The sequence below is a fragment of the Bos javanicus genome, chromosome 26 (assembly GCF_032452875.1).
Source record: "Bos javanicus breed banteng chromosome 26, ARS-OSU_banteng_1.0, whole genome shotgun sequence".
Taxonomy (NCBI): Eukaryota; Metazoa; Chordata; class Mammalia; order Artiodactyla; family Bovidae; genus Bos; species Bos javanicus.
This window is the reverse complement of record NC_083893.1, coordinates 10456711-10515950: the sequence shown is the minus strand read 5'-3', so window position 1 is coordinate 10515950 and position 59240 is coordinate 10456711. Positions and strand designations below refer to the sequence as shown.

At 38.3% G+C, this 59240-nt stretch overlaps 1 protein-coding gene across 1 annotated transcript; it reads right to left on the bottom strand.

The window, feature by feature from the left end:
• Positions 1-6265: 6265 nt before the first annotated feature.
• On the bottom strand, positions 6266-48306 carry LIPK (lipase family member K). The gene is made up of 10 exons (XM_061402727.1): positions 48208-48306; positions 25120-25235; positions 24087-24201; positions 21896-22094; positions 19166-19275; positions 18124-18260; positions 14663-14809; positions 14096-14167; positions 11434-11505; positions 6266-8194 (listed from the first exon to the last, which is right to left on the bottom strand). Exons 2-10 carry the CDS (start codon positions 25222-25224, stop codon positions 7961-7963), a joined length of 1191 nt encoding a protein of 396 aa, XP_061258711.1. The 5' UTR covers positions 25225-25235; positions 48208-48306; the 3' UTR covers positions 6266-7960.
• Between the last annotated feature and the right edge of the window lie 10934 nt (positions 48307-59240).

Below are 59240 nucleotides of genomic sequence, written 5' to 3'. Positions count from 1 at the left end.
TCTACTCCAATAATAAATGCAAACTACTATTTAAAAGGTTTTTTTTTTTAAGATTTAACATTTCCTAAGACAAAATGTCACCAAAATAATATTATTTAAACTTATTTACAGATTTGACAGCTTCCTGGACTTAACTCTTTTGAGAGTATTGATTGAATAAATAGCAACAGGTATCAGTTCATTTCAGTTGCTCAGTCGTGTCCAACTCTTTGCAACCCCATGGACTGTGGCATGCCAGGCTTCCCTGTACATCACCAACTCCTGGAGTTTGCTTAAACTCATGTCCATCCAGTCAGTCATGCCATCCAACCATCTCATCCTCTGCCGTGCCCTTCTCCTTCTGCCTTCAATATTTCCCAGCATCAGGGTCTTTCCCAGTGAGCCAGTTCTTTGCATCAGGTGGTCAAAGTACTGGAGTTTCAGCTTCAGCATCAGTCCTTCCAATGAATACTCAGGACAGATTTCCTTTAGAATTGATTGGTTTGATCTCCTTGCAGTCCAAGGGACTTTCAAGAGTCTGCTCCAACACCACAGTTCAAAAGCATCAATTCTTCAGTGCTCAGCTTTCTTTATAGTCCAGTTCTCACATCCATACATGACCACTGGAAAAACCATAGGCTTGACTAGATGAACCTTTGTCAGCAAAGTAATGTCTCTGCTTTTTAATATGCTGTCTAGGATGGTCATAGGTATATATGTGTGTAAATAGAACAGCAGCTTACTTGAGAGATTTTGCTTTGAGATTGTGAGTATCAACACAAATTGTCCCTAAAAGAGCCCTGATTCCTTAATATTGAGCTGAGAATATCTTTGTTTCTGGCTAATTCAATAGCCACATAGTAGCCCAAGCTATCTTCATTACTAGCTGGACCACTGCAATCTTCTAACTAAATTTTCTGCATCTGTCTCATTTGTTCTCATTATGCAAACTCTTGTCATCATTTTAAATCACAGATCTGATTCTGTTTTAAGCATTCTTGAGATTAAAAGTCCTTAATGACTTAGCATCCAAACTTCAGTGAGTGGCAAGGAAAGCGTAAAACCAGTGTCCATCTCTTTAAACTCATCTTGCCCCATTTTCCTCCTGTGCTTCTTCAACTTTCTTTAGTAAGCCTATCTCCTTGCCACTGAGAGCTAGTTCCCTATCTGTAACAACTGGCAGAATGTACAGATCTCAGCCAAAATTTCATTTCCTCAAAGAATTGCCTGTCCACTTTGATGAGAGTGGACTCCTTATTGGTGATTCATTACAGTTACATTTAGATTTAATTATGTGAGTAAGTAGCTATAAAATATCTGATTTTTTTTCATTAGCCTTTAAGTTCCACTTGGGAAGGCATGGTGTCTACCTTATTGCCCTTCATGTTTTGAATGCCTAGTTATTAATAGTTCATAATAAATACAACATTATTGCACAAAGATAAAGAGCTTGGTATCCAAAGTCAAGATTTCAGAGTTAGAGAGGTAATATGTTGGGAGAAGTGGCTCAATAGCTCCAAACTTCAATTCCTTAGTCTATAAAATGGGGATAATAATGATATCATTTTAAATGGTGATTATTAAGATTAAATAAGATAATTCATGTAAAGTACTTACAGTTATTTCCTTATGGAAAATGGCTCAATGTACTTGAATTATTTTTTAGGTGGTAATTTTTGCTAAACCATATACTTCCTCTGTGTTTTCTTCCCTTGCATAAACAAGTAACATTTTTATACTGGGGATTCCTATGTGTTTTATTACAGGGAAAGAATGCACTGCTGTGGCCAAAAAATTGAAATAGTTCTTTTGACAACTATAGTTTTTAGTGTAAATTATAAAGACATGTTCTGATTTATGCTTTTCACCTTCTTGTAAGTTTCAGTTACGTGACTGAAACATGAGTTAAGTGTTCAGCATGGGTAAGTGCAATCATTTCTGGGACACTGACAAGTCAAGTGCTAAGACTGGCCAGTCTGATATGCCATAGTCACCAAAGAGGTGCCTCCCTGTGAAAATTTTTGGTGCCCTGCCAGCCAGCCTTCTCCTGCCAACACTCAGATCTTCTTTAATACTCCCCCTCACACCTATAGCTCTTTTATTTAAGTACGCTAAGACATTTTTGAGAAATGAGTCTTAGCCAAATATGTATTCATTGCATGTATGAAAAGTATTCCAATTTCCATAATACCTAGTCAAGTGCTTAGAGGACAGAGATGGCCAGCCATTCAACAGCTATTTATTGATCACTGAATGTGCCTGGGTAGTTGTGGGTGCAATCATGAATGAGACAGACAGAACCATTGTCACAAGACACCTGTTTTCCCACTCATGTCCATTTAGAAATGGATAGACTTCACATTCTCTGCTTTTTCTTTTGTCTGTAGACACCCAAGTCTTCCCTTACAACTTAGATCATTTATTTCCTCCTCTGGGATGTCTGCTCAGACACTTTAGCCTTGTGTAATCATCCCTTTTTCATGTATGACTATATTCATACCTGGGCTTCATTGGTGGCTCAGATGATAATGAATCAGCTTGCAATGTGGGAGGCCTGGGTTTGATCACTGGGCTCGGAAAATACCCTGGAGGAGGTCATGACAACCCACACCAGTATTCTTGACTGGAGAATCCCCATGGACAGAGGAATCTGGTGGGTTACAGTCTATGGGGTTGCAAAGAATTGGACAGAATTAAACAACTAAGTACAGCACATAGGCACACCTAGATCATAACATTGAGAGCACAGGAAAGTGCTGTTGAGAATTAGAGTAACCAGCTAGTTATTTGCTGTTTGATTTTGGGTACCCTAGTTATTTCAACTACTTATCCTCTTCATATATAAAACAGATATACTAATATCTAACTCATAAGCCATTGTAAGGACTAAATGAGATAACATATGTCTAGTTTGGTCTTGGTGCATAGTAGGAAATAAATACTAATTCTTATTTCTGTGCACATGCTTCTTCTCTTTCTCCCTCCATTGTATCAGGCAGTCTGGCACTGGATAAAATCTTAGAGCCTATTTAATTGCTTGTGTGAATAAATGGAGATTAATTACTTGACAAATGCTATTATTCTGGCAATACTGCATTGTGAGAAGCAATATAGCATCATGGTTAATCAACAATACTGGCCCCCATATTGAGATAACTTTTCCCCCAAATAGTGGGTCTATTACTTCAGCAAGTTATTAATTTTACAAACATACTGTTATGTCTATAAAGATGTGTAAAATGGACAGAACATGGAGTCCATTTTCAGGACTATTATGAGAATCCAACAAGATAATGTATAGAAAGCACTTAGTATAATACCTGACAAATGTGAAGTGTTTCAAAATAATAGGTAGAGATGATTTCTATTTTTAATGTTTAGTAAGATAAATATATCAAAGTCTCAAGATGGCAGGAAAATAGGATTTTGCATATGTCATTTAATGTCTTGGTATACTTAATTCCTATGTAAATTAAGATTTATATTTTCCATAAGGGAATTTGATCATAATTAAATATATTAATCAATTATCTTTGTATGAGTGAAAGTCACTCAGTTGTGTGTGACTCTTTGCAACACTATGGACTATACCCCTACCAGGCTTCTCTGTCTATGGAATTTTCTAGGCAAGAATTCTGGAGTAGTTTGCCATTCCCTTCTCCAGGGGATCTTCCCGACCCAGGGATCGAAGCCAGGTCTCTTGCACTGCAGGCAGATTCTTTACCGTGTGAGCCACCAGGGAAGTGCCCCACCCAGCATTTTATAAATAATATTTATTAATCCCTTTCTATGTAACGGGCATTGTGTTAAATTCTTTTAATGCATTATCTCATAACAACTCAATAATCAAGGTACTAGTGTTGTCTCCAGGCTTCTCTGGTGGCTCAGTGGTGAAGAATCTGCCTGCTAATGCAGGAGACGTGAGTTCTATCTCTGGGTTGGGAAGATCCCCTGGAGAAGAAATTGACAACCCACTCCAGTATTCTTACCTGGGAAATCCCATATAGAGAGGATCCTAGAGGGCTGGAACCCCCCAAAATATTCAGACACAATGTAGTGACTAAACGACAACAAATATTTCCATCTCACAGATAGGAAAATGTGATTAAAGTGATTCATTAACTTGTCTATGGATATGAAGATAATAGGGCTAGGAACCGAATCTAAACAATTGACTTCAGGGCCTATGTTTAAGTACTGTGCTTTACAAATATGCTTCATGTATTAATACATCTTTGGTATCCATGACAGCAGATGGTGTAGGCAGGAAAGAATGTCACTATTTTGTATAAAAGGAAATTGCTGGAGTCAATGATACATGATATTTTTGGTGTCATGTGACTAATCAATTGTGGAGTTGGCTCTGGAACTTCCAATATCTAATGCTAACATGAGTATTTGTTGTTGTTGTTTAGTTGCTAAGTCATGTCAAACTCTTTTGTGACACCATGGCCTGTAGCCTGCCAGGCTCCTCTGTCCATGGGATTTCCAAGACAAGAATGCTGGAGTGAATTGCCATTCCCTTCTCCTTCCTGACCCAGGGATTGAACCTTCATCTCTAGAATTGCAGGTGGGTTCTTTACCACTTAGCCACTGGGGAAGCCCAACATTAGCATTATCCATAACCATTTCTTGTTACCTCTCAATCAATAAAAAGAAAGATAATTACAGCTCTAAAAGCACCTTGAGTAGAACACAACATGGTACAGAAATGAGAATGATTTTCATTATGATGATCTTTATAACTACTGGTATTATCCTTGAGGTCCTTTAAAGGAAGGACTAACAGAACTAGTTCATTCCACTGAGCCAAATGTATCCATGTAACATCACACTGGTGTGTAGGACACAATATTTGGAATCAACACTGAAAGGACTGGATCTGGAAGATGTGAAAGAAAGTGTAAAATGTTCAGCCTCATTTAGGCAATCTCAGGTATGAAGATGAAGGAAAGGCCTTTTCTTACAAAAAATAGTGACTTCCCCAAATTTCTGACTCAACTAAATGTGGAAAGGAAGATTGTTATGTTAAGGGTTGGGTAATTCTCCAGTGTTGCAAGACAGGTCTCCATGGAGATTACATTGGGTAGGGTCAAGCGATTGCTATCTGAAAGTGTGACTATCAGAAGGAAAAACTATCAGAACACACCTATCAACACATTGGCAGATAAATACCAACCAGGCTGCCAGATCTGGCTTTGCTCTCTGCCAACCTAATTTTGACTCAGAACCTGGGTAGCCTGTTTCATTTAGTCACCCACACTCCTGCTCTATTACCCATCTTATACCCTGTCCTTGTTTCTGGTTCAGCCACTCCCTTTCTGTTCTCTGGTGATTTTGCTTTAGTCTCCCTGTTTAATCTTAAATTTTATTTAAATAAATAAATGCATGCTGTGTCCTCATTGCTCTTTTCTTTAGTTGCAGGGAGTGGGGGCTACTCTCTGGTGCTCATGGTGTGGCTTCTCCAGTTGCACAGCATGAACTCTAGTGTGTGCAGGCTTCAGTAGTTGTGGCTCCTGGGCTCCAGAGCACAGGCTCAATAGTTGTGGTGCGTGGGTTTAGCTGCTCCATAGCATCTAGGATCTTCCCTGATCCGGGATTGAACCCATGTCTCCTGCACTGGCAGACAGGTTTTTTACCACTGAGCACCAGGGAAGCCCCCTGTTTACTTTATAGACTTCTCTCTTAAGTAAAAATGTGTATTAAATTCTGCCCTTACCCACTGTACAAAGCCTCAGAAATTCTCTAATAAGCAGGACCTTCCCTGACCAGGACAATCTGTATTGGATTTCCTCATCTACATCTTTAGGGAACAATACCAGGAAGTATCAAGAGCTAGAATTTGGATTTCAATAACTCTGCACTCAAGATCCAGATTTGACTGTTATTCTTAAATATTTGTCTGAGTTAGTATTTAAGTCTTCTGAGCATCAATGGTCTTCCTTAAAATAAGATAAGCATAGTACTGGATCACAGAAACAGGGACAGGAATAGACATCTTTGGCTATGCCTTTGATAAATGCCAAATAAGCTAACAAGTGCTAAATAAATATCGTGTGTGTGTGTGTGTGTGTGTGTGTGTGTGTGAAAAGCTCTCAGTCATGTCCAACTCTTTGTGGCCCCATGGACTGTACAGTCCACGCAATTTTCCAGGCCAAAATACTGGAGTGGGTAGCTGTTCTCTTCTTCAGGGGATCTTCCTAACCCAGGGATCAAATCCAGGGCTCCTGCATTGCAGGAAGATTCTTCATCAACTGAGCCACCAAGAAACCACAAGAGGTGCATGGTAAAATTTTTATATTAATAACTGGTAAGGATTACAAAGACTTGATGTCACCAAGGAGATTCTGACTCCCCAAGTCCTATGCACAGAAGCTTTATAGTGGAACTGAAAAATGGTTCCATATTAAAATGTTCTCCCCTCTGGAAGTTGTTAGTTCAGATTCCTGAACATGTAATTCAAACCAAAAATATTAAATTGATATGACTGATGAGAATGGTGGTGATGTACCTTGAGGCTCCTACTGAAAATAAATTATAAATTAAGATAGAATATTTTTTTAAGATGTAGGAATAAAAACAAGAAAATCCTACCTGATTAAGAGATGTAATGTTGTGTACCCACTGCTATAATTAAAATGGATAACCAACAAGGACATATTGTGTAGCACAGGGAGCTCTGGTCAATGTTATGTGGTAGCTGGGATGTGAGGGGAGTCTGGGGGAGAAGCGATACATGTATATGTATGGCTGAGTCCCTTTGCTGTTCACCTGAAATCGTCACAACACTGTTCATTGGTTATACTCCAATGCAAAATAAACAGATTTAAAAAAATGGTGTAGGGAAAGTGATCAAGATAGCAGAGTAGGGAGAACTGAGTTCCTCTCCTCCTATGGGCACATCAAAATTACAACTATTTACAAAGCAACTATCGATGAGAATGATCTGAGCACTACCAGAAAATACATGGGGTCACAAACAGTTGGACACAATTGAGCGACTGAACTGAACTGAACTGAAAGATATAAAAAGAGGAACAACAAGACAGGAAAGAGGAGTGAAGACGTAGTATAGTCAAAACCCACACCCCTGGGTAGGTGACCCACTTAAAAATACACTTAAAAACATAGTAAGAGGGTAAATCTTACGCTAAGTGTCCTTACCACAACAAGAGAATGTGGTATCACACTGCGAGAATGAATTGCTAGCAGATCTGCATAACAAGAAATATTCAACTCAGTTCATCATGAGAAGAAAAATAAGACAGAGAAAAATAATGAAATAAGAAACAGGATTTCTCGAGCGTTTAACTGAAGAAAAAAATAATGATAATGGTAATAATAATAATTCATTATTAATAATAACAGTAGTAGTTTGCCACTGCTGATAGCAAATGACCACAAATTTAGTGATTTAAAACAGTATTTATTATCTCACTTTCTGTGGGTCAGTAGTTCAGGTATGGGATAGTTAAGTCCTCTGCTCCAGGTCTCACTGGTTCTCAAGCTGCAATCCAGGTGTTAGACAGACCGTTTTCTCAACAAGAGGCCAAACTAGCAAACAGTGGCCTCCCAAGCTCATTCAGGTTTTGGCAGAATTCATTTTCTCATATATGACTGAGAGTCCCAATTCTTTGCAGGTTATCAGCTGGAGGCCACCTGCAGATCCTAGAAGCCACACACGGTTCCTTCCCACATTTGTTTGCCTTATTAAGCCAACAAGGAGAATCTCTTGCTCCAGTTTGCTAAAATGGATTCTTATATAGTAGACTGCAATTAGGGGATGACATCCCATCACCTTTGCCAATTCTCCTGTCTAGAAGCAAGTCTCAGGTCCCTCCCGCACTCGACGGGAAAGGATTACATAAATTTGTGGTTCCTGGGTGGACCACAGATTATTGGAGGGGTTACCTTAGAGTCAGTGTACCACATTCTTATGACTAAAATCCACTTCCTTAGAGAAAGGAAAGTGTATTTAATTTTACAACCATTCCTCCATCATTCTAATTAGGTCTTGGTAAATTTCAAGGGGTGCATCCTGTCCAAGGTAAAAATCCACATGATTGTAGTGTGGAATTGACTTGTAATAAATGAGCTTGGGAATTGTAGGGAGTAAATTCTCAACATCTTTGAGATCAGCCACGTAGTCCTGTCCACCACTCCACACTGCTGTTGGAACTTCCATATTAGAAACGTTGTATAGAGGAGGTGTAAGCTAAATAAAATTGAAGAGAGAGAAAAATAGTTTTCACAGAAAATCATATTATAGAAGGAACATCAATTATCAGTTGTTAAGCAAGTTCTGTATGTTCTAAATGTTACTGTATATTATGTACATACATTCACCATTGTACTACTATCTTAGAAATAGTCTGAAAATGCAAGCAGCATATGCAAGCAGAATTGAGAGAGAGTGACAGGGAGAAAGAGAGAGCCTGATGATTGTGTGTATTCCTGGCTATTGTGAGTTTATCATTATACTTCTTATTTCAGTAAAACCAAACCATATTTTTATAAAATGTAAAATAGAGTGATTTTTACTACTTGCATTGTAAAGACCTACATATTCTATGAACTAAATTATGTTCCCCGCAAATTCATATGTTGAAACCTTAACCCAAGGTGATTGTATTTAGAGAAAAGACTTTTAGGAAGTAATTAAGGTTAAATGAGGTCATAAGATTTGGATCCTAATCCAACAGGATTGGTGGCCTTATAGAAGGGGAAGTGATAAAGAGAGAGAGAGAGACCTCTTTCTGCAACCAGACACAAAGAGGAAAGGCTATGTGGACATGCATGGAGAAGGTGGCTGTCTGTAATCCAGTAAGAAAGCCCTCACTAGAACCTGACCATGCTGGCACTCCTGCTCTCAGACTTCCAGCTTCCAGGACTGTTAAAAACATATTTCTGTTGTTTAAGCCACTCAGTCTATGGGATTTTTTTATAGTAGCCAAAGGCGATTAATGCACCATAGGTAATTTCAGCAGAAAGACTAAGAAGAAAAGGTTACATAGACCAACTTATAAATCCTTAGAAAACACTAACTTTGGCCAGGAAGAGGTTTCTAAGACTAGAAATGTGCCTGGGGAGACCCCTGACTCGGTAACTGCACCATGAGGGATCCCCAGGCAGAGCGTTGGTGTAGCCATTCCACATGTCACCGTCAGTAGATGGGTCTTTGCATTAGCAAATATCTTAAGTGTAAGTCCCTTGTAATACTGGGAGACCTTGGATCTGGGCTTAGAAGCAAGCGGTAAATAGGAATGTGTAGCCATGAAAAGACAATGTTAAGGGCAAAGAAGGAAATCAGTGAAGATTAGCACTAATGAGTACTGCAGGCAAGGGAATGGTGGGCTAAGGACAGCCTGGTGCACTCAATGCCAAGTGCAATTGATGAAAGAAGACGCTTGCTTTTCCTGACTTGGTAGTGTTCTCAGTAGAATAATACAAGGTATAAATATTCAAATGCAAGGATAGAGCGAGATAAAGAATAGAAAAGCAACACAGCACAGAGGAAGCAAGAATATTAGCAAGCTTTAAGGCACAAGTGGGTCTGAGGAGCTCCTGAAATCAGAATACATTTACTGCAGTAATTTAATACCCTACTCAGAAAGAGCTGGGAAGCCCAGAAGATGTCAAAACAAAAATGAACATCCAGATCAGGATCCAAATGAAATGTGGTGGCTTTTGGCTCAGAATTTTTCTTTTTTCACTTTTTTTTTAAGTAATACAGGTTTGGTGATTATATTGGTAATTACACCTGTCTAACTTATGATGATATTACTTATAGTTGTGACAAAGGTTATTAATTGTTAAAACTTATACATCAGTGTCTCTTTTGCTGTCTCGTACACCGGGTTATTGTTACCATCTTTCTAAATTCCATATATATGCGTTAGTATACTGTATTGGTGTTTAGAGACACTGATGTATAGAACAGTCTTATGGACTCTGTGGGAGAGGGAGAGGGTGGGAAGATTTGGGAGAATGGCATTGAAACATGTAAAATATCATGTAAGAAATGAGTTGCCAGTCCAGGTTCGATGCACGATACTGGATGCTTGGGGCTAGTACACTGGGACGACCCAGAGGGATGGTATGGGGAGGGAGGAGGGAGGAGGGTTCAGGAGGGGGAACACATGTATACCTGTGGCGGATTCATTTTGATATTTGGCCAAACTAATACAATTTGTAAAGTTTAAAAATAAAATAAAATTTTAAAAAAAACTTATATATTGTTTACAGTTTAAGTTTTCTTTTCCTCCCTAAAGTTCCAAGCAAAAGATCCATAATTGAACCTGAACTGCCATGTATTTTGATAGAATCTGTGAGCACAATGATGGAGTTAATACCTGTGATTCAGCTTTTATCCAAGTAGGTATTTGATGGCCTTATAGGGTAAGGCCATCATCTAAAAAGCTTTTCCTAAAGCAGCTACATACTCTTGCTAGTAAAAGGAGTTGTTAATCACAAGAGTAAATAGCACTCTGACACAGTGTGTGAGTTTGTGTGTGTGGGCACACACCTCTCCACACACATACAACTATAGCAGTTTAGGAGAAAATCAGATTTTTCACACTACTTGAAGTTATGCATTTTCACTATCATAGTTATTATGGTAACAGTGAAATTGCTTTAAAAAAACTCCAGATTTCCACATGCCGGATTTGAAAAAAATCCATGTATCTTTGTTGCCTACTTGTTTAATTTGAGCTCAGTCTATTAGCCAGAAGCTAAAGCCATCATTGGATTTCCTTAAATACTGGAAAAATTAACAACAATGCCTATTCACTTTAATATGAAATTTTTTCACAAAGGAAAGTTTTCATATATAATGTCAAGATATACATGGACATATCATTATCTGGCAAATAGCATTGCTTTTTTCTAAAGGTGATAATCCTGTCTGTAATACCTTTAATAATTCATAATTGTTTTTGAATGAGCAGTAAATGACATCCAAAAACTTATTAGGATAATGTTAGTTCGTTTTATCAGGTTCATTTATGAAGGATGGATAAGAAGCCAGAGAATACGCTTTAGAAATAAAATTGCGCATCTTTAATTCTTTCTTTAAAAATATGGTCTTAAGTGCTGAGAGTTTCTATTTTTTTGAGAAGGAGTAAGTGTAACAGAAGAAAGGACTTTTGATCCAGGAACCTTGGGTGGTATTCTGGTTCTTTATTAGCTAAATAATTTCTGACAATTCACCTAACCTCTCTGAGCTTCTGGAAAAATAGAGACAATTTACCTAACCTAATATTTATCTGGGGAGGTCATGCTAAGAATCAAAAACAATGATATGGCAAGTGGTAAGATCCCCCCAAATAGCATCTGATCTATACAAAGTATCTGGCATAGTGAATGGAGCATAGTGAGTAGGTGCTTGATGAGTAGATACTATTTTTACAAATTTCATTTGCAGTATGCAATTGGTGATTATTGTTATTGTACCTGGTGGAAGTGCTTCATGTTCTGATCAGGGTTTCCCCAATCAAAAGCTTGGAACCGACCAGAATTAACAGCCTATAAAAAAAAATACAAATAATAAACATGTTAAAATGATATACAAAAACAACATACATGTAAAGACAGTAAGCAAAAAATATACAAAAAGGATTGACATAATATCCCACGCTTTAGCACATGAGCTAAAAGTCAAAGTTTAATAAGTGAAATAATAAAAATGATAAAAATTGATGCAAATTCATGGAACTATCTTTTCTTCCCTTTTATACTTTTCCAGGGAGAAGGCAATGACATCCCACTCCAGCACTCTTGCCTGGGAAATCCCATGGACGGAGGAGCCTGGTAGGTAGTCCATGGGGTCGCTAAGAGTCGGACACGACTGAACGACTTCCCTTTCACTTTTCACTTTCATGCATTGGAGAAGGAAATGGCAACCCACTCCAGTGTTCTTGCCTGGAGAATCCCAGGGACGGGGGAGCCTGGTGGGCTGCCGTCTATGGGGTCACACAGAGTCGGACACGACTAATGTGACTTAGCAGCATACTTTTCCAATGAAAATCTTTGAGCAGTGATGCCTTTAAATAAATTCTATGCTGTGTACATAGACATGTTTTTAAAGATGATACATTGATTCTTAAACATCTTGGCTTCAAGAGTTTTAATATTTTTTAAAAGGCACTAGCTATACATTAAAAAATGACTGCTACTATTATTACACTTTATACTTTGTTATCTTATCAGACAGTCTAGGATATTATGACTATATTCCTTAATCTTAAACATTTTTGCTACCTTTGAAAGAAATGCTCACTCAAAGTACATCTTCAAGGCTTTCTGAGGGATAGTGTCTGTCTCTCTCCTGTCTATATGGCCAAACAGCCTGCCATGTCGTCAGTAACATGGCTATAGGCTGAGTGTCTGAGACCCTGTGTGTGCCCTTTTCTTATTTTAAATTTTAGACTTCAGATATTAATATAGAAATATTAACACTTCTAGGGGTTCCTTTTTCTGGTTATTTGTCACCCATTTGGATTGAAGAGGCATAATTTTTACATTTACCTCAAGCACTTCGTTAAATTATTTTCAGACTACTCCAAAGGTTTTTTTCCCTTTAACTTGATTTTTTTCACATGAACTGACTTAATTTTTTTGTTTGAAATGTTTCCCATTGTGATTTATATTCACAGAGGCAGTAGTCTGCTGTGGTTGAAATTCTGTAGATTTTCAGCAATGAGAGGCAATAGAATGTACCAAATAGTTAGGAACTTGGGTTCTAGCATCAAACAGACCTAGTTTCAATCCAGGCTTAATGGATTATTAAATCTGTGATCCAGGCTGTATATGCATCTTCTCTAAACCTGTTTTCTCATCTGTGCAATGGAAATGACAATAGCATTCTTCAATGTACGCAAAGCATGTGGCACCTAGGAACGGTCAAGAAATCACTCTTTTTATTGATATTGTTACCATCATGTCATTATCTTCATCCTTGCTTTAGCTGTCTATGTAACTTATAACCAAATATTTTATCTCCCCACCCCACTCACTTATTTCTATTCTCAAGAGAACTTTCTATCAAAGGAGAAGAGATAGCTTTAAGAAGAGTCAACTGTGAGGGGTAAGGATTGGCTATGACATTTTTAGAGTGGGGAATATCAATGGCTTCATTGAAAGATTGTTAGGAGAATTCATAACAGACAATGAGATATATATCTGGACAATAAGAACACATTGTAAGTGCTCAATGAATATGGAATCGAAGTTGTATTATCTGGAAAACTATGCCTTTCAGAGTCTACCTGTCTCCTCACCAGTAAGAAGCCCTAAATCTGGAATATCTGTCTTCCTTTTGGAACTTGAACGCTTATCTCTTGAGGGTGGAACTCTTCAAAGAATTTCAGAAATCTTCAACTAGTATTTAAGATTATCTATAGCAGTGATTGTCAACTTTAAAGCATGGGAGAAATTTATCAGGGTGTAGGTTAAAATTCAGATTCCTAGGGATTTCAGATTCTTATTCAACTTTCTAAAGTATTTTAAAATTAAGATATTTAATTAAATATTAAATATTAAACCTCCCCCACTTGTACATGTGCACACACACATACACACACTCAGACCTACGTGGCTTAGAAAGCTATACCAACTGAATTTGACATCGCTGAGCTTGCCAAATACTGAGAAATATAGTAACACACACAAAAAACTTAAATGGAGAGTAAAAACAGAAACCCTTAATCCACTTTAAACCCTCTCTAACATTTAATTTCCTCTAAATTAAGCAGTATTTCCACACTCTGAAATCGCCCATATCCCTGTTGGAGGGTAAAAAGATCTTTCTAGAATAGCATTTATCATGTTATGTATAGCTCTGTTAGACTGAATGATTTCCCGAAAGAAGAAACACAAACTTTTCCTAGATAAGACAATTAGGAGTAATCTGAAGATCAGAATTCGGTCAGAATATCTAGGAATACGCAGAGGACCTGGAGAATAGATGAGAGGAAAACAAATCGACATGAGTTGATCTGATTCCGGAAACATCTACCTGGCACTGGTATAACCCACAGGGTGAGCTCTCCAGACGTGCTGCTCGAGGATCTTGCAGAGATACGTGTGTGTTACATCAGGAAGTGGGAGTACATACCTGGGCCCAGTGAAGCATGGTCTGAACAGATGTTCCGGCGGAGCTCTGTGCAAAATAAACATCTAAGCGACTCTGCAAAGTAAAAAGATTATTTCTTACCTGAAGGCTAATCATGAAATCACACCACAAGTGAATTTGAGTATTTTCTTTCCCTCTCTCACCTGACCCAATCTCTCTCTCTCAGAACAAATATGTACCACATCCTCTGAAGACAAACTAAGCAAAGAAGCCCATCTTTAAGAATTTTCTCTTCCCTCACCTCTATTCTCCTGCCTAGGGCAGTATCTGTGTAAAGCCCAAAGAGGACATCCTGTGGTCAAAGACAAAAGGCAATGCGCTTTTTCTTTCCAGGTCCAAGAATATAGTCAAGAGATATTTAATGAAGCCTCAAATCCTCCTACTCAAGCAGATGAACTCTCAGCTTGGGTTGGAAGCCAAGAACATGCTAGTTGCATTCCAGGAGACAAAAAACCTTTGAAATGTGGTTTCCATGCAATTAAGAATGAACTCTCCTTATCTCTGTCCAACAAAACAATTGCTTTCCTGGATCTGACTACTTACACGTACCATGTTTAAGTTTTTTGGATCAAATCCGCTCAAAGTAAATATAAAGTTGCTGCAAATACGACGAAATATCTTCCGGTTGCATACCTTGGTGGCAATGAATTGTTCAAAAAATGTGTGAGGAGAGAACATCTTGTCACCGAATAATACCTGCAAGATCGATTTAAGACATCATCAACTTTCATGGATGTAAATGTCAAGTGGAAAACGAGTGGTAAATCAGTCAAGCACTGGACATGGGTGACATCCGCTCGGTACTAGTCCTCAGTGAAACCAAAAAGCCCATTAAATTTTGTCTTTATAGTCCTCCCAACTCACCTCTTGAAGCTTTTTCTTCCAAGATCCTTTAGTTGAAGTGTTTTTTGGAGCATTCCCCTAAAATACTAGTCTCCATAGGAAATTGGTAAGGCTTTGGGGTAAGTGATATCTTGGTTTGATTCTAAACTCTGTCTCATATTTAGTTTTCTATTATTCTGGATTTCCTCAACTAGAAAATAGAAAATAAATGTGCACTAATAATTTCTGTGTAGATAATAAATGACATTTAAAATACATCTAGTGCAAAGTAGGCAAGGTGGTAAAGTAGGAAGACCCTAAGCTCATCTTCCCCACAGGCACTCTAAAATTAGAACTATTTACAAAGCAACTATTGATGAGAAAAACCGGAAGACCAACGTTTGGCTAATAGGAGAGGAAAAGACAAAACAAAAACAAAAACAAAAATCTTAACTCTCTAAAAGTTGATACCATGCCTATCATTTCATTGTCAAATCTTATAAATTTTGTCTTCTTTTTGCACAACCCTGGCTCGGTTTCTCAACTGAAGTGTAACAATAATTTCTATAACCATTCCTTCATCTTTTGCCCTTCTTATATCTTTTACTCTCATTCACTTCCATTTGGTCCCCAAGAGAATTTTTCAAAAAAGAGTGTTATGCATGCCATTCCTTTGTGTAAATACCTTCCATGATCACCCACCATATATCTAATATAACCCAAGCTTCTTAACTTGGCATTTAAACCCACATTTCCAATATTCCTACATTTCCTACAGAATCTATTCATACATTTCCAATATTATTTCTCATGGCTTTCACAAATTTAAAGCTAAATGAAGTCAATTACATGTGATTTCCCATGGCTTGTGCTTCACCCCTTCAATGGTACTCAGACTTCCCTCTTAGTTTGGAAAGACTTTTTACAAGACATTGTAAATTGAAATCTTGTCCTTTAGCCCAAACTCAGAAATGCCATCCAGGAAGTCTTCTGTGATTCCAATGACTAGAAACATTTTCTCTGAGTTTGTCTGTCAGTGTCTTTGATCTATCATGATTTTGCGGGAATTTCTATTAGGAATTAGTGAGTTAGTCACATGTGGTAGTTTCTCTATTGGAGTTAAAGCATCTTATGGGTAATATTTCTAAAACTACAAAACTGATCAATCCATTTCTCTGTTCAACATTCTTCAGTGACTTCCCATCACCAACAGAACAAAACTCTTTAACATGACATAGCTGCTTTCTATGAACTGTCCATTATTCTCTTCTTGGTCAAGTCTTCCACCATTCACACATGTACCCCAATTTTCAGTCATGCCGATTGGCTGAAAAGTAGCTTTATAGGCATAGCTGTTTCCTGGTGCCATGCTTTTGAAACAGCAGCTCCTAGATCATCTTTTCTTACAAAATTGAATTGAACTGCACTACACTATAGGTAGATCAAGACATATTGAAAGCTGAAGCAGAGTTGTGCAAATTGAGAATGTGAAGATCCTACCATCTCAAAATATCTCTTAACTTTGTGGGAATGCTGAAATAATTTAACAAGAAGTCTGGTGCTGTTTGCCTGATAATGTAGGACTGGGTTGGACTGAAATATCTGTGGTGAAAGATGCCCATGTACTATGAGGGATCTGTGAGCATTTTTCACATTGTTATCGTAATTTTGCTGCTACGGTCTTTCTTGGTTGTATAGGTATGGAATTAAATCACCTTGGGATAATTTGCTTATCTCTCACCAATCAGAACTCCTGGCTTCTATAAAAATTCTTTCACTTTCATATGCTTTCACTGAAATCACTAAACAGTCTAATCACCTTCTGTCTGTCACAGGAGAAGCCCATATTACTATGTAACAGGAAAACACATGAACTCACATAGAACAATTCTCTCCATTGAGCAAATAATCATTTAGTTAGCTGGCAGCTAGCAGAAATCATCTGAGGTCTAGGATACTGCCTATGTTTTGAGGAGTTGACAAACAGAGTTGACGAAGTGTGGGCAACTTTGGACTTATAGTGTTCTATGGAAATCATGACCACAATAACAATAGCTGGAACTTATTAAAGGCTAACAATGTGTAAAAGATTTATATATATGTGCTCACTTAATCTTCAGAGAAGCCCTACGAGTAGAGACTACTATTATCCTCACTCGATAGATGAATAAAATATTTCCTAGAATTAAGGTCTTGACCAAATTCACCCAGCTACCTAGGATTCAAATTCATGCCATCAGACTCCATACAGTCTGAAATACTACATTATGCTGTCCTTGATACACTAGGGGGCACGGGAGAGAAATTTAACCTACTAAATTAAACCACTGATGCTTTTGAACTATGGTGCTGAAGAAGACTCTTGAGAGTCCCCTGGACTGCAAGGAGATCAAATCTAAAGGAAATAAACCCTGAATATTCATTGGAAGGACTGATGCTGAAGCTGAAGCTCCAATACTTTGGCCACCTGATGTGAAGAGCTGATTCATTAGAAAAGACCCTGATGCTGGGGAAGATTGAGGGCAGGAGGAAAAAGGGATGACAGAGGATGAGATGATTGGATGGCATCACTGACTCAATGGACATGGTTTGAGAAAACTCCAGAAGATGGTGAAGAACAGGGAAGCCTGGCATACTGCAGTCCACGGGTTCGCAAAGAGTTGAACATGATCGAGCAACTGAACAACAACAAATTAAACCAATTAATCAGCCCATCAATCAAATCAGCTTTTGCTATATCTGTGATTGAGGAATCACGTGAGAGAGAAGCCTCTAAATAAAAAATGAAGACAGTAGAGTAGAATGGTATCAGAGTGAGCATCTTGAACTCAATTGGCAAAATTGTACATCATCAGTAAACCTACATGTGTACCTCAAGCATCTATTTTATTCTTTCTAGATGCTCAGTTGTGTCAGACTCTGTGTGACCCCAAGGACTGTAGCCTGCTGGGCTCCTCTGTCCATGGAATTCTCCAGGCAAGAATACTGGTGGGGTTAGCCATTTCCTTCTTCAGAGGATCTTCCTGACCTAGGGATCGAACCTGAGTCTTCAGCATTGTAGGCGGGCTCTTTACCACTGATCCACTTGGTAAAACTTTATGTCTCAAGTTGTCTTTTCTTGAAATCAGTAGACATAGAGCTAGTTTTAGTTACTACAGACTGAAACCTGGGGAAAAGTTGTCACATACCTTGACTACTTTTCTGGAAAGATTTGTTAATTTTTTCATAGGACTTTGGGTGTATTTCAAGGTGGTGACTGGAGCCAATGCAAAAAATATCTTAATCCTTTTAGCCAGCTCTGGATTAGTGGAGAATGCTATGAAAGCTGAAAGGAAAGAAAATACTAATTCATGGATTTAGAACAATTCTTACTTAACTCACTTTAAGTGATAGTAAAAGCAGATATATTAAAAAAGAACATAAAGACACTCAGAGTAAGCATAATCTGGGGGCAAGGATTTTTAAATTTCCAAAGATGAAACTGGCTAATTAAGAATAAAGTGGGTTTCCTGTTTCTGAAGGATGCAAATCTACTTACAGAGAATATTACAGAAAGGATTAAAATTCTTTCAAAGGTTAGATTTTATATATACATAGAGTTTCTAATGGCATTATCACCATTAGAAAGGATTTGTAAGTTCAGCCATTTATAAATATGGATGATAATGCTCTCAAATGTCTGGTGTAAATGCTGTTAGCATTGTCAAGGTCTCCAGCTGAAAAGACAACAGAGAAGAGAATGGAGAGCCTTGTGGAACTGCCAATGTGGCCCATCCACATCTAGCCTACCCTAGCACCCACTGGGACCTAACTCAAAGTCACATTGATTGTGGCATGTGATCACTGAAATTTGTAATTTTCTGCTTTCTTTTTGTTTCCCTTACTAGACTGTGAGCTCTTCAAGGGAAAGATGTATACCATATTTATCTTTGATTTCCTGTTATCTAACCCAGTGTCTGGCAAGTGTTTGTTGAGTACACAAATGAAGAAATAAATAATTGACTTTCTTACAGTCTTATCCATTAATCTCCAACTTTAGTCCTGAGGGGGCAGGAAAATCCCTTAGTCATCCTCACTTTATTTACTCTTCAGAAAGACAGCCAGACGTGATATTTTTCCAACTCAAATTTCCCAAGCTAGAGACTGCACAGAGGGAAGAAATTCTGACCCCTTTCATGAGAATGAAGAAAATCTCCTGACACCCTCAGATCACATCTGCCCCAAACACACCAATGGTGGTGCCTTGGGAGTGGCCCACGTAGTAGAGTTGCTCTTGTCTGGTTTTCTCTATGATAAAATTGATTGTGGCTGGAAGGTCATATTTAGCCATCTCATCCAAACTGCCAAAGGAAAAAACAAAGCAAAACAAAACGGCATTAGAAAAAAATCCATCTCATTGTTAGGCTTGTAATACTTAAAAATATGTGTTGCAAATCTAGATGCTTAGTTAAATATAAGACTAGAATCAATATATGATGTCAGGCATCTTCTGAGGATCTCGTCTTGATCCAAGAGTAACTTTGTGTTAAGAAACTGAAAAATCTGACTTACAGATCCTACAGAGTTGTTGCAGTTGTTTGGTTGCTAAGCCATGTCTTGGTGACCCCTTGGTCTACAGCATGTCAGGCCCCTCTGTTCTCTACTGTCTCCCAGAGTTTGCTCAGATTTCTGTCCATTGAGTTAGTGATGCTATCTAACCATCTCATCCTCTGCTGCCCCCTTCTCCTTTTGCCTTTGATCTTTCCCAGCATCGGGGGCTTTTTTACCCAATCTACAGAGGCTTTTCACGGAATTCTATAGCAGATTTACCAAACTCCTTTGGAAAGAAAAATTACCTGGGATACTTATTTTACAAACAGAAAAAGTGAAGAGACTTGCAGACCTCAGCCCAGACAGACTGAATCAACATTTCAGGGAAGAGGCCTCAGGGGCTTTCTCTTCTGCGTGTGGTCAGGAGAACATTCATCCTGGGAATTGTGATGCTGTTTGCAATGGTGCCGTGACACAACTGGATTGGGATGTGGACTTAGGGATTGACAAACGGCTTCCAGGAATAAGGCGGGAGTGAGGTCAAGGAACAAGCAACGTCAGTGACCTTCAAAGCATGGTTCTCAGCTTCTCTACAAATGCCAGGTTTGTTTCTGTGACTCAGCTGGCCTGACTTCTAAGGCAGACAGCACCCCCAGGGACTGCTGCTGGCAGGTTAGCTGCATGGAGAGATTTCAGCACCCTCAGTCTATGGAGGACAGAGTTCCTTCACTCCTCGGTGAATAAACACTGGAGTGTCATCTCTGCTCAAGTGCTTGGCTCATTTTGACTTAACACGAATGTCTGGTTCTCACGATTTTCAACCAGAACATTGTCTCTGTTCCCATGTCTTGATCAGCGTCATTATTCCTCTTCATTACACATACCATGTAAATTTCTGGACTGCGCATTGACAATGTGATAGTCCTGGAATTTGCATTTTGATTTTTTTTCTTTCTTATATACTTTACATACACACAGGCCAAGTGGAGTGTTTAAAACAACTATCAGTGCAATAATAATGGCATTTCTTTCGAGCTTGTGAAGAAAACCTGGGTAGAAGAAGGTATGTTTATTTCCATCTTGCGGATTCCACAACGTGCAGTTGGACAAAAAGGGAAAATTCAAAAGGGTAGTTGCCGGGAGTCAGCGCGGGAGTCCCCACCCATGACAAGGTCGTGTGGGCGAGTTCTGGTGGGCAAGGCAAGCCAGAACTCAAGGGGTGCCCCTCTGGGCCTGCCTGAGCATCTACCCCAAAACCAGAGTCTGCCTGTTTTACTGCTTCATAACTTTCACCAACTCTTCTGACAGTCACGGGGGGCTATCCCCGACCACCTTTTCTCTGAAGGAAATCAACTTACAGCTCTAGCTAATTAGCCTCCTGGGCATAATAGGAGTGTTTCAATCCAAATCCCTCAGATGGCTCTCTAATTTGCCTGACAGGTTTACCTGGACTCCTACAGCTACACATACGATTGTTTACAGTCTCCCAACCATGAGAGGCATTGGAAGCTTAAGATATTCAAATAGTATAGAGCCTCTCGGAGAGTTAGAAATTGTTAGAACTAGTAGAAGATTTCATTGTTGAGCCAATACTTGCTACCAAGTTTCCACATCCCCTGTATTGTATCCTTGGAAGTGTATTAATTAATATAATTGGTACATAGAAAAATAGAAAATCCTTTCCTTGTTGTAAACCCACTGCACCTCTGTCCTATAGGAATGCAACTTTATCTAACACCTTCGGAGGATGGCGCCAAACTTTAAAATAATTACTCTTAGAGAAAATAAGTCTTATGGTTGACAAACCTTTATCAGAGTCATAAAATGTTAACAGGCCTTCTGGCCAGAAGATGATGTAAATCACCTAAACCATTTGTATATGATAAGTTTGCGGAAAAGAAAGCCTGGTCTCAATAAGGATCAAAGACTGCTGACTTTGCACGATTTCACACTCCCTATTATCCTGTATGCACAACTTAAGGTATATAAGCTCCCTTTGAAAATAAAGCTATGAGCCTTGCTCAAAGCTTGGTCTCCCCGTGTTGTTCTTTCTTGTTTCTTTTTCTCTCCTTTTCTTTTCTGTTCTTCCTTCATGACATTTAATTGGAGCGTGGGGGTCCTCTGGGACCACTTACTTGCCTGGGCTTCTAAGACCCACTCGAGAAGGTGCCTAAGGTGGGGGCACCTTCAGCGATTCGAGAGGGCGCCTGCGGCCTGCATGGTCAGAGCAAACCTGATGTCACAGGTTATATTGATTTTCCGCATAAACCAGTTATAATGAGCCTCTAATCTCTCTGCTTTGCTATTCTAATCACCAATGCCGTTCTCCAGAGGAAATCCCTAGATCCAACCGGGGCTGGACCCCGGTAGGTAGTTATCTATATAAAAGAGCAAGGTACACACTTTAGTCATTAGTAGTGTTCTTCTTACCTGAAGGCCCAGTATTCTGGTGATTTGGGTGAAAATTTCAGGTGTTTTCTGGACCAAGTATTTCCCCGGCTATTCCCCAGCCACACATCATAACCAACATCTGCCAGAAGGAAAGCCAAGCTGTTGTTGGGCAGATTGCAAATCCAATTACTGGCAGATGCAACTAAGCCATGTTGCAAATACACAACAGGCTTTGGAGCTGCAAAACACAGACAATGAGAATTTTTTATCTGAACTTCCTTGGTGCCTACAAGAAAATTCTCTCTTCTGACTCCCTGTAATACAAAAGAAAGGTTAAGAAAGGAAATTTGACACCTCCAGGCAAGTCTAGGTTTTAGGATTTTGAACTACTTCTGAAGCTGGTTAAGTTATTTATCTTCTCCATGTCTTGTTTTTCTCTCTGTAAAACTGGGATTATGTCCAATGCATTGAATTGTTAAATAGCTATTGGAGTCAGAGTGCCCTGCTTCAAAAATTTCTTCTGCTATGCATCAACCTCTTTGTGCCTTAGTTAACTTATTTTGTAATGGGGGATAATAAAAAATGCTATCTTATGGTGTAGTTATAAGAATTAAATTAGAATTAAAATACACATAATTTTGTTCAGCCACAATAATTACCTGCTCTATAATTATTCACATTAATGACATTTTATTTCTCAAAAAGCATCTGATTACAAAGCTAGTATTTTTCTAAGATAAGAACAAAGACAATAAAAATGCCATTTGTTGACTATTTCACTGAATGCCAGGTACTATGCTAGTTAATTTGCATTGTCAGAAGGTGAAGTGCAAGGTCTTAAGTGAAATGTGCACAAGGTAAAATTCTTCATTTGATATAAAAATTCTGCTCAAAATGTAGAATGGGAACAATTTGACTAAAGAAAGAGAAAAGAAGAAGGAAATGGGGAAGTGGTGCTGAAAACATCGAGAAGAGCAAGAGAAGTGACTTGGATATTTCTGTCTTTTATAAATGGTTTATGATGCTGTGTTGGTACCACAAGGCTTTCCCACAGGTCCCCTTTGGGGCTCGACCAGCTTCCTGAGATTGAGTAGGCGAGACTGGAGTCTCAGAGAGCCTCAACTATCTGGAAGCAAGGACCAAAATCTATATCCATTAATCCGCCTTTTGAGAAAAAGACAGAAGGAAGAGGTGTTACTAATTCTGCTAAAATACCACCAAAGTGCAGTCACAACCCATAGCTCATCTCTAATCTGAGCCTTCAGGCAGCTTCTCATTGTAGAGACAGCTTTCCTTCCATGCTTTTTGGCATCTACCTGGCAGAACTGACAAGGTAAAAGTTTGGGCAAGAAAAGTTCTCACGAGTATTTCCAAAGGTAATGGAGTTATTTTAGGGAATGGTCAGTTCTATAAAGTGAGCAACACCGTTCCATCTAGATTGCGTACATTTTTTTTAAATCTTCTGACAAATAACCCTTCTAATATTGAAAAGTTTGTTTATACAAAGCTCCAAAGAATAAAAGGCGCTAAGAAATGAGAAAAGAAGCAAACAATTCTTGCCAAGTGGATCCTGTCTTCTCTCAGATACTAACCTGTATTGTAGGGAGCTAGGAATAGCTCTTTAATTACAATCAAGTATAGAACTAATAGGGTCAGGTTTACTGTAAAAAATAAAATCCAAATGACTTGTGTACAGAACTAATTACAAATGGAATAAAAGCAGTTAGAAAGCTATTGCAGTAGCTTAAAAGATAACTGATATTGTCAACGATAATGGTGTCTAAGCCTGGACTTGAGTGACGTTGAAACTGAGAGTTTTCAGATTAGAGAGACATTTAGAAGGCAAAATTGGTAGGTCTTGGTGATTGGCTGGATATAGAAAGTGAGGGGAGAAAGCACCAACATGACCCTAGAGTTCTGGTTTTTAAGCTGGAAAGTGAGTATTCCTAGAATAAGACCACATTTTCTTTTGTTTCCGTGTTTGTTGTGAAAGAGGGCAAAATGATGGAGAAAAGGAAAGACTGAATAGTGCATGCTGCAATGATTTAAAAACTCCAGCATTATATAAATGAAATGGAAGAGTGGAGGTGATGGTGATGATTTTCCTCCACTAGAAGGAGGAACAGAAGAGAATAGGCTCTGTTTTAGAATCACAGCTGTCCTGCTGCTATCAGCACATCCAGGAATCTCCCCTTAGGCATAATTCCTCTCATAATGAAATAAATCCTACCTGTTTTTGGACATCCTCTTCCATGAGGAATCCTGTAAGTTCCGAGGATATAACCATCTTCTGTGACAACGTCATATATTTCATAAGGATAGCCCCAGTAGGAAATAATCTGGCTCTAAAAAGGGGAAAGGAACATGTATACCTTCATGATATAATGCCTAGATTTTTACCCACATTGCAATATAATACTTTAAGTCACAATCTACTGTTATCTATGTTTTGGAACAGAATACAGCAGGAAAATCAGGATGATTTGAGGAGGGTTTTAAAAGGAAGATGTATGCCAAGGTGTTGGTAAGGTAAGGTGGTAATCATACATGGTAGTTTTCTTGGCATGGTATTATTAAGGCACTCAGGTTCACTCTGTAAATGTTTTTTTTTGAAAAATTATGTCATTGATAGTTCCATTCTTAAAGTTCTAATACAAATGGGTATGGGTGGGGACATGATGGTACACAGTGTATACAAGAAATATGTTTTCCATTGGAATGAAGCATATCGTAAGCATTTGTGACTGGTCTTTTTGTTTGTTTGTTTTTGTTGTTTGCATAAATCTATTTCATTCCACTTTGTTCTAGTCCCCTTCTGATATGAATTTCTGCCTGTTAAGATATTTTTGTTTATAAGCAGCCCAAACCAAATCTGGCTTACTAAACTTAAAATGTACGTAAATGTAGTTCGTAAATCAGAGAAACTGCTCTATAAAAAACCTCAGAAGAGCCCAAGGATTCTCTAAAAAGATCATCAACAGGCATTTGTGAACTTTCTCTTCAGGAAACCACAATGAGATGGTAGCTCAAGCCACCAGCAGAGGGAGCCTTACCGCCCCAAATTGAGTCAGGTTTTGCAGTTCTTTGTTTAGTCAACGACGCCAAGGAACAAAGGTTGGAAACACAGATTTAGTCAATTTAGAATTTTTAAAAACTAGACAAGCATACCAGTCATATCTAAAATGACAGCAGGAAAGCCCCTAAAATGACAATAGCTTAATAATTGTCTTATCTTAAATATTTTTCCTTAGTGAAGGACTTACAATATTCATATTAGCTTCAGGATTTGTGGTGCATCCTTTCTTGTGATAACCGAATACAGGTCCAAGAAGAAGCATCCAGCATGTTGCTGCTAAAAGCTGCCACATTTGGAATCTACCTGTAAAAGGAAATATTAATATATTTGTCATCAAAGAGAATTCTAAAAGTGAAATTCTGTGTAAACTTTCTATAAGACTACTGTTGGAGGGAGTGGAAAGATCCTTCCAGGTGGTGTCCTAACAAATAATATACTTAATTATTCAAGATTCATGCCATGAAAAATCTGAACTGGTGACTTTTTAGTAAGAAAAGAAAGAAAGAAGAAAGGAAGGAAAGAAGAAAAAGTAAAACCAATATCAATTAAATCTACAATAGATAATTGAACAAAAGAAGGAAATGTATATATAATTCACAGAAAAATCAAAGGACAAACATATGAATCAAAGCACATTTAATATCTCTAGTTATCAGATAAATTAGTACTCTTCTTCTGATGGTGGAAGCGAATATTGACACAACCTTAATGGAAAGAAATGTGTTAGCACATATTGGAAAGTTAAAAATATTTATACACCTTACTCTATAATTCTAATTCCAAGAGTTTATCCAAAAGAAAAAAAATATGAAAGCATCATCTGTAAAATTTACCTTATTGTTTATCTTAATTTCCTAAAATAAGAGAGTGATAAAATAAATTATGGGGGAGGAAGAATGGAATTATTCAACACCCAAATATTATCTTTTTGCATGATATGTGAATTCCTATTATATAAAACTAAGGGCAAAATAATGCAATTTGTGCATACATTTTGATCTCAGTGATATAACAAACTATAAAGAGAGAGAAAGGACTAAGCATCAAATTTTAATTATGGTTATATATAGACAGTAAATTTTTTCTCATTTTTAAAGGACTCGCCATTTCTAAATTTTCTCCAATATTACTTTATCATAAGAAAGAAGCTGTCTTTCAAATAGAAAATTGTGAAAATTATGAGATGAAGTATATTCCTCATTTGGCTTTTAAACTACTTAAGTTGAAAAAACAAATAATGACTGCAAAAGTAACAGAGGGGGGCATTTTGCAGGTGATCTCCCATTAACCAGTATATAAAATGAAAGTCTCAATGATGATGACAAGTCTCACTCTGTAAGAAATGGAAGGATTTTTCAGACTATGCCTTCACTATTCTGTTACAGAAAATTTCATGAACTCCTTTCTTGGATTTGTCAAAGTCATAATCTTTGTTGAGTATATCAGTTCAGTTCAGTTCAGTCACTCAGTCGTGTCCAAGTCTTTGCGACTCCATGGACTTCAGCATGCCAGGCCTCCCTATACATCACCAACTCCTGAAGTTTACTCAAACTTGTGTCCACTGAGTCGGTGATGCCATCCAACTATTTCATCCTATGTCATCTCCTTCTCTTCCCGCCTTCAATCTTTCCCAGCATCAGGGTCTTTTCCAGTGAGTCAGTTCTTTGCATCAGGTGGCCAAAGTATTGGCGTTTTGAATCTATACTATAATTAATATGATTAATAATATATGGATTATGTATGTGGTACGTGTGTGCTTAGTCGCTCAGTCGTGTCTGACTCTTTGCAACCCCAGGGACTGTCTCCCACCAGCCTCCTCTCTCCATGACGTTCTCCAGGCAAGATACTGGAGTGGGTTGCCACCTTCTCCTCCAGGGGACCTTCCCGACCCAGGGATCGAAGCAAAGTCTACTGAATCTCCTGCATTGACAGGCGGATCTTTACCACTAGTGTCACCTGGGAAGCTCACATAATACATATGTAGGTTTGTGTTAATATATTTATATACAACAAATATTGATTAATAGAGCCAAATTCTGGTAAAACACTACAATATGGTAGAGTAATAATGCCACCACCAACAGTGATAATTATTGTAGCTAATATAACTTGTTTTGAACACCTATTATGTGCCAAGTAAGGTGTCAGACGTGATTGTGATGATCTCATTTTCTTTTTAAAATAAACCCAAGGGTTAAGAAATGTTATTACAACTGTATTTCAAATGAAACCTGGTGTTGAGGTCAAGTTGTTTGCCTGAGGTCAGACATATAGGGATGGAGCCAAGGTCTAAACTCTGGTGGCTTAATTCTAAAGGAAATGTGAATCATTAGGCTCTTAACCTTTCTGTCTGAGTTAGGAGATATATGGGCCCCAGGCTGAGCAGCTGGAGTTTGTCCCCTGTGGACAGATGCTCCAAGATGAACAGGAGAAGGAATTGAGCCCTGTCCAGATAAGGCATCACATATTTCTCATTCTCAAGATCAAGGAGACTTTCCCGACTATGCATGTGCAGAAAGGCCCCTTGGAGATCAAACGGGGAGTGATGTCACCTACCCATAGCCCTCTTCACTAGACTCCACTTTGGCTAAGAGAGGGGTGCACACACATGGGAAGAGCCTGAGATATATAAATACGGACGCAGAACCAGGCAAAGCAAGATAATTGGCTAAAGAAAACCCAGGGAAAAAACGCCCCATATAAGTGATTCAACTACCACGAGGGCATGACTCTCTTGGAGCCCATGTGTTTGTCTGTACACATGTAGCCTTTTCCTTCTAATAAGCACTTAACGTGTTTCACTACTTTCCATATCTTCGTGGGAATTCATTTTTGCAAAGAGAAGGACCAGGCCTTGTTGCTGATTCTGGTCTAGTGGCTAGGATTTAAAGCTCTCACTGCCACGGCCTGACTTCAGTTTCTGGTTGGAAACCAAAATCCAGCTTCAAGCAGCTGCAAGCTGAGGCCTTCTGAGACCAAGACAATTCAGAATAGACTTACTAGGACCCTCTGCTATGTGCCTGCTTAGTATTACATGTGGCCGTGGATCACAGACATCAAAATTACTGTTAAAACAATGAAGACTTTTGGAACCCACCCCAGCCAAACCAGATGAGAACCTATGGGTATATAGCTAGGCTCCTGCATTTAAAACCCTCATTTCAAGTGATTCATGTGTATTTCCACATGTGAAAAACAGACTGGATTCCTTGAGAAAAGAAAAAGTTTTGTTCTCATATCTGCCTCTTTGAGACCTAGCATGAAGGTTCTGAGAAGTCAAATATTGCCTGCCATATTAGTAAACAAAGGATGTCAGAGTCATCAGTGATTGCAGCCCTTCAGCAGTGAGCCCCGTGGGAACTAAGGAAGGAAATTAAAAACACCTGCCTTCTAGCAGGCATCAGACTGTGGCCACTCCCTACAGTGAGCCCTGAGGAAACTCAGGTTGTGAAAACCCAGGATACTGGTCCCAGACAGCTGAGGTATATATCAAAGGAATGATTTCAGTAAGCCCATATTCTGACATCTTTCCATACACAGAGAAGCACTACATTCCTTAACCTGAGATATCTAGTTTTCTTTTATTAACAATAATCTTGTGTTCCTACCACCTACCTTTTGTTGAGAAACTCCTATGTGTTCCAACTACCCCCTTGCCTACTTGGAGAAGTTTTCTCAGGATTACTTGAGATGCTACCTCCAGGGCTTGAAGTCTTCAGTATGTCCACTGAATAAAGCATATAATAACTCTCAACTTTTAGTGTGTGAATATATCTTTTAGTCAACAGTGCCTATAAATGTTTGCCAAATATATAGATGGGTGAAAGAAAGAATGAGTACTTGTCATTTAATCTTAAAGACTATTCCAAATTGACTCACTATTTTGTATCACTTGTATGCTTTCATCTTACCCCACTGAATTGGTCCTCTCTTTCTGACACTAAGTTTTGAGAGTTCATTGTGTCCTTAATTCATGACTGTATCTTATGGGAATTTGTGTGCTTAGTCACTCAGTTTTGTCTGACTCTTTGTGACCCCATGGATTGTAGCCTGCCAATCTCCCTTGTCCACAGGATTTTTTCCAGGCAGAAATACTAGAATGGGTTTCCATTTGCTCCTCCAGGGGATCTTCCAGACCCAGGAATCAAACTCCTGTCTCTCGTGTCTCCTGCCTTGCAGGTAGATTCTTTACCACCAAGTGATCAGCGAAGCCCCTACAGGAAGGTAGTAGGACAATTTAAAAAATTAGTCTTTTCTCTCAAGACATTGACTATTTAGATGCTCCAGTCTCTGCTGAGTGGTTGATACTTGAGGCCTCTGAGTTGCGATCACTGGCAAGTGACTGGGGTTCCTAAATTAGAATTAGGAGGAGAATTAGAATTAGAGGAGATTGGACACTCTTCTGAAATGGGCAGACTGGAGACTTTGTGGGGCTTGTAGTGATGCAGGAAGAGGGCTGTGTGCTGCTTAGAAGAGCCCTAGCTGTGTACAAGAATGAATTAGTCATGACAGACTGTATTTTGCAGCCACGACTGGAGGAAGGCCCATTTGGCTGCCTTTGTTTTGTTCTCCTCTGTGTTGGATCTGGGTATGGGAGGGTGATACACCCAGGCAACAGGTGTCTTTGTGTTATATGTTTATAAGAAGTAGCAGGTCCTAACCAAACAACCTTTCTGCAAGTACTTCTCACCAGGGCTGTGCTTACATGTGCTTTCTGGGCATGTGTTTACCTGCTCTGTGTAATCTGAGTCTCACAATATTTAGTGTAATTGTTGGGTAAATCTACCTTATTTACTCCTCCTTAGTGATACTGCAACAATCCTCTAATTTCTTTGACCCGTTTCTAGGATAGCTTCCTCATGAATGTGTTGTACATTGACCTCCTGCTGATTCCATGTAGAACTAAGAAGAGAGAAGACATAATGTTTGACTAAGAAGACAGAAGACATTGTAAATTCCAGGGAACTTTTAATCTTTAAACATAAAACCTTTAGCCTCAAGAACCCAGGCTAAATCAATATAGATTATATTTATTATTTTCATGTTATATGAATACAATTTATATTTTATATGTAGATAATATAATCTGTATAGATTATATTGATTTATTACTCTAAAGCATTTATGTTGCTTTGCTGTAAAAGTGACTTCCATTTTAATAGCAAAATGGTATTTTTAAAATCAACTCATGGAAAATGTTATAATATATAGACATAAATGTATGTTTTTAGACTCTATATTTGTATATACATATATATAAGCTATGTACATGATTGTTGGAGAGTCTTAACTTAAAATATCATAATTAAGACTCAGTATGGTTCTACAACCAAGATTCTGTTTAACTTTTTATTTTTCCATAGTCTTATTTGCTCTTAGAATTTTATCATTTGAATGACATCAGTTAAACATAACTTGACCCAAATTTTCCAGGGAAAACCTTAGGAAATGCTTGTTTGATATTTTTTCTCATTCTCTTCATTGTACACTCTGATGACAAGGGAATGGCTACCCTCTCCAGTATTCTTGCCTGGAGAATTCCATCGACAGAGGAGCCTGGCAGGGTCCATGGGGTCACAAAGAGTTGGACATGACTGAGCAATTAGCACTAACACATACACTGTGATGAAGGGGAGGCTAAAACAATGCAAGTAACCAAAAACTGGAACCTCATCTTTGAAAACTTTCCTGTAGGCAGATGCCCCCCATGACTGTGATGAGAGACTTAATGAAAGTGGTTTTAAAAATGATAACACCAAGAATGGTAAGACTTTCCTCTAATGTTCAAAATCTCCTTTCTCTAATGATCACTTTCTCTCTCTCTTTCTTGTTATAGCCCCAGGAAGTACTATGAGACTTCCAAAAAATTGTTGGTGTATTTTCCGCTTCATATTGGCCTTAACTATTTTAAGTCAAATGCATGTGGGTTATACAGGTAGTTCTCATAAGCCATGCATTTTGCACTGACAGATACATTGATGATGAAACCAAGAATAACAATTACTCAACAAAGGAAATAGTGAAGAATTTTATTCTGTTTTTCTCATTGTTCAGTTATAGTCATGTCAGCTTATCAAGCAAACAAGTAACCAGGGATTATGCTGATGCTTGGACAGCATTTTCAATGAATCCCCACTCGAACCCTTAATGATGTTGCAGAAATGGAAGTGAAAGTTAGCCAGATTATACAGGTATAAAGACTCCACAGGTAGCTCTAAGCAAGCTTTGGTTCTGAAAGCACACAAAGGTCAGTTTCTCTGGATGGTTCTTTGATGAATCTCAGTCAGCTCAATGGTAAAATAAAGCCAATAATGAGTCCTGAGTGCTTTGTGAAAATTTTTAAGTTAAAATTCTAGATCTGTGCTTTGGAGGGTGTGGAGGCCATGAGAACTTGATCTCAGATCTATGACTACAGGGAGTAGAACTAGTTATGAGCCACAGCTCCTGTGCTCTAGCATCCATCATTGTGTCCCCACTGAAGCCAAACATTTTAGGCACTCTCTAAGTATTGGCTATCACTATTAGCTGTGCTAGTTAATGTAACCTCCCTGAAACTTAGTTTCCTGGGAAGATTAGTTTAAGATGATAAATGATAACTAAGATGATAAATCATGTCTATAAAATATCTAACAGAGTTTGGCATTTAATAAACAGTAGCCATTATTACTGGAGAAGGCAATGGCATCCCACTCTAGTACTCTTGCCTGGAAAATCCCATGGATGGAGGAGCCTGGTAGGCTGCAGTCCATGGGGTCGCTAAGAGTTGGACACGACTGAGCGACTTCACTTTCACTTTCATGCATTGGAGAAGGAAATGTCAACCCACTCCAGTGTTCTTGCCTGGAGAGTCCCAGGGATGGGGGAGCCTGGTGGGAGGCCGTCTTTGGGGTCGCACAGAGTCGGACACGACTGAAGCGACTTAGCAGCAGCAGCTATTATTACAATATGTCTTCTACTATTCAGTGATTGCTTCAGATGGGTAAGTCTTGGCTGTGAAATTAGTCCATAAGTTCTTAAAGGTAAAAACCACATTTTATACTGTGCCTGTATTTAAGCTTTTATATCTTTCATTTCTCTACCCTTGCTCATGCTACATATGATATAACTCTTTGAATTGAGTTGTGAGTAAATGACAGGTTATAATGTACTAACATCTCTTTTCAAATAAGAACACAGCAAAGCTGTTAAAAATTTTCTGTTTTCAGACTCATCACAAGAATGAAAATCAAAACTGTAATCAAAAATCTTCCAACAAACAAAAGCCCAGGACCAGACAGCTTCACAGGTGAATTCTACCAAAAATATAGAGAAGAGCTAACACCTATCCTACTCAAACTTTTCCAGAAAATTGTAGAGGAAGATAAACTGCTAAACTCATTCTATGAGGCCACCATTACCCGAATACCAAAACCAGACAAAGATGCCACAAAAAAAGAAAACTACAGGTCAATATCACTGATGAACATAGATGCAAAAATCCTCAACAAAATTCTAGCAAACAGAATCCAACAGATCTTACATCATGACCAAGTGGGCTTTATCCCAGAGATGCAAGGATTCTTCAATATTTGCAAATCAATCAATGTAATATACCACATTAAAAAACTGAAAGATAAAAATCATATGATTATCTCAATAGGTGCAGAGAAAGCCTTTGACAAAATTCAGCATCCATTTATGATAAAAACCCTCCAGAAAGCAGGCATAGAAGGAACATATCTCAACATAATAAAAGCCATATATGATAAACCCACAGCAAACATTATCCTCAATGGTGAAAAATTGAAAGCATTTCCTCTAAAGTCAGAAATGAGACAAGGGTTTTGTTAAACATAGTTTTGGAAGTTTTAGCCACAGCAATCAGAGAAAAAAAAGAAATAGAAGAAATCCCGATTGGAAAAAAAGAAGTAAAACTCTCACTGTTTGCAGATGACATGATCCTCTACATAGAAAACCCTAAAGACATCACCAGAAAATTACTAGATCTAATCAATAAATATAGCAAAGTTGCAGGATATAAAACCAACACACAGAAATCCCTTGTATTCCTATACACTAACAATGAGAAAACAGAAAGAGAAATTAAGGAAACAATTCCATTCATCATTGTGACAAAAAGAATAAAATACTTAGGAATAAATCTACCTAAAGAAAGAAAAGACCTATATATAGAAAACTATAAAACACTGATGAAAGAAATCAAAGATGACACAAATAGATTGAGAAATATACCATGTTTGTGGATCAGAAGAATCAATATAGTGAACATGAGTATACTATCCAAAGCAATCTATAGATTCAATGCAATCCCTTTCAAACTACCAATGGTATTTTTAACAGAACTAGAACAAATAGTTTCACAATTTGTATGGAAATACAAAGAACCTCGAATAGCCAGAGCAATCTTGAGAAGGAAGAATGGAAGTGGAGGGATCAACCTGCCTGACTTCAGACTATACTACAAAGCTACAGTCATCAAGACAGTATGGTATTAGCACAAAGACAGAAATATAGATCAGTGGAACAAAATAGAAAGCCCAGAATAAGTCCATGCACCTATGGACACCTTATCTTTGACAAAGGAGGCAAGAATATACAATGGAGAAAAGACAATCTCTTTAACAAGTGATGCTGGGAAAACTGGTCAACCACCTGTGAAATTATGAAACTAGAACACTTTCTAACACCATACACAAAAATAAATTCAAAATGGATTAAAGATCTGAACATAAGACCAGAAACTATAAAACTCCTAGAGGAAAACATAGGAAAAACACTCTCTGACATAAATCACAGCAGGATTCTCTATGACCCACTTCCCAGGGTAATGGAAATAAAAGCTAAAATAAATAAATGGGACCTAATTAAACTTAAAAGCTTTTGCACAACAAAGGAAACTATAAGCAAGGTGAAAAGACAGCCCTCAGAATGGGAGAAAATAATAGCAAATGAAGCAACTGACATAATCTCAAAAATATAAAAGCAGCTCCCAGCTCAACTCCAGAAAAATAAACAACCCAATCAAAAAATGGGCCAAAGAACTAAACAGACATTTCTCCAAAGAAGACATACAGATGGCTAACAAACACATGAAAAGATGCTCAACATCACTCATTATCAGAGAAATACAAAACAAAACCACAATGAAGTACCATCTCATGGTGGTCAGAATGGCTGCTCTCAAAAAGTCTACAAACAGTAAGTGCTGGAGAGGGTGTGGAGAAAGGGAAATCTCTTACACTGTTGGTGGGAATGAAAAGTAGTACAGCCACTATGGAGAACCATGTGGAGATTCCTTTAAAAGCTGGAAAGAGAATTGCCATATGACCCAGCAATCCCACTGCTGCGCATCCACACCGATAGAAAGAGACATGTGTACCCCAGTGTTCATTGCAGCATTGCTTACAATAGCTAGGACATGGAAGCAACCTAGATATCCATCGAATGGGTAAGAAAGCTGTGGTACATACACACGATGGACTATTAATTAGTTATTAAAAAAAGAATGCATTTGAATCAGTTCTAATGAGGTGGATAAAACTGGAGCCTATATACAGAGTGAAGTAAGTCAGAAAAAAGAACACCAATATGGCATATTAATGCATATATATGGAATTTAGAAAGATGGTAATGATGATCATATATGCAAGACAGCAAAAGAGACACAGATGTAAATTACAGACTTTTGGACTATGTGGGAGAAGATGAGGATGGGATGATTTGGGAGAATAGTATTGAAACGTATATATTACCATACATGAAATAGATCACCAGTCCAAGTTTGATGCATGACACTGGGCACTCAAAGCTGGTGCACTGGGATAACACTGAGAGATGAAATAGGGAGGGAGGTGGGAGGGGTTTCAGGATGGGGGACACATGTACACTGTTGGGGGCGAGAGTGAGGCACTCCGCCCGTGGCAAAGGTCATGAGGAAGGAGGCTCGACATATGCAAAGGCGGGATCGAGCCTCAGGAGTCCCCCTGGAAATCCTCGAGCATCTACCCCCATAACCAGACCTGCCTGCTTTACTACTTTGTGCTCCCACCTACACCTCTGACTTTATGGGGGGCTGTCCCTCACCACCTCTTTCGGAGAAGGAGTTAACTTAGAGCTCCAGTTAATAAAAACTTCTGGGCGTGACAAGACTGTTTTAACCTACAAACTCCTCTGAAGTTTCTCTAGCCTGCCTGACAGGCTTGTCCAGCCACATGTGATTGCTCACAGCCTCCCAACCGTGAGAGGCACGAGATGCTTTAAACCTTCTAAAAACAGGTTCCTTAGAAAAGTTAGAAAACTATTAGTATAAGTATAATGGACTGATTAGAAATTGTATTGGTGAAGGGTTTTTCATTTGTTGAGCCAATGTTTGTTGCTAAGTCTCCATATCCCCTGCCCTTACACACATTAATGAATATATAGAAGAAATAAGTATTAACCTTTGATATTAATCACGTTAGACCTTAGGCTAAGTAAATTCTTTCCTTAACTAAAACCTACTACACCCTCACCCTATAGGAATGTAACTTTATTTGGGTGGCGTCTGTTTTAAGAATAATCACCCCTGGAGAAATAAGTGTCCTGGTTGACTGACTGCTGTCACAAGGAGAGGGTCATAAATTGTCAGCAGGTCCCCTGGCCAGAAGATGATGTAACACCCCTAAGACCTCTGTATACATTTGTATGAAGCACCTGACTTCGATAAAAGTCAGGACTGCTGACCCCACGTGACTTTTGCATGACATCTCAGTGTATAAAAGTAGACCATGGAGAATAAAGAATTGGGATCAGTTTCTCGAAATACTGGTCTCCCCATGTCGCTCTCTCTCTCTCACTCTGGCTGAGTCTCCATCTGGAGCACGGAACCCGTCATGCTTGCTAATTATGCCTGGGCTTCTAAGATCCGACGGGGGAGGCCTCAGTGTCTCCTCTCCTTCGGGAGAATGGAAGGACGCCTGCGGCCTATGTAAGTGGTGCAAACTTCTTGTCTTGAAGTTTTATTGGTCTCCCGCGTAAACCAAGCTACTCAGCCTCTTTTCTCCACTGAATTTTCTTACTGAGCTATCCTCATTCTATTACTCTTTCTATCTTTGATAAATATTTAAATAAATAGGTCGCCTACGCCGTCTCTCCTTCGAATACCCTGGATCAGCCGGGGCTGGACCCCAGCAGTACACCCATGGCTGATTCATGTCAGTGTATGGTAAAAACCACCACAATATTGTAAAGTAATTAGCCTCCAATTAAAATAAATAAATTAATTTTTAAAATTTCTGTTTGTTTATAACTTTCACCAAGAATTCTTATTTTTTATCATATGAAATACCTTAGTTATTAAATGTTTAATATATATTTCTTAAGCCATTGATTGAGCATGTATATGCTTAATCATCATAAATTATTATTTTTCCACAAGTAGAAAATGCCAATTTAGGATTTGAACAAGGTTTATTTACTCCATGTTCTTTTCACTGAATTTTGCCTTTTCTTATAAAATATTCTATAGTGAAAATATCTCAAAGTATTAAGAGGTGTCTTAACATATGCTGAGTGCATCATGTGAAATGCTGGGCTGGATGAAGTACAAGCTGGAATCAAGATTTCTGGGAGAAATATCAACAACCTCATATATGCGGATGATAACACTTTAATGGAAGAAAATAAAGAGGAACTACAGAACCTCTTGATGAGGGTGAAAAAGGAGAGTAGAAAATGCTGGCTTAAAACTCAACATTCCCAAAATGAAGATCATGGCACCCAGTCCCGTCACTTCATGGCAAATAGAAGGGGAAACAATGGAAACCGTGACAGACTTTATTTACTTGGGCTCCAAAATCACTGCAGATAGTGACTGCTGCCACAAAATTAAAAGATGCTTGCTCCTTGGAGGAAAAGCCATGGCAAAGCTAGACAACGAAGCAAAAAGTGGAGACATCACTTTGCCAACAAAGATCTGCATGTCAAAACTATAGTTTTCCAGTAGCCATGTATGGATGTGAGAGTTGGACCATAAAGAAGGCTGAAAGTGAAAGTGTTAGTGGCTCAGTCGTGTCCAACTCTTTGCAATCCCATGGACTGTATCTCACCCATGCTCCTCTGTCTATGGAATTCTCCAGGCAAGAATACTGGAGTGGGTTGCCACTCTCTTCTTCAGGGGATATTCCTGACCCAGGGATCAAATCCGGTTCTCCCACATTGTAGGCAGATTCTTTACCATCTGAGCTACCAAAGAAGGCTGAGCACTAAAGAATCGGTGATTTCAAGTTGTGATGCTGGAGAAGACTCTCAAGAGTCTCTTGGACAACACAGAGATCAAACCAGTCAAGCCTAAAGGAAATCAACTCTGAATATTCATTGGAAGGACTGATGCTGATGTTGACGCTCCAATCCTTTGGCTACTTGATGCAATGAGCCAACTCATTGGACAAGACCTTGATGCTGGGAAAGATTGAGGGCAGGAGGAAAAGGGGGCAGCAGAGGATGAGATAATTGGTTGGCATCACTGACTCAATGGATATGAATTTGAGCAAAATCCAGGAGACAGTGAAGGACAGGGAAGCCTGGCATGCTGTACTCCATGGGGTCTCAAGGAGTCAGACATGACTTAGCAACTGAATAACAATGGAAAATCTGGGCACAGTGTAACTTAGTAGAAGATTTGAAGAGAGGAATAATTCTGATAACAGATTTGAGTGTAAAATTCTTATCATCAACAGAATTGAAAATGAGATAGGGACAAGAAATATGAAACTCTGTGTATACATGTTGCTTGGCAACCAAATAAAAAATAACAAGAGAAAGCCTGTGTTCGCAAGCACAATAAAATGTAACTTAAATGTGTGGTATTCTCACAGCCCAAGGGAGAGGTGACAACTGTGATGAAAATTATGTATATGTATATAGAAAAGACCTTGATCCTGGGAGGGATTGGGGGCAGGAGGAGAAAGGAACGACAGAGGATGAGATGGCTGGATGGCATCACCGACTGGATGTGCATGAGTATGGGTGAACTCCGGGAGTTGGTGATGGACAGGGAGGCCTGGTGGACACGACTGAGCGACTGAACTGAACTGAACTGAATATGTATATGTACGTTTATAAGTATATATCAGGTGGCACTAGTAAAGGACCCACCTGCCAGTGCAGGAAATGTAAGAGATGCAGGCTCGATCCCTGGGTTTTAAAGATCCCCTGGAGGAGGGCATGGCAACCCACTCCAGTATTGTTGCCTGGAGAATCCCATGGATGGAGGAGCCTGGCAGGCTACAGTCCATAGAGTCACGAAGGGTCAGACATGATTAAAGCAACTTAGCATGCATGTATATATATATACCAAGTATAATATTAGTAAGAAAATTCTGTCATAAGTGATGGCATATCATTCCTATTGTCAATGACAGCATACTTTTCCCTTTCATCTTTTATTAATTAATGAACTGAGAAGGATGAGAAAAGAGGTGTAGGAAGAGAGAGTGGGAGAAAGAAAGTAATCATATCACGGATAATTATTTGGACTAAGTGGTAAAAGATGCAAATTTATAATGAATCAGTGTTACATATAATTGTAACCCAGATAAACAATACACAGAAATATCATTCTTCCTGTCCCAAAAGAGAGACAATAGGAGAAAAGTTCAAGAAAGAAAGAATTATATATTAACGCTTCTAAGCAATCTGGGTGCTGGTTTGTTTTGTTTTTTTTTTTTTTAAGTTCCTATCTTAAAATTGTCTATGTTTAAGTAATTTTCCAATGTTTAGTGGTTAGTATACAAAACTCCAAAATCACTGCAGATGGTGATTGCAGCCATGAAATTAAAAGACGCTTACTCCTTGGAAGGAAAGTTATGACCAACCTAGATAGCATATTCAAAAGCAGAGACATTACTTTGCCAACAAAGGTCAGTCTAGTCAAGGCTATGGTTTTTCCAGTGGTCATGTATGGATGTGAGAGTTGGACTGTGAAGAAAGCTGAGCACGGAAGAATTGATGCTTTTGAGCTGTGGTGTTGGAGAAGACTCTTGAGAGTCCCTTGGAGTGCAAGGAGATGCAACCAGTCCATTCCAAAGGAGATCCGTCCTGGGTGTTCATTGGAAGGACTGATGCTGAAGCTGAAACTCCAATACTTTGGCCACTTCATGCGAAGAGTTGACTCATTGGAAAAGACCCTGATGCTGGGAGGGATTGGGGGCAAGAGGAGAAGAGGACGACAGAGGATGAGATGGCTGGATGGCATCACCGACTGGATGCACATGAGTTTGGGTGAACTCTGGGAGTTGGTGATGGACAGGGAGGCCTGCCGTGCTGCGATTCATGGGATCGCAAAGAGTCGGACACGACTGAGTGACTAAACTGCATCGAACTGAACTGATACAAAACTCCCAGTAAATTCAAATGACCCTTAATCTATGTTCTCTATGTATGTTCCAGTGAAATATTAGTATATGGCAATGAAACATTTGTTTATATTTATTCTGTCATCAGATAATACATCCTTATTTCACCAGCTATGCAGAGTGTGGGGAAAGTTTATAATACTTTTCTCTATCATAATGTAGAATTATAAGATGTATTAGGGGTTAGTGAAAGAACGTTGGAAGAGTGGGAAGACAAAAAACCTCTTGGGCTTTTCTTTTCCTATCTGGAACAACACTCAAGGATGAAAATATATGCTCTGTGCAGCCTGTATCTGCAGGCTATTGTGAGGGTCCAAGGTGCTAATGTTAAATACATCATGTTTAAATTAGGAAGAATTACAAAATGCAAGAATATAAGGCAGCGTGCACCTTCTCTTTAGAAAGATCCAAGGGCAGAAGGTTTTCCTGGAAGGTGATAGAGAGACTTTCCAGGAAATCCAATGTTGATAACCATATACTTCAGTTCAGTTCAGTTCAGTCGCTCAGTCGTGTCTGACTCTTTGTGACCCCGTGAATTTAGCAGAAGCTTTGAGAGCTTTCCCCTGTGTTTACTATTAAAATGAACTGACAAATCTCACAATCAAAACCACCTGTGAGATTTCTTCTGCTGTCTTCCTCATAATCCAGCCTTTTCTTCACTCAGTTCAGTTCAGTTCAGTCTCTCAGTCGTGTCCGACTCTTTACGACCCCATGAATTGCAGCACACCAGGCCTCCCTGTCCATCACCAACTCCCGGAGTTCACTCAGACTCACGTCCATCGAGTCAGTGATGCCATCCAGCCATCTCATCGTCTGTCATCCCCTTCTCCTCCTGCCCCCAATCCCTCCCAGCATCAGAATCTTTTCCAATGAGTCAACTCTTCGCATGAGGTGGCCAAAGTACTGGAGTTTCAGCTTTAGCATCATTCCTTCCAAAGAAATCCCAGGGCTGATCTCCTTCAGGATGGACTGGTTGGATCTCCTTGCAGTCCAAGGGACTCTCAAGAGTCTTCTCCAACACCACAGCTCAAAAGCATCCATTCTTCAGCACTCAGCCTTCTTCATAGTCCAACTCTCACATCCATACATGACCACAGGAAAAACCATAGCCTTGACTAGACAGACCTTTCTTGGCAAAGTAATGTCTCTGCTTTTGAATATGCTATCTAGGTTGGTCATAACTTTCCTTCCAAGGAGTAAGCGTCTTTTAATTTCACTACTGGTGTCCTAATTTCCAGCTCCATCATTCTTTAGCCACATCCACTGTTTGTCCCTGTTCCCCCTGATTCAATGGCATCATGTATTCTGTCCGCTGCTCACTCTTCCTTGTCCCATACGCATTCTCTCCCTAACCATGTGCTTTCATGTATTCTAAGTGAGAAAGAAATCAAATCCATACAACCTACCCTGACCACTCATCTGAGCTCTAATTCCATATTTCCTTGAGTGTTCAGGATGTATCCACTTTTTCTTTTTTAAACCTTTAATCCAGCATGTTTCCAAATAAAATCACCCTCTTTTTTTCCTTTCTCAATTCCTCTTTTGTCCCCTCAGTTTTAGACTCTTTTCCCCCTTCATCCTGAAAGCTGGGATCTTAGACATTTTCTTATATTCTATGGCTTCTTCAAACCCTATCTCCAAATCTTTAACTAAATAATAATGTTCTTCCTTCAAACTTTTAAAAACTCTCCTTCAAAACTTTGCTCAGATTTTCATTTTTGCTATTATTCTCTCAAAACTATTTTCAGTTACTTCTGCTACCTCTCTAGCCCACAGCTTCATTTCAAATACCTGTATCATTTTACTGGGGTCCTGGTTGGGCTTTCATTAGTTTTTATGACTCAAATCATTATGTATTTTGCTGACAGATTGATTTGTATAAAATTCATTTTTTCACACCAAATTTCCATTCAAGAAATCATAATGAAAGACTTGAACTTATCTTATCATGCTGCAGTAACCCGTACAAGACTAGTTGTCTCATACATAGATAGAAGTCAATTATTTTCAGATATGAGGCAGCAGGGTAGAGTATTATTAATACTACTCAGAAGCAGGTATATTTTACAAAGCCAATAGAAGAATCAAAACAGAATGCTAAAAAATCTTTGATCATCTTAGAAGAAGGCAGAAAAGGGATAAATAGATAAACAGGAACTAAAAGAAAGTAGGAGGAAAGAGAGAGAGACACACACAGAGAGAAACAGAGAGAGAGAAAAAGAAATGATAATGGAAAACAAATGGAAAAGATGGCAGACAAACCCAAATGTACCAAAAATTATATTAAATGTTAATGCACGGAATATTCTAATTAAAAGACAGAACTTGTCAGGCTGGATAGAAAAGCAAAGCCCAGCTACAAGCTTTGCACAAGAGACACACTTTAAATATACAGAAAAATAGGTTAAAATTAAAATAAATAAAGGAGTATGCCATGTAGGGGTAAGCATATGAAAGCTGGCATGGGTACATGGGTATAATGATATAAGACAAAGCAGACTTTCAATACTCAAACAAAGAGTATTGTTTGAGATAAAGAAGAATGCTTATAGTGTTTATTAACCTGGAAGACAAAAGCCAGTTCATCAGAACAACAAAACAACCCTAGATGTGGAGGTACTTAATAATAGAGATCTTCCTTGATGACTCAGCCATAAAAAATCTGCCTGCAATGCAGGAGATTTGCATTGAGGGGAGAGGTGGTTTCAATCCCTGGGTGCGGAAGATGCCCTGGAGAAGGAAATGGCAACCCACTGCGGTATTCTTGCCTGGGAAATCCCACGGACAGAGGAGTCTGATGGACTAGAGTTCACGGGGTTGCAAGAGTTGGATACCAAAGTGTGACTAAACAACAAAAACCTAATAACAGAACTTAGGAATGCAAAAGAAAAAAACCTGATGGAACCAAAGGGAATTCAGCTTTGTAGTTGTAGATTTCAACATTTGTCTTTCAGTATTTGATAGAAAAAGTAGACAGAACATCAGTAATGATACAGAAAATCTGAATGATACTATAGCTAAATTGATCTAACTGACACTTGCAAAACAGGTCTAAAGACCACACAGCTGAAAAATTAAAAAGGAAAATTAGGAAAAATGTATAATTGATGGGTAATTAAAACACTACTAATCAAAACCAGGGATGCTGCCAAAGTGGTACTTAGAAAGTTATTTATAGATATTTAACTTTATTAGGAAAAAGAAAGGTTTATAATCAGTAATCCAAACTTTTACTTTATTAAGTAGAAAAAGAAAGTTATATTAAGCCCAAAGTGACGCATCGGTAAAGAATCCGCCTGCCAATATAGGAAACTTAGGAGGTGCAGTTTCCATCCGAGTCAGGGAAAACTCTTGGAGTAGGAAATAGCAACCCACTCAAGTATTCTTGCCTGGAAAATTCCATCGACAGAGGAGGCTGGTTGTTGAAAGTTGCAAGGAGTCTAACACAACTGAGCACACAGGCACACACAGACACACAAAAAGTGAGTAGACAGGGAAAAAGCAATTATCAATAAAATAAAGAAGAGAGTATTAGAGAAAATTAACAAAGTCAGAGCTGGTCATAAAGCATGAGACAGATAGTCCTCCAGGATGAGCAGCTGGAGTTCCTTCCCTGTGGACCGATACTCCAAAATGAAGATAGCAGGAGAGAGAGAGGAGGCTAAACCCTGCCCAGATAAAAGATAAGAGACCACATATTTGTCATTCTCAAAGCCAAGGAGACCTTCCCAACCTGTCTGCTCCTTGGAAGTCAAAAGGGGAGTGATGCCAAGCTACTCATAAATCTCTTTGCTAGATCCATCCTGGCTGAAAGGTGTGCGAGCACACAGGAGGATCCTGAGATATACCAAATACAGACTCAGAACCAGGCAAAGCAAAATGATTGACCAAAGGACATTGGAAAGAAATGCCCATATAAGTGATTTAAGCACCATGAGGATGTGATTCTCTCTCTGAGCCTGCCTCTGTGCCTATCCACACGAAATCTTTTTCCCCTAATAAACACTCCACTTGTTTCACTACTTTCAATCTTTGTGGGAATTCATTTCTGCAAAGCCATACGGGCCAGGGCCTTGTCACTGGTCACTGGTCCCTGATGGTCTAGTGGCTATTATTCAGGCCTCTCACTGCTGCCACCTGACTTTAATCTCTGGCCAGGAACCAAAATTCAAATGGCTGTAGGCCTAGGCCACAAGAGATGAATCAATAATTTGGAAAGATCAATAAAATTGATAAGCAATAGCAAGACTAATCAAAGGAAAGCTGTTTCAGGCAGAAATAAAACATTTGACTAGCCCTATATCTATTAAAGAAATTAAATCTGTTTTGAAAAAACAAATTTCAGACCCAATGATTACACTGGTAAATATCCTATTTAATATTTGAGAAATAAATTATTAAAATTTGGAGAAAAAATTAAAATCTGTATTGTTATATTTATGGAATTTTAAAGAAAATTCTTATCTTATATCCAGAGCTTCTGCTCTATAAATTTATACTAAGAGGACAATTCTCAAATTTGAATGCAGGGGAGATTTCTTTTTACAAAATTGCTTTTATGCTTGTTATTTATCTTAAAAAATGAAAAACACTTAAATTATAAGGCGAAGCTTAAACTTTAATACTAGTGAAATTTTATAGGTCTAGCCATTAAAATGTATATGAAAGTAAAAGTGTTAGTCGCTCAGTGTCTTATTCTTTGCAACCCCATGGACTGTAGCCCACCTCGCTCCTCTGTCCATGGAATTCTCCAGGCAAGAAACCTGGAGTGGGTAGCCATTTCTTTCTCCAGGGCATCTTCTCCACCCAGGGATCAAAACTGGGTCTCCCCCATTGCAGATGGATTGCTTACTGTCTGAGCCCCCAGGAAAACTGCTATAAAATGTGTATAAGGACTCCATAATAATGAGAAAACACACATGGAATGTTATGTTAAATGGGAAAAAATTACTGTTGGGAGGAAAGATTATAGTCTTTATGCTAAGGTATGCAAGGACTTTCCAGCAGATACATAGACAATTAAATAGTTTAAAAAGAATCAAATTCTAGATCTTTCACTCACATATATATTCTCTCCTCAAATTGATATGGCCTGAGATTTCTAACTTCAATGAGATTCTCATTTTTTAATGTTACAAAGGAAATGCATAACTCTCCTCTCTTGAATTCTTAACTATGATGAATTATCTGAGGTTGTAAAAAAAAATGGGGCCTCTAGCGAAGGATAGTGGGGCCCCTAACTTTACAGCATTGACACTGGTATTAGGAAAGGGAGAGTTTAATAAAGTATCAATCCTTTTTCAAAAGCAGGTAACCTCCACAAACCATGTAGTTGCAAATTCTTTGCTTTCAAAAAATTGAAAAAGGATCTACTTGACTTGTTAAGAGGTAAATCATTAAAAATCATTTTTTGTAGATGCACCAGTGTGACTTGTGATGTGGAGCTTCAAAAAGTTAAAAGAGTTGAATGGTATTAGGTAAACATGGTTTTCCAGTACTTACATTTATCAAATAAATGGAAAAGAATTGATTAAAGAATTTTGTCACCTGTGAATAAATAATAATTCTCACTGGGTGTATGAATTAAGAGGAAAAGTTCCATTCATATCAGTAAGAGAGTCGTTGCTATTAAGATTTGATTTTAAGACTTAATAATGATTCATTGAACTTTTAATATATTTATAATCCTTTGACCAAATGAATTCTACTAAAGTTATAATAATAAATCATTTAAAAATTAAAAGAAAAATACAGCCTTATACTTTAGTGAAAACAGCTTAAATTTTAATGTATATCCACTTTTCAGTCCTAGAGAAGAAGGATCATTGATCAATAAAATAATTTTTAAGCATATAAGTAATTGCCACTAGGATATATATTTATGGAAATATGTAAAACATCTGTTAAAAAAACTAGGATGGAAACATGAATTCAATAAGAAAATAAAAGGCAGATAAAATTTAATCCATTAAATAAAATATTTTAATGGATAATTTTAGATATCAAAAAACTATTCTATTGGATATATTTTAATAATTTTATAATAATTTCAATTTAAACTGGCAATATTTATGAACTACCTTTAAATACATTCTTTGTAACTATTTAAAATTATAATAAATATTTTTCATACATCAGCCTAAAAATATGTTAACATTTATAGAGTTTTTCAAAATTTGTTTGGGCCTATAGAAACAATACCAAATTTTAAGCAACTACAATCTTATTTCTTTAATATCTCAAACAAATAAACAAACCAAAAAAGTATGATATTTGCAAATTCTGAAAGGATTACTGCAAAATGGTTATGGTTATATTCAAGTACTAGGATTAAAAGTATTCCCTCTTCTACTAATTTGCTTCTTGGTTATGTATTTTCCTCAATGACTTTATTAGTTTGAGTTATTCTTTCAATTAAAATGTACTAAAAAGTTTATTATAATGAATATTTATGGTATAAAATATAATAATGTATTTATACTGAATAAAGATACTTAGAAATAATTAGCTATAAATTTAAATGCAGTGAGCTCTGAATAAAGGCTCTAGAAGTCTTCGTGTGGGGCACAGTCCACAAGTTTTAGTATTTCCACCTTGTAATAACCTTTTCACAGTTCCCCAGCTTTTCTTTATTATGAGATTTTTGTCAGTGACATAAACAACTGGGTTTGCCAGAAGCCCATTGTCTGTCAATTAAAATATTTTGGCCTCTGACACAATTTCCCTTTTTATTTGACATTTTCAATCTGATACTGATTAAAGTGTTAGTCACTCAGTCATGTTCGACTCTTTACAACTCTGTGGACTGTAGGCCACCAGGCTCCTCTGTCCATGGAATTCTTCAGGAAAGAATACTGGAGTGGGTAGCCATTCTCTTTCCAGGGGATCTTCCCCACCCAGGGATAAAATCTGGGTCTCCTGCCATTGTAGGTGGATCTGCTATCGTTGTGTTTACAAAAAGTTAGATTCCGTTTTGCCTTTATCTCAGCAACCTTCACAAAAGTCTGATATTCTCATCTCTTACCAAAGTATAGTGACTCATAAGATCACACAAACATCGGGAGCAAAGTTAAACAGAGTCTAGATCTAAATTTGTTCTCTATTTTTGAATTCCCCCTCCCACAGAGGGAAAGACTTAGTGACTCAGAAAGACTAATGAGGTTATTAACAAGTGAAAGAAAGGAAATCATTGCGCAATCAGATGTCTAGGCCTGCAAATTTCAGACTTGAGGATTGAGAACCTTTCTGTCAAAGGAAGAAGGACTAGGCAACTGTGACAAGATCTTTAAATAGGGTGGAGAGGCTAATAGCTCTGTGCTCCAACACCAAAGGCAACAGGAGAGAAAGGAGTTTTAGAGTGAATGGGAAGAGCAAACGCAAAAGAGAAAAGAAAAATAAATAGCATGTATTTTCATGGCTCTTCTACAATATGAAGAATGAAGCACTTGTTCTACATGGCAAGGTAACCTCTGAAAGTTTGATGCCTCAAAATCTAAAATAATAAGATAAATAACCAAGGAGGAGATGTTAAGTAAAATGTGAAAGTTGCTCAGTCATGTCTGACTCTTTGTGACCCCATGTCCATGGAATTCTCTAGGCCAGAATATTGAAGGGGGTAGCTGTTCCCTTCCCCAGGGGATCTTCCTAACCCAGGGATCGAACCCAGGTCTCCCACATTTCAGGCGGATTCTTTACCAGCTAAGCTACCAGGGAAGCCCAAGAATACTGGAGTGGGTAGCCTATCCCTTCTCCAGCAATTTTCCTCACCCAGGAATCGAACTGGGGCCTCCTGCATTGCAGGTGGGTTCTTTACCAGCTGAGCTACCAAGCAAGGAGGAGGTGTGGAGGAAATATTTTTTTCCTGAAGAACTATTAAAGCAAGCCGCATTAGAGTAAAATGACTCCTTCCGTATTGTCATATTTCCTGCTTGAAGTATGAAATGTATTGTCATGATTATTTATTTGATAGATAAATGATTATACATATTTTTTAAACAAGAGGAAAACCTGGTAAGAACTTCTTTCTTAATTCTAGAAACAGAAAATAAAGAATAAGTATATTGTAAAAACAAACAAAACAACCTGCTGACTTTGATATATAGAATTAAAGGATAATCATTCAATCTCTCAATGTCTGGGGGAGGATGGAGATACTAGTCCATCAAATTGGCTCATCTTCATCTCCCTAGCTTTGAATGCAGGTCTGTAATCATGAGGACTGAAGGAGAATATACTCTTAACATCAACATTAATATAAATCACTTTTTCACTCATTCAACAAGGCTATTCATTATGAAGCAGCAGCAAAAAGTGGCAGGACCTTCAAAAACTCTTGGAAGGGTGTTCATAATGTCCAGAAGCAGGTGTATGACTTAGTACAGTGACTTCTGTCAATCACTTGGTCCCACATTTCCCTGCAGATGACCCTACTCATAAGAAAGAGTATTCAGGCTTCAGGCCTTTGGAAGGAGACAATAAAGGGCTTTAAATGCTGAACAGTTTTTAAAATGTTACTTAAATATTACTTCCCAAACCTCTAGATACACACCCCCGAGGAAAGATCTCTTAAATTCTTAAAAAAGTATCAGTCACTAGCATTTCCAGGTACAGATTTGTGATATCACCTCTCTTTGAGTTTCAAAAATAGCAATGTCTGCTTTGTAAGTGCTACAGCTTTCTGAAAGTGAAAACTCACCCTAACGTGTCTAGAAAACGGCAATCTATCTTCTCCATTTGGAGTGGCCATATTTTATTCTTGCTGTCTTTTGCTATCAATATACGATATTCCTTACCAACAACTAAAGTTCTGTACCTCCAAATATTTCCTATGTCTCATTGAAATACCATGATCCAGGCTCTGCAAATAAATAAACAGTCATTACCCAATCTCTGAAATGTCCGGGGATCTGTCTTCAAATCCTGGGAGCTTCAGATAGATTTCAGCTTCTTTCAGAGACAGCTGTCAATAGAGCATGATCTGTTTGAAACAGCTCAGAAGATGTTGCAACCAGAAATTTCTCAACTGGAGGCAGATTAATCATGCCTTGAAACACAACACATGCTTCCCAGACAACCTTGTTAGGTGAGTTCTTAGCCTGTGATGAAAAAAAGAGTTGTCATGGACCAAAGTTCCTGCTTCTGCCGAGTAGTGCCTGAGTTGTGTGCTTCCAGGGATAAATGGATTGAGAGCTTCTCAGCAGAATATAGACTGTCCATTCAGAAAATAATTTTCACCCAAGGATGGTTGCAATGTCCCAGTCATATAAGCATCTCTGTAAACTACCTAATCTCCTGCGTCATCCAACTACAATATCTGCAATTGTATTTATTTCCAATTATTGCCTTAGCTTTCCTAGATTTTTTCTTCTTGTTCAGTCACTAAATTGTGTCTGACTCTTTGCAACTCCGTGGACCATAGCCCACCAGGCTCATCTGTCCATGGGGTTTTCCAAGCGAGGATACTAGAGTGTGTTGCCATTCCCTTCTCCAGGGGATCTTCCCAGACCAGAGATTGGACATGTATCTCCCACATTGGCATGGGGATTTTATACCACTGCACCCCCAGGGGAGCCCCCAAATTTTCTCTGCCTTGTTCTATAAATTTCATGTTAGAATTGGCAGGTGACACAGAAAATGTTGTTTCTAATCCTTTCAACTGAGCCCTAGAAAAACAGTATCTGATTTAAGATTTCCAGCTGGATAAAGGCAACAAATAAAACAAAAAACAGAAAAAAAAAAGAAAAAGCTTTTTCTCCTACTCTCTAACCAGTCATTCCCACTAAGTAAGAAGCTCCTGTGTCTACACTGGGCAGAGGAGGCTTGGTGTTCAATTCAGTCCAGTTTTTCAGTTATGTCCGATCCTTTGAGACCCCATAGACTACAGCTTGCCAGGCTTCTCTGTCCATCACCAACACCCGGAGCTTGCTCAAACTCATATCCATCCAGTCAGTGATGCCATCCAGCCATCTCATCTTCTGTTATTCCCTTCTCCTCCTGCCTTCAATCTTTCCCAGCATCAGAGTCTTTTCCAATGAGTCAGTCCTTTGCATCAGGTGGCCAAAGTATTGGAACTTCAGTTTCAACATCAGTCCTTTCAATGAATATTCAGGACTGATTTCCTTTACGATGTGTTAGGGGCTTAGATAGGGGGTTTATAAGGGCTTTTTAAATTTTATAGGGACTTAGTGTTAGATAACCTATAAAAATTTTAGAATTGCACGTTTCTATTTTCCACTTTCATACTTGCAAGAATACAGTTCTAATTTGTCTAAAAAACTAACCAAACTTCTAAAATGACCCAAAATTAACATTTTACAAACAATAAGAGTCATCTGAAGTGGAGAAAGAGTATTTTTGTTAGTTTGTGAATTTTCATCACTGAGTCAGGAATATCTGTTTCCACTCAGCATATAGGAGATGCTGTCAATACCCTGTCTCAGAATTTTGGTCAGGAAGCCAGAACTCAGTGGCATGAAACTAATTTAAATATCTTCAGATTTTTTAGGATTGTGTCAATTTGTAATTGGATTGGAGTTGATTTGATTCAAAATTGCAGTTGGAATTGGTTTTGCTTCTGTGACTCTCTTTCAGCAGTGTAATTAAAATTATTTAGAGATTTATTTGATTTATTAGAAAGACTTTTGTATCTCTATATTTTTAACAGAAAATTACAGTTTCAAGCAATGCATTCTACTAACATGTCATTTTGAGTCTCAGAATGAAAAACAAAACCAACTGGAATGATAGTATACATGTTCGCAATACACAAATAACTGGAATCTAGTCTAGGCTAGAAAATCAGATTATTCTTGAGCAAAAGAAATAGGAAGGTGAAGTTTTCAAGTATTGGATAGTTGATGTTGGATATATTATCAAAAATTTTCTGCAGTGCATCCCTCGGCAAAGGAAATCCATACCATTCTGGTTGGAAAATTTTTAGAGTGAGTCGACTTATTCATCCATATAAGGGGTCTCTACTGTTTTGCTATTATCTCATATAATTTGGCTGTGATCTCTGTCTCTGATATTCACTCCCACATATTCACCCTCCATTTTATCCAAAAATGTTGCAACATAATATTGTATATAAGGTTTTCACATGGTATTTTATAGTAAATCTCATCTGTTTCCTACTTTTCTTACTCTACACTGTGTTTGGTGAAGGGGACTGGCTGTTATGTAGAGTTAAAACACTTGCTTTGTACTATGAAGTGAATAACCTCAGATATGCAGAAGACACCACCCTTATGGCAGAAAGTGAAGAGGAACTAAAAAGCCTCTTGATGAAAGTGAAAGTGGAGAGTGAAAAAGTTGGCTTAAAGCTCAACATTCAGAAAACGGAGATCACAGCATCCGGTCCCATCACTTCATGGGAAATAGATGGGGAAACAGTGGAAACAATGTCAGACTTTATTTTTCTGGGCTCCAAAATCACTACAGATGGTGACTGTAGCCATGAAATTAAAAGGCACTTACTCCTTGGAAGGAAAGTTATGACCAACTTAGACAGCATATTCAAAAGCAGAGACATTACTTCACCAACAAAGGTCCATCTAGTCAAGGCTATGGTTTTTCCTGTGGTCATGTATGGATGTGAGAGTTGGACTGTGAAGAAGGCTGAGTGCTGAAGAATTGATGCTTTTGAACTGTGGTGTTGGAGAAGACTCTTGAGAGTCCCTTGGACTGCAAGGAGATCCAACCAGTCCATTCTGAAGGAGATCAGCCCTGGGATTTCTTTGGAAGGGATGATGCTAAAGCTGAAACTCCAGTACTTTGGCCACCTCATGCGAAGAGTTGACTCATTGGAAAAGACTCTGATGCTGGGAGGGACTGGGGGCAAGAGGAGAAGGGGACGATAGAGGATGAGATGGCTGGATGGCATCACTGACTCGATGGACGTGAGTCTGAGTGAACTCCGGGAGTTGGTGATGGACAGGAAGGCCTGGCATGCTGTGATTCATGGGGTCGCAAAGAGTCGACACGACTGAGCGACTGATCTGATCTGATCTGATGAAGTGAAACCACCTAGGATTTTGCAAGCCCCAAATATCTGGTCTTTAAATTTTATGTGCTTTGTGCTTAGTCTCTCAGTTGTGTCCAACTCTTTGCGACCCCATGGACTGTAGCCTGCCAGGCTCCTCTGTCCATGGGGATTCTCCAGGCAAGAATACTGGAGTGGGTTGCCATGTCCTCCTCCAGTTAAATTTTATAGGGGCTTTTTATAAACAACTTTTGTTTTGATGATAGCCATTCTGGCAGGTGTGAGGTGACAGTTCATTGGATAATAGTTTTGATTAGCTTTTCTCTGATGGTTAGCTATGTTGAGCATCTTTTCATGTGCCTGTTGGCCATCAATGTCTTCTTTGAAAAAATGTCCATTTAGGTCTTCTGCTTTTTTATTCTTCACCACACAGCATACAGGATCTTAGTTCCCTGACCAGGGATTGAACCTGTGTTCCCTGCAGTGGAAGTGTAGCATCCTAATCACTAGACTGCTGGATAATAAACATATTAAAAATTTTCTTTTCTGATGTTGAGTTGTATGAGCTGTTCGTGTATTTTGGATATTAATGTCTTACTGATATATCATTTGCAAATATGTTCTCCCATTTAAACCTATGGTAACTGTCTCTTCTTTGCCTGCTTCTATCCCACTTCTTCTTTCCTAGCTTAAAGTGCAGCCAGTCAGGGAATCTCTAGATCTTTAGCTTTCCAGGTGAATTTGGATATCAGGCTGTTTTTTCCCAAACAGTAGCATATATACCTTGAAAGTGAAAGAAAAGTGTTAGTCACTCAGTTGTGTCTGACTCTTTGTGACCCCATAGACTATAGCCAGCCAGACTTCTCTGTCTATGGGCTTCTCCAGGCAAGAATACTGAGCGAAGAAATACTGCCATTTCCTTCTCCAGGGGATCTTCCAGACCCAGGGATCAAACCCGGGTGTCCTGCATTGCAGGCAGATTCTTTACTGTCTGAGTCACCAGAGAATACCTTACCCTCTCCAAGTTGCTCTGTTGAAATCCCTTCCTTGGTCCTGAATTGAGAGGCAGGCACTCACATCTCTGCTCCTTGGAGGAGGGAGAATGTGTAGGGAAAAGAAGAGGTGGAATACACAGCATAGTATTAGGTTTCTCCAAATACCCTCTCCTGAAACCCATAGTTTCTGACCTTTTCAGATCCTTACTATCTTTGTTGGAGGAAGTCATTGAGAGGAAGTGACTGTTGCTTGACCCATGAGCTGGATCTGGGTAACCAGAGGTTCCTCACCTGCTCCCCTGTTCTTGGAACGTGTCTTCTGCTTGCTCTTTCTGCATTAGAAGCTACCCCAAAGACATAGCTTTGAGATAATAAGTTTTTTTTTTCACTTTTCATTTATATTGGAGTATTGTTGATTAACAATGTTGTGTTAGTTTCAGGTGTGCCATAAAGTGATTCATTCACATATATACATAGTAAGCTGCTGTTGAGACCATCTGGGCTATGTATGTGACTGGACCCAGTTAAAATTGCCATATAAACTTTTAAGATTCTAGTGGACAGGTGCAGAGATAACCTGTCTTGTGGCCATCCAAGACAAGCCTCCTAAATAAGTTCCTTTCCTTATCAAATTCTGTCATCTGCCAATCTGGAGAGACCTGCCTCTTTCTTCAATCTCTCCTTACTCTTAATGTATGGGCCCAGTTTATGAACCAACAGTGTATGAGAATCAAAGAAACATTTTCTCTTACCTTTGTTGTTAATCTTGCATAGGAGTATAGCCCTTTACTTTGGCATACTGTTTTTATTGCATTGAGTCTCAATAGAACTTTCCATTTTATCTCCCTCAAGAGCTACTACAAACCTAAAAATTGATTAGTTAATTTTAGTCCAATGAAACCCACTTTGGACTTTTGACCTTCAGAACTATAAGGTAATAATTCTGTGCTGTGTTGTTCCTGGTGTCCAGCAATAGAAAATTAACACATTATCTATCCATTTGTTGTATGTTCTTCCCATTAGATTCTGAGTTCTCTAAGGTTGGGTTCCCTGGTGGTAAAGAATGGTAAAGAATCTGTCCACAATGCCAGGAGGCACAGATTCAATGGCAGACACATCTGCCAGATGGTAAAGAATCTGCCCACAATGCCAGAAGACACAGATTCAATCCCTGGAATGGAAAGACCCCCTGGAGAAGGGAATGGCTACCCATTGGAGAGTTCTTGCCTGGAGAATTCCATGGACAGAGGAAACTGGTGGGCTATAGTCCATGAGGTTGCAAAGAGTTGGACATGACTGAGTGATTAACACTTTCACTTTAAGAGTAGGGGCATTTTTTAATTTAGTGTAATAAAGTATATAAGGGATTCCCTGGTGGCTCAGAGGGCTTCCCTGGTGGCCCAGCCTATAAAGAATCTGCCTGTAATATCGGAGACCTGGATTTGATCCCTGGATTGGGAAGATGCCATGGAGAAGGGAACAGCTGCCCACTCCTGTATTCTGGCCTGGAGAATTCCATGGACTGTATAGTCCATGGGGTTGCAAAGAGTAAAACATGACTGAACGACTTTCATTTTGGTGGCTCAGTGGTAAAGAATCTGCCTGCCAATGCAGGAGATGTGAGTTCACTCCCTGGGTCAGGAAGATCTCCTGGAGAAGGAAATGACAAGCTACTCCAGTATTCTTGCCTGGAAAATCCTATGGACAGAAGAGACTGGAGAACTATAGTCCATGGGGTCACAAAACAGACACACCTTAATGACTAAACACCACCAGCAATAACAATAAAGTGCAAGCAAAAATATATAAAATGTTAAAGTTTGACCAATTTAAGTTTATTAAAGAAAGAGGTTAAATATAGTTCTAATGCATTAGCACTCATTTCAATTTTTTGAAGTACCAGTAATAAAACTGTGTTTATTTCTGTTGGCATGTGGATTTTACTTCAAAAAGTAAATGAGAATTGTTTCCAAATTCAGCTGATAGTTATATTAAACTTTTACTTATTCTCTCTCTTCAGGTACTTCATTAAATTTCTTCATAAAATCATGAAATTTTAGGGCTCATGGAATACTCAGATATTATGTATTCATACTTTTTCATTTAAAGAAAAGTTGCATTTAAAAAAGTTAGAATTACTTAAATGTTGTAACAGAACTAAGGTTAGAACTGATTTTCTGTACAGTGTTAATTTTACTAAATTACTGTTTTCATTTACCGAAAGTCACAAGGAAGTTTAATGTATATATGTACATGTACATATAACTATGTACACACAGATTATTTGCAGAACATTCACAGATTCCAGAGATTATGAGGCAAATATATCCCTGAGGGACCATTTTTTCCCCTTGTCAATCACAAGCACACAGGTGGGCACAACAGAATTGGTAATCTTTTCTTCTCATGCGTCATTTGAATTTAGAGCATTAGATTTGTTATGCTTCATCAATACACATAGGCTGTATGTATTCTCTGTAATATATCGACTATTATGTGACAGCAATGTTTTTAGAAAGGATTTACTCATTCAGAAACTTATAGTTTAGTGGTAGAAGTTTGAAGTGTACACAAATAGCTAAAAATGCAGAAGGCATTTGTAGTTATTTTTTTGTTTGTTTGTTTTTCAGACAAATACTATGATCCCTCAATGGAAAGGAACTCATTAAAACCACTGAGTTCATTTGATAATGAAAAAACACCCTTTCATGCAGGGGTTCATTTACTAAATAGAATTTAAACATCTTCATGACTAAGGTTTTCATCTAAAAAGTGACTGTGGAAGCATTATGAATTCTTTGCAATTTATTGCAAAAGCTTAATGCAAGTTTAATCAAAATTCCCGTAATTTTTGAAAACTTGCTGAAAATGTAAGTTCTACTAAGAATAAAAGGGCAAGACTATTTAAAATATTTGAAAATATTATTTATTTAAAATATTTAGAGTAACAAGATAGAATTTCTCCAGCTTTATTTTAAAATATATTTTAAAGCTATTGAAAATTTTTAAAGTGTATCATAGTACAAGAATTGACCACAGATTTACAAAACAGAATACATAAACCAAAAGCAATCACAAAATAGAAAAAATGTAATATATAATATATCACATGTGTGTGTGCTCAGTTGATCAGTCACATTTGACTCTTTGTGACCCCAGGGACTGTAGACCACTAGGGTACTCTGTCCAAGAGGTTTTTTGGTCAAGAGTACTGAAGTGTATTTTCATTTCCTCCTATAGGATATCTTCCTGATGCAGGAATTGAACGCATATCTTCTGTGTATCCTGCCTTACAGGTGAATTCTTGACTTGCTGAGCCATTGGGGAAGCCCCAAATACATTGCATAATATACAATAAAAATAATATACATTCAGTGGAGTAAAGAGGTACATGTATGTTAAAGGTTAGAATGGGAAAATTAGTTGGATAGGTCTTGGGATCTTAGAGGAAAAGCATCATATTTAGAAAGAAGGAATCATTAAAAACATTCTTAAATTTTGAGATGATATTAATAGAAAACCTCCAAAACTAACACTGATGGGGAAGAAAAATAATTTTCCCTCTAACTTTCTAGGTTCTTGGCTGAGACACCACTGTAATAAAATACAATTTAGTAAGAGAAAAAAACAAGCAAGTTTCACACCATGTATGCCTCCTGTATAAAACATAGAAGAGATCCAGGAAAACTGAGTCATTACCAGAAATGGCCCAAGCCACCACCTTAAATACCATCTCCAGCTAAAGACAAAAAAAGATCTTGGGGGTGCAGGGAGCAATTATGAAAGATGAACAAGAAAATACAGTAAAGAGTTATGCACATTTAAGGCACTGTCTTCTCCATACACAAGGTTGTCTAGAGATTTAAAGTCATTCTCTTTCTAAAAAGACATGGAGACTGCCTTACAAGTGGGGATTTCACTTATAAACTTGTGTCTCTCACAAAATGATGCTGCTGCTGTTGCTGCTAAGTCACTTCTAATTTGTACTCAGTTAGAGCCTTTCCTCTGTGTGCTGTTTCTTAAAAAATAATCGGATTCATGTTGATGTATGGCAAAATGAATACAATATTGTGAAGTAATTTGCCTCCAACTAAAATAAATAAATTTAAATTAAAAAAATAATCAGACTAAAATAATCATTATGCCAAAGAGGCATGTCTTAGGGTGACACAATTTGCTCCCTTTCAACACTATTAGTCATAAATTGAAATCTGTATTTAGACCCAACTCTAAAGCATATGTTCTAATATTCTATCTTGCAATAAAGAAAAAAAAATACGGCATAAACTGTGGGGGGAAAAGATCTTATCTTGAGCCTATGTTTATTTCCTCTGTACAAACTAACCAAGACTTTAAGATTAGTGTTTGAAAATAGTTTAATGTTTAAAATTCTTCTGTTAAGAGCTCAAATATTTGGCTGTGCTGTTTGGCTCAATAACTTCAGACTAAAGTGCGGTTAAATCAGCCTAAAGGTATTTCCCTAATTGTGTTATGCATTGACTTCAACTTAAAAATACAGGAAGAAAAATAAAATAAAATAAAATACAGGAAGAGCTATACCTTGGATCATGTATGACTAGGGTCCAGGATATACTTTTGATTGAGGACATTTGCCTTAATAATTTGAAAACACATACGAATGACTTGGTACTGGAATCTTGCAGCACTTGCAGAACAAGTGGCAGGTGTTATTAACCACCTGCCTGTGTCCTTGATGATCACGGCTTCTCTGGAAAGATTTGCCTTTCTTATTCCACCATGCTGTTTATTCAATGGATATAAAACAGACTCCAGAAAGAGCTTTTAATTGTTGTTAAGAATAGTTTGCTCACAGGTGATATAAGGGACTTCCCAAGTGGCACCAGTGGTAAAGAACCAACTTGCAAAGCAGGAGATATAAGAGACTAGGTTTCAATCCCTGAAAGGGGAAGATCCCCTGGAGAAGGGCCTGGCAACCCACTTCAGTATTCTTGCCTGGAGAATTCCATGGACAGAGGAGCCTGGCAGGTTACAGTCCATGGGGTCACAAAGAGTTAGACACAATTGAAGCGACTTAGCATACATGCATGCATGCATGTGATGTAAATGAAATAAAGTTCTGACCTGGGTAAACAAGTAACCAAATATGTCCAGGAAGAAAAGCCTCCTCATTAATCCTAATTATTCCTGAAAGCACATCTTGATATTTTGATAGGAGGGTGAAAATTCAAGTAATGGCAATATATTCTTAAATATTGTCAAAAAACAAAATTTAACTGAGTAAATTCAAAGATCTAATTGGGTTTATTCAATGATTTATGAATCAGCATCATTTTCCCTAAACAGAAAGGAATTCCAAAGAGCTACAGGCTGGGAAAGATTTTTAAGGGCAGAAAGGGAGTGGACAAGAAAGTCATAAACAAGGGAAAGGATTATTTCAGGAAAGCTCACTTCCCTGTAGGGGAAGACAGGGGTCTATCACGTCGGTTGCCTCCTTACTGCTGGGCTGTGTAATTCCAGACTGACTGGTTAAATTTCATATTCCTGGAAAAGGTTGAAACTGCAATTAAGTCTTGGTTTCCTGACATAGAATTTGGCGCAAGTGACTTCATTTTGAGCATTAAAACAAAACAAACTAAAACATTTCCCCACTTTTGATCAGATCCTCAAATTAGTTCAGAGATGTGATCAAAATTTAAGGCACTAGAGCCGCTGGCAGCTATTGCTCTGGAGTTCGCCCAGTTTTTGCTGATTCTCAGTGTGGTACTGACAGGTACTGAAGTTTCTGTTGAGCCTCTCCTGTAGTCATAGGTCACAATTTCAGGTTCGCTCTTTTTTTTTTTTTTCATTTGATCATTCCCTTTATTCTATTTTTGATGTTCCTGTCTTAAGGAGATCATATGCTTGGGCTTATGCATGCAGTATCTGGAACATGCATTTAAAGTCCTTGAGAGAATACAAGGCACCAGCAGAATTACCATGATTGTTATAAGCAGGATAATTCTCAATGTCTGGAGTGTGCTTCGAAGCCATAGTTGGTGAGACCCAAACCAATCAAAATCAAATAAGTCAAAGAAAGATCCCATTGAGGGAGTAATCATTTTAAGTCAGGTGGCTGCTCAGTGATCTTATGTAACTGAATTTCAATGTCCCCAGAGGCACCAATCCAAGTGCAGTACATGGTGTTGATCACAGCATAGATAACCCTTTGCTCAGCTAAAGGATAATTCAGGGTTATCATATTACAGGGCTTCCCAAATGGCTCAGTGATGAAGAATCCACCTGCCAATGCTGGAGACACAGGTTCAATCTCTGGGTCTGGAAGATCCCCTGGAGAAGGAAATGGCAATCCACTCCAGTACTCTTGCTTGGGAAACCCTGTGGACAAAGGAACCTGGTGGGCTACAATCTATGGGGTCACAAAAGAGTTGGACACAACTTAGCCCCTAAACAACAAGTTCTCCACATATTACTATTCCTATTGTATTATAAGAACAACTTTTCCAGTGAGTCTAAGGATTTTTGTTGGGCAGCTATTGTTTTATATATCCCCAATACTTTCAAGAGTCAAGGAAGGCTTTCTGATTATAGACTTATTTGCAGGCCTACCTCAGAGATATTTCAGGTTCAGTTCCAGATCACTGCAATAAAGTGAATATCACAATAAACTGAGTCACATGACTTTATTTGCTTTCCCAGTGCATATAAAAGTTATGTTTACACAATACTATAGTCTATTAATTGTGCAATAGCATTATGTCTAAAACAATACTGTACATACCTAAATTGTAAAGTCTTTCGTTGCTAAAAAGTGCTAACCATCACCTGAGCCTTAAGTGAATTGCAATATTTTTGCAATAGTAACATAGGTTCATTTTAGCTTATGGGAAAAGGCTTAAAAACTTAAAAAAAAAATTATTTTAAATATCTTTCCAGTTCTCAGCTGGGAAAAACAATAAAT

What these genes read in the sequence shown, in the direction of transcription:
- LIPK (XM_061402727.1), bottom strand. Translation starts at nt 25,224, where the DNA reads ATGTGGCAGCTTTTAGCAGCAACATGCTGGATGCTTCTTCTTGGACCT. An exon ending in CCAGAATACTGGGCCTTCAG is followed by an intron (nt 19,276 to 21,895) that starts GTAAGAAGAACA and finishes TTCCTTTGGCAG; the next exon opens with TTTGGATGAGATGGCTAAAT. An exon ending in ATCCAAAAAACTTAAACATG is followed by an intron (nt 14,168 to 14,662) that starts GTACGTGTAAGT and finishes TTTACTTTGCAG; the next exon opens with AGTCGCTTAGATGTTTATTT.